The 69864-nt window shown below is 49.8% G+C and overlaps 2 protein-coding genes and 1 pseudogene across 4 annotated transcripts; 2 read left to right on the forward strand and 1 right to left on the reverse strand.

Moving 5' to 3' along the window:
• Positions 1 to 10250: 10250 nt before the first annotated feature.
• Positions 10251 to 10366, reverse strand: LOC132541103 (small nucleolar RNA SNORA70; annotated as a pseudogene).
• Positions 10367 to 26640: 16274 nt separating this feature from the next.
• Positions 26641 to 39509, forward strand: LOC103126187 (thioredoxin). 3 transcript variants are annotated; one of them, XM_016194296.2, is made up of 5 exons: positions 26642 to 26793; positions 31240 to 31344; positions 31942 to 32001; positions 38516 to 38581; positions 39263 to 39509. In XM_016194296.2, exons 1-5 carry the CDS (start codon positions 26770 to 26772, stop codon positions 39323 to 39325), a joined length of 318 nt encoding a protein of 105 aa, XP_016049782.1. In that variant the 5' UTR covers positions 26642 to 26769; the 3' UTR covers positions 39326 to 39509. The 3 variants fall into 3 exon arrangements, with proteins under 3 accessions (XP_060055012.1, XP_060055011.1, XP_016049782.1); XM_060199029.1 differs by lacking the exon at positions 31942 to 32001 and having other exon boundaries at positions 26641 to 26793; XM_060199028.1 differs by lacking the exons at positions 38516 to 38581; positions 39263 to 39509 and adding an exon at positions 32121 to 32222 and having other exon boundaries at positions 26641 to 26793; positions 31942 to 32067.
• A 9854-nt stretch (positions 39510 to 49363) lies between these two features.
• Positions 49364 to 56167, forward strand: C10H9orf152 (chromosome 10 C9orf152 homolog). The gene is made up of 2 exons (XM_007537069.3): positions 49364 to 49815; positions 53862 to 56167. The coding sequence occupies exons 1-2, from the start codon at positions 49623 to 49625 to the stop codon at positions 54386 to 54388; spliced, it is 720 nt and encodes a 239-aa protein (XP_007537131.1). The 5' UTR covers positions 49364 to 49622; the 3' UTR covers positions 54389 to 56167.
• Positions 56168 to 69864: the final 13697 nt, after the last annotated feature.

The raw sequence follows: 69864 nt of genomic DNA on the forward strand, positions 1-69864 counted from the left end.
TCACTTAGTGCTGCATTCTGACACTGCTCCACGTCACCACATCACTGCCTCCAATGACCACCCAGTAGCACTGGTGCATGGTCTGCATATTGTGAAGGGTAAACTAAGCCAAAGTCTGATGACATGAAAATAGATCGTGGATAGATGGATAGATAGATAGATAGATAGATAGATAGATAGACAAATGATAGATGATAGATTCATAGATCGATGATAGTAGATAGGTGACAGATTGATACATGATAGATGATAGATTTTGATGTTTATGAATCACTCACCTTTCATTCAGAATCCTTCCTGACCTGTTCCTCTTGTCTAGTGTTTGTTTTTTCTCTTCTCATTGAACCCAGGAGTTACTATTCAATTCTTTTTTTTATTTATATGCCGGGATAGCCTGAGGGTACTTCTTCCCGAGCTAGTGCTCTCTGGGCTGGAGAGAACTCAACTGGAGCCGATCTAGGCTGCTGCATGGGAGAGGGATCAGGAACTCGTGCCGCACCAACTTCGCAGGAGACACACTCTGGAACTCTCGGAGCCAGAAAGCAATTTCCAAGTGTCTTTAATCAGAAGAGCAGCTGTTTTTATACTCTCCAAGTAGGGTGGAAACAGGATGTGACATAGAGAGGGTGGAGCAAAAAGTGACTGGTGAAAATCAGGGTGTGACAAGGAGAGGATCAGGGTGTGACAAGGAGAGGGGGTGGAGCAGGTGAGAATTCTACCACTAAACCACCAATGCCCTGGAGGGAGTGTGGTGTTTTATGTAAATGTAAAAGTGATTTATGTAAATAGACCAAAGCTTTGAATGGGATTAAATCTATCCCTATATAGGCATATGGTTAAGCAGAAGCCAGGGGGAGCTGGCATACTATCCAACATTTATAAAAAGGAAACACTGACAAAATCATAGGATAAGAGGGGCACAACTCCACACAGTTCCCACCACCAGAATTCTGTATCCCATCATTCCCCCTGACAGCTTTCCTATTCTTGAGAGCTTGTTTGGAGGTTGTAGCAGGGGAGTGCAGCTACTCATACACCCTCGACCGAAGACCGGTCCGTCTCTATTCGGGGAAGGCCGTCCTCTTCGACCGAGTGTACAGCTTCGGGAGGGACGCACATGGAGCTGTGAGGGAGGAAGGGGACACCCGCCTAGCCAGCCAGATCAGCCAAATCAACCCTGGCGATCACTGGGGTGACAGATGTCGCAGCCAGATCACCCTCACATCCATCCCATTCTCTGTCCCTCTGGGAGTATGGACCCAGGGTCATTGTGGGATGCAGAAGGTGGAAGGTCTGGCTTCTGTAATTGCTTCCCCACTGAACATGGGCATTGACAGGTGGATCCACACTCCCAGCCTGCCTCTCTCTTTCCCTAGTGGGGCAGGGCTCTGGGGAAGTGGGGCTCCAGGACACATTGGTGGGGTCGTCTGTCCAGAGAAGTCTGGTCAGCATCCTGGTAGCATCTGGAATGTGGGGGCTGAAAAGAGAGTTAACATGCAAAGTATGAGTAATGAGGGTGAAGGGTTGACATTCCATGCCTGACATCTCTGGACACAGTCTGAAGTGAAGCATGCTGAGGTGGTACTCATTGCATTGAATAGGTTGGGATTGGTGGATGCAATATCATTTGGTTTGAGTTGAGAGAAGCATGTAGGAAAGTGAGCTCCAGCCTAGAGGTTCCAGGACTGGGGGAAATACAGGCTCTACAGAGGAAGCGGGTGGTACCTGCTGTCTTGGGGTTAAAAAGACAATAGATAGTGATTGCTATAATTATTTTATTTGGCAATTGGGTTAGCTTTGAAATATCCCTTTGTTAGGATTTGCGGTATCATACACGACCTCACCATGATTTGGCTTTGTACACCCTCTTACTCCTCATGCAGGTATAGCAAAGAGTGTTGACCCTGTTGATACCCAAGAGACCAAAGGTGCTCTGTCTTTTGGGTTTTGTTTGTTGTCATTGTTTTAATATTCCATGTTTTATTACCTTTTTCAAAGGTAGAAATATTTAACCACAGGAAGGTAAGATAAGACCAACAATTAACCTTTGTAGGAGACTAAGGGACTGCTCAGTCTTCCATGAATCTCTGATAGCCTAGGCTTGGGCACTAAAGAAATAAAGAACTGATTATTTCCTCCTTAAAAACTACTTCCTCCTGGGGCCAGGGGGCAGCACACCTGGTTGAGCACACATTGCAATGCACTAAGACCCAGGGTCAATCCCCCAGTCCCCACCTGCAGGAAGAAAGCTTTGTGAGTGGTGAAGTAGGGCTGCAGGTGTTTGTCTTTCTCTCCCCTTCTGTGTCTCCCCCTCCTCTCTCGATTTCTCTCTGTCCTATCCAACAACAACAAGGGCAACAAAATGGGGAAAATGGCCTCCAGGAACAGTGGATTCGTAGTGCAGGCACCAGCCCCAGCAATAACCTTGGAGGCAAAAAAAAAAAAATCACTCCCTCCTAAAATAAAAGACCTAATGTTGTTAAAATCTGCTCTCCATGTTGTGGAGACAAAGAAAATGCCCTGCACTGCTGACAGGAATGTAATTAGTCCAGCCCTGTGGAGAGCAGACCGGAGACTCTCAGAAGGCTAGAAGTGGACCTGCTCTGTGACCCTGCAATTCCTCTCCTGGGGATAGATCCTAAGGAACCCAACACACCCATCCAGAAAGATCTGTGTGCACCTGTGTTCATAGAAGCACAATGTGTAATCGCCAAAACCTGGAAGCAACCCAGGTGTCCAACAACAGATGAGTGGCTGAGCAAGTTGTGGTCTAGATACACAACGGAATACTACTCAGCTATCAAAAATGGTGAATTCACCTTCTTCACCTCAACTTGGATGGAGCTTGAAGGAATCCTGTGAAGTGAGATCAGCCGAAAAGAGAAGGATGAGGATGGGCTGATGGCACTCACAGGCAGAAGTTGAGAAATCAGATCAGAAGGGGAAACACAGAGCAGAACTGGGACTGGAGGTGGCGCACTGCACCAGAGTAAAGGACTCTGGGGTTGAGGGGAGGGTTCAGGTCCTGGAACAGGATGGCAGAGGAGGACTAGTGGGGGGGGTTAAATGTGGAAAACTGAGATACGTCACACATGTACAAACTATTGTAGTTACTGTCTGCTGTAAACCGTGAATCCCCCAACAAAGGAATTTAAAATAATATCTGCTCTCCACAATTCCCGTCATGGTCTCCTGTTGGATCCGAGTCCTGGCTGCAGGAGTGCGGCAGAGTAAACACACTCGGCTCTCACCAGCTCACGAGGATTCACAGCAATCCAGAGTCTAAAAAAAATGCAGAAAAAAATTCAAGGGCCGGAAATGGGAAAAGAAAACCTGGCTAAGATTAGTGGCCTGGATGAGTGTGTGTGTGAAAGCCAGTGTGTAGAATCAGATCTGCCCAATTTTCCTGTGTGGAAAACTCCCTTCATCTCTCACTGCTTGTTGTTTCTATGAGGAACTGGGCCTTCTTACATAATTTAAAGGATTCCAGTGCCTTCAATCACACCAAAAGCTGTTCATTTCCTTATGGTAAACAATAGTGTTTTAAATGCCAGGAATCCTTGGCTGGGAAAGACAGCTGAATGATTGTACAAAAGACTTTCATGCCTGAGACTCAGAGGTCCCAGGTTCAATCCCCAGCACCACCAGAAACCAGAGCTGGGGAATGCTCTGGTCTTTCTCTCTGTATCTTTCATTAAAGTGAAATAAAATACTAAATAAGTAAATAAATGCAAATAACCCCACAGGGCAACATATTAAATTTCAAAACACTTACTTTGAGCCTTCTCCACCCTCATTTCACAATACTTTGCCCCCTCAAACACACACAGACACACACCCACACACCCCTAAACAGTCTGCTTATTCCCAGATAACCTCTTTCCTTCCACAAGGCCCTCTTTCTGCATGCCTCTCTCCACCCCCTTCTTCACCTGCGCCTTTAGCTCAAATGACTCTTCCTTCAGAAAGCCTCCCCTGGCTGCCCAGATGCCAAAGAGCCCTCTCACTTTGCATTTTAATAGTTCTGTGTAACTCTCTCTCCTGTTTCACTACAGCTGCCACCTTACATTTCCCTGTTACATTGGCAGTGGATCCAGATTTACTCCCTTATTAAGCATACGCTCTGGAAGCATAACTCCAGACTGTCTTATTTTACCTCTAAATTCTTTTTTTTAATTATCTTTATTTACTGAGTAGAGACTGTCAGAAATCAAGAGTGTAGGGAGAGGTAGAGAGGGAGAGAGACAGAGAGACACCAGCAGCCCTGCTTCACCACTGGTGAAGCTTTCCCCCTGCAGGTGGGGACCAGGGGCTTGAACCCAGGTCCTTGTGCACTGTGATGTGAGCGCTCAACCAGGTGCGCACGTCCTTTCATGACGGAACCCTCAGAAGCCAGAGGAGTCGGGTGTTCTCATCTGTGGAGCCACAGAACCCCAGTCCTCCTGGGAAGCCAGCACCGCCTGTGCCCTAACTCCTGCTGCCTCCCCAGCGTCGGCACTGGGCGTGGTGCTAGCCAGGTGCTCCAGACACTGAGCTGAGTCGGGGAGCGAGCAAGGTATGTGCTCAGGTCAGTCACGGAGAGGTGAGTGGGCTCCCGCAGTGGAAGGCACAACTTGGAGCTGAGCCACGGGCTCAAAGGACTTTGGCCTGCTAGTCGCCCCTTTTCCAAGGCAGACTTTAAAACATGCCAGTTTTGTGGGGCACTTGTAATGGAAATAAACTTAGTACATTAAAGTCATGGAATGTGGGTCTGATGTGTGTTTGGGCATGGATGGCTGAACCCCTGAAGCTCATCTATCAGACTCCCCTTGGCCTGCCTGCCTTGTGGTCGAGCGAGATGTGGCCAGAGCACGCTGGGGAATTTCAACCTTCCTATGAGCCTCACCGCATCACCCACCCCGCCTCCCTCTGGTGGGCTTCGCCTTCCTTCTATTTCTATTTCCCCGTTCCTGCGCCACCATCCACACCTTCTCATTGCCTTGCCCTCTTTTCCCTGATAAGGAGATGTTGGTCTTCTTGGCCAGCTGGCTACTTCCCCTGCACAGCTACTTTATAAACTCGTAACTAAGACAATAAAGTGCTCCGTCCTCCGCCACGGTACCTGAGGGGGGGTTGTTGTACCGTCCGCTGCCACGGTGCGCTGGAGACCCCTCAGCGAGCTCACCTGGCCGCTGCTGGCCTGAGGTTCCCGCTCTCCGTCTAGGCTCTGGTGGCCAACAGGCCAGACGGTGAAGTAGGAGCCGGGCTGGCTCGTTCCCCCAGGAACCCAACAGTGGAATGGATTACCTTCAGCCTCTGTAGCTACTTATTGATCCAAGGCTGCAGCAGGTGTTTGGACTTGGCTCCTGCTTGCCGACTCTTCAGATAAGGACTTTGCCCAGGAAATATTAAGGAGTTTTGATTGGGCTCAGAAATAGGGACTTCAGCCAGTTCCTGACTCTGGACAGAAACACGCTGCATCATTAAGGTGCGTTTCCCTATCGCCTGTTTTTATTCACTAGAATCTAATTTCTAGGCTGCATCTCAACAAGGGTGACGTCAGCATTCCCACCGCAGCTGAGAACACAGGCTGGGTATCAAGCTGCTGGGTTTGATTGGCAGCTCCAGCTGACTTTGTGAACTCCACCACACTGGTGGCCTTTCTGTATTTCAAATGTATGACATAGGGAGACTGATGGGATGCCATTATTTACATCACGAGATTGTAATGACTGTCAAACTGTACCTTACACACAGTGTGTGTTTTTAAAATAAATTGTAAAAGTACATTGTAAGTCCCCCTACTTTTGTCCCAATCATTTTTTATATTTATTTATTTATTTATTTATTCCCTTTTGTTGCCCTTGTTGTTTTATTGTTGTAGTTATTATTGATGTCATCGTTGTTGGATAGGACAGAGAGAAATGGAGAGAGGAGGGGAAGACAGAGAGAGAGAGAGATAGACAGACACCTGCAGACCTGCTTCACCGCCTGTGAAGTGACCCCCCTGCAGGTGGGGAGCCAGGGGCTCGAACCAGGATCCTTACTCTGGTCCTTGCGCTTTGAGCCGCATGCGCTTAACCCGCTGTGCTACCACCCTGTCGCAATCATTTTTTTAAATATTTATTTAGTTATTTGCTTTCAGTAGGAGAGAAATTGAGCGAGGAGGAGGAGATAGAGGGAGAGCTACCTGCATCACGGTGTCACCCATGTCTGAGGCCCCCACCTGTGTTTGAGGCAATGATTTCATTCAATATTTTTTTCATTTTTACTATCTTTATTTATTGGACAGAGACTGTCAGAAATCGAGAGGGAAGGTGGAGATGGAAGGCAAGAGAGGCAGAGAGACACCTGCAGCCCTGCTTCACCACTTGCAAAGCTTTCCCCCTGCAGGTGGGGACCGGGGCTCAAACCCGGGTCCTTGCATACTGTAATATGAGCACTTAAACAGCTGCACCACTACCACCTGCCCCTATTTATTTATTTTTTATGTATTGGATAGACACAGAGAAAAACTGAAAGGGAAAGGGTGATAAAGATTGAGAGAGAAGGAGAGACACCTACAGCCCTGCTTCACTACTCAATTATCCTTTTTTTTTTTTTTTTAACCAGAGCACTAACAGTGGTGGGAGGGATTGAACCTGTGACTTTGGAGCCTCAGGTATAAAAGTCTTTTTGCATGACCACTGTGCCGTCTCTGCCATTCTCTGCTTCACTGCTCATGAAGGCGGGACACGGGCTTGAGCCTGCGTCCTTGGGCATGGTGGCATGCGCATTTTAGCGAGTGTGCCACCACCTGGCCCCCAATAAAGATTTCTTGATTTTTTAATTTTCATTTATTTATGATTGGCTAGAGACAGAGAAATTGAGGAAAAAAGAGACAAAGAAACACCCGCAGCCCTGCTTCACCACTTGTGAAGCTTTCCCCCTGCAGGCGGGGACCGGAGGCTTGAACTTGGCTCCTTGAGCTCTGTAGTTTGTGCATTTAACCAGGTGCACCACCACCTGGCCCCAAAGATTTTTAAATTTAATTTAGTTTAGTTTAATTGAATTTGCCTGCAGGGTTATTGCTGGAGCTTGGTGCCTGCACTGCACATTCGCTGCTCCTGGAGGCTATTTTTTCCCTTTTGTTGCCCTTATAGTTTATCGTTGTTGTTTTTATTGTTACTGTTACTGCTGTCATTGTTGTTGGATAGGACAGAGAGAAATGGAGAGAGGAGGGGGGGCAGAGAAGGGAAGAGAAAGAGAGACACCTGCAGACCTGCTTCACCGCTTCTGAAGTGACCTCCTACAGGTGGGGAGCTGGGGTCTCGAACCAGGATCCTTCTGCCAGTTCTTGTGCTTTGCGCCATGTGCGCTTAACTTACTGCGCTACTGCCCGGTCCCCCAATAAAGATTTTTAAAGATGTATTTATTAATGAGAAAAATACAGAGATTGATAGATAGGCAGACAGACAGGACCAGACTGTAGAACCAGGAAACCTCATTCCTACAAGTCAGGTACACTACCCAGTGCACCTCTCCTGGGCCACCCACTGAAGTTTGGTGAACGCCCGACCATTCGAGCCCACGACTGGTCCAGGTTTATATCAGGCTGGTAGTCACAAGTGCCTAGAAGAGATCTCAAGGTGTGACTGGTAACTAGTCTTGACTGTAAGTGAGGATTGTTTTGATAGAGACATCGCATCAGCTAAGGTCTTGGCCACTCTGCTATCTTCAGCGGAGCCCCCGTGGGCTCAGCACCAGCCTCAGGCAGGCCAGGAACCGAGCACTTCCAGTGATGTGGGGGGGGGGGGGGCGAGAGTCCCTCTGAGCAAGGAGCCCAGCGATTCTCCCCTCTGCATCACTCCCATGAAGAAATAAATTCCCCAAAGAGTGTCAGTAGTCTGATTTCACAGCCCAGCCTTGGCCTGGAGGCCAGATGGAAAGCAGGTCTGACACCTGGGCGGCTGGTCACAGGGGATATAACAGGGAATGAGGGGGAAGTTATCCAAAGGACACTCAGGCTCTGACCTAAGCAAGAGGGGCAGGTGGGGGGAGCTGGCCAGACAAGCAGCAGTCAGTTCCCTCCATGAAGAAAGAGAAGAAGGGGGGTAATCTTTTCTTTTCTTTTCTTTTCTTTTTTTGCTTTCAGGGTTATTGCTGGGGCTCGGTGCCTGCACCATGAATCCACTGCTCCTGGAGGCCATTTTCCCATTTGTTGCCCTTGTTGTAGCCTTATTGTAGTTATTATTGTTATTGCTGATGTTGCTGTTGGATAGGACAGAGAGAAATGGAGAGAGAAGGGGAAGACAGAGACGGGGAGAGAAAGACAGACACCAGCAGACCTGCTTCACCGCCTGTGAAGCGCAGGTGGGGAACTGGGGGCTCGAACCAGGATCCTTAAGCCGGTCCTTGCGCTTTGCGCCACGTGTGCTTAACCCGCTGCGCTACCACCCGACCCCCGGAGTAATATTTTCTAAAACATCGTTTATGTTTGTGCAGTCGGCCTTCCCAGGAGTGGAACTCTTTCTCTGTGCTAAGGAGACTCCCTGGGAAGGTGCCTTGTCCTTTGGACATGCATGCCAAAGAGAACGGATCTGGCAGGAGTCCTGCACTCTCCTTTCCGGCCTAATGCAGTGAATCTCTAGTCAGTTGGCTTCCATTAATTTACATACTGAACTTCACCTCAGCTTCCTAACAGCTATAATTCCTGGTTCAATGAAAACACATCATTATGCTAAACTCTCAGTTTAACAAGGTTAGTTGACAGACTTGCCTCACATGGTCATGAATCTCCTCCCCCCCCCCCCGCCTTTTTTTTCCAGGGAGGTATTTTTGGCTCTAAGCACCAGAACACCCAACTTGAAGTTGTATGAACAAACACAGTTCTACTGGTGTGTGTAGCTGAGCGTCCAGATGTGAGTTAGACTTGAGTGGACTCAGCCCAGGGATTGAACTCAACTTCTCTGCAGGGGCAGTGAAGCTCTCTGCCCTTGTGCCCAACCCCTACCCCCCATCCCAGGGCATTCAGCTCCCTCTGGAAACAAAAGAACAGGAGAGTCAGGCAGCCTTACAGGTACCCAAAGCAGGTCTGGAGCAAAGCGAGACCTCCGGAGTCATCCCTGCTGCTCCTGTAATTCTCGTGCTCGGTATCAATACTCAGTGAATGACTTTACTTATTTAAAATAGGCTCTGCTCCGGAGTACTAAAAAGAAAAGGCGAAACCGGTGTTGCCAGACTGCCTAGGGGAGTCTGGGAGAGATGGGGGTTGACTTGGGTGTTGTGCAGTGACTGGACGTGCTTCGTCTGGACTGTGCGCACGGTCACACTGGGCTGCAGCCGGCCTTCCCACTAGCGTGTGATGCCAGGCGTCTGTTCATGACCTGGCTGGTCCTGTGTGTCTTCTGTGGGGGAATGGCTCTCCCGCTCCTTTCTTACGATACTGTTGCACTCGTTGCTGTTGTTTTGTGCGAGTCCCCTATACATTTTGGATATGAACCCCCTCAGCAGATTTTCAGAATGTTCTCTCCCATTCAGTTGGTTGGTATTCGCCTTTGCTGTGGACAAGTTGTTTTTTAGTTGGATTGCTCCATTTAGTGACATTTTATTTTTGCAGCTTTTTTGTCTTTTTTGTCTCCTGACGGTCCAAAAGCAACCCTCGCTGAGAGTAAAGTCAAGGAGCTACCTTTCTTTGTTTTTTTCTAGGGACGCTGCTGAGGAGGTGGGAGGGGAGTGTTGAACCTGGGTCTTTGAGAATGTGTGGTAGAGTGTGTATTCTATCCAGCAACCTCTTTCTCAGCCCCAGAGTCTCATTTCTTTTCAATCTGGATACCTTTCTGTGTTTCTTGACTAGCTGACCCAGCTAGAATTTCTTTTTTTTTTAAGCAGGATCTTGATTCATTGTCATTGATTAAAGGACATCTCAGGAGTGCAGGGCCTACCATTTGTCCAGAGGACCATGGCTGGGGATGTATTTGACTCCACAGCTGTCTGGGAAGAGACACTTTTCAGCCACCATGTCTTAAAATTCATCCGCGTTAAACATGGTGAAGCCCCACTTCTAGGAGATGTGGACCTTCTGGCATCCAGGGAACTTGAACTTAGCCCTGCGCAGGGCTCCATCACACGCTCTTTATTCTGCAGCTTAGTGCAGATGGACATGATGACCTGGCCAATGTGGACTCTGGCCACGGTGCCCTGGGGCTTCCCAAAAGCACCTCGCATCCCTGTCTGGAGCCTAAGGTTAGGGACAGCAGGAGGTTGGGCATAAAATGAACACTGAGCAGGAAGGGCGTCTCCAGGGCCCCTCAAGGCAGCTACACTAGCCGCAGCCGCAGGCATTACCAGGAGCAGTGCACACCGAGCGCCATGGGGAGGGCAGCATGGTCAGCTTGATTGGCTGCGGATAGAACTTCTAATACTATGTTGGACAAAGTGTGAAGAGTAGGGCTGGGGCTGTGAGTGCATGGTCCCATGCACAAGGAGCAGGTTCAAGTCCCCAGACCTCATCTGCAGAGGGAAAGTTCTACTAGCACTCAGGCAGGTCGGAGATGTTTCTCGTTCCCTCTTTATCCCCCCGACCCAGTTTCTCTCTGTCCTATCAAATCAAAAAAAAAAAAAAAAAGATCTCAGGAACCAAGCCCCAGTGATAAATCTGATGGCAGTAAACAAATAAATATAAGTGGAGAGTGTGGGCACCATTGTCTTGTTTGTGACCTTAGAGGAAAAGTTCTCAACTTTCCCACAAGGCACTGGCTGTAGACCTATGAATAAGCTGTCAAGATGATGCTGACTTACATTCCCACTTTGGAAGGAGCTCTTTTTTATCATAAATATTAGTTCTGTCTAACGCTTTTTACAAGCCTATTGAGATGATTGTATAATTCTATCCTCCATTTTGCTAATGTGAAGACCACACTGTCTGATTCGCAAATGCTGAGCTCCCCCTCGATTCCTGGAACAGATGCCACTTAATCATGGGGTATGACCCCAAGGACAGACTTTCTCTTGATGTGTTTGTTTTAACTACCTTATTCATAAGGACATCAGACCGCATATCTGTCACTTGCTGTAATCAATTTTGTTCGATACAGAAATGAAGCTGGAGGGGAACACGAAGTTCGTGGCACACCACAAGTCCAGCTCTAGGCTTCCTGTGTTGTCCCAGCATGTTTCCCCCCAGATCCCAGGGAGCAAACCTTGGGTTCCATTCCCTTATCCCAGAAGACTGTCACTCAGCTAAAAGAGTTTCATTCTTTTCACATTTGAAATTTGGTACTTCTCAGTGCGTGAGCATTTTTTTGTTTGTCTGTTTTAGTTTTTTTTTGTTTGTTTGCTTGCTTGGAGAGGACTTTTATAAACCATTACTTATAAATTCTTGCTAATCTATTTATAATGCCCATTCATGAATCAGACACTTTGTATGTGCTTTATTGGAGTAGAAATGCCATGGAGAGTAAAGGAAACGTGACCTGAGCTCTGGTAAAAACTGGACATTTGTCAGTTTAGACTGTCCAGCTCCCCTTTACTTATTAAAGTTCCAATTCAGTGACTAACCCTGTCTCAGGAGGCATGCTAGAATATGCTTTTCGCAAACACAGGCCAAATCATCATGGTGAACAGAGGGTGAGTGTCAACGCAGCATAAGCAGTTGACAGAGTGTCTGCAGCCTGCCTTCTGGAGCTGTGACGCCTGCAGAGGGGCGGGCGACAGAAACAGTTGTGAGAGTGCTATGCAGGACTTGTGGGTCGAGGGATTTCAAAGCAGTAGAAGGAGGTGACATCGTGAGCAGCCAAGCATTTCAGCTGAATCTTAATTCCCTGTATGTCTCAAGTGTCCGGCCACATCAAGCTCTTCTATGGGGTCAGTCTCCTTTCTTAAAGGTCACCTGCTTGTAAGAATATTGTACACTGTTGTGAGCCCCAACAGGAGTTTGGGACAGTTAGCATATGGATGAGGTCAGCCTGAGGCTGAGCAGACTGACAAGGGGATGTATTTACAGACAGATTTGGAGCAACTCCCTCTCTTGATCAGATGACCTTCACCATGGACTCTCCATTTGCCGTGGCTCATGAAGCTTCCTCCCTGCCGATGGGAGCCCAGGGCTTGAACCTGCATTCTCTTGTGCATGGTAAGGTTTGCAGTCAACCAGCTGTGCCACCGCCTGGCCCTGCAATGTACGCCTTTCCAAATGTACTACAGAAACTGACCAGACCTAGCTTCTGCTGGAAGGAGTATTCCTTTAAAAAAAAGTTCATGATTTACAAAGCATATGTATTTATATTAGTTTATTTGGTGCAGACAAATAAATATCCTGATCTCATTGTTGTTTTGTTGTCCAGTGGTTTCAGCATATTTACTAAATTGTGTGATTATCACCATTACTAATAAAACCTCAAAAAGAAAGCTCCATGCCCACTTATAGTCACTCCCCATTCCTCACTGTCCCTGGAAAATATTAATATATTGCCTCACCTTCCCTAGGAAACATCACTGTATTGACTAGCTATGGATTTGCCTACCTGGAGAATTTCAAATAAATGCAGCATGTGCCTTTTTCTTTTCTTTTTTAATTTCTTTATTGGGGGATGACTGGTTTACAGTCAACAGTAAAATACAGTAGTTGGTGGGAGTCTGGCAATAGCGCATGTGGCTCAAAGTGCAAGGACTGACTTAAGGGTGCCGGTTTGAGCCCCCAGCTCCCCACCTGCAGGGGAGTCACTTCACAGGCGGTGAAGCAGGTCTGCAGGTGTCTATCTTTCTCTCCTCCTCTGTCTTTCCCTCCTCTCTACATTTTTCTCTGTCCTATCCAACAATGACGACATCAATGACAACAACAATAACAACAACAACAATGAAAAATAACAAGGGCAGCAAAAAGGGAAAACAAATAAATATAAAAATTATTTTAAAAAATACAGTAGTTGGTACATGTGTAACATTCCCCAGTTTTCCACACAACAATCCAACCCCCTCTAGGTCCTCCTCTGCCTTCACGTTCCAGGACCTGAACCCCCACACACACCCTAGACTCTTCCTGTGGTGCAGAACACCAATTCCATTCTGAGTTCTGCTTGGTGTTTTCCCTTCTGGTCTTGTTTTCAACTTCTGTCATGAGAGGCATCATCCCATATTCATTCTTCTCTTTCTGACTCATCTCACTTCACATGATTCCTTCCAGCCCCATCTAAGATGAGGTGAGAGCATGTGCCTTTTCTAGCTACTTCCTTCCTCTGACTTGCTTACAAGCTGTATGTGCCCGGGGGCGTGTGTCATAGTCACATTCCATTTAATGGTCAAGTGATATAGTGTCTAGGCTTTAATCCATTCACTCGTGGATGAGCACTTGGGTTGCTTCTCTGTTTTAACTACTAAGAGTATTGCTGTTGAGGGTAGGCAGTGGTGCACTTCCCAGAAGAGCACAGGTGACCCTGCCTGAGGACCAAGGCTCAGGCTCGCAGTCAAAGTCGGCACACACAGGAGCAAACATCACAAGCAGTGGGGAAGTGCTGTAGGTGCCCCTCTCCTTCGTTAACTCTCTTTTCAGTCATCAGGTTCCAGATGCCAGCATGATGCCAACCAGATTTCCCTGGACAGACAACCCCATGAATGTGTCCTGGGGTTCCGCTTCCCCAGAGCCCTGCCCCACTAGGGAAAGAGAGAGACAGGCTGGGAGTATGGATCCACCTGTCAACACCCATGTTCAGCGGGGAAGCAATTACAGAAGCCAGACCTTCCACCTTCTGCATCCCACAATGACCCTGGGTCCATGCTCCCAGAGGGATAAAGAATAGGAAAGCTATCAGGGGAGGGGATGGAATATGGAGTTCTGGTGGTGGGAATTGTGTGGAGTTGTACCCCTCTTATCCTACGGTTTTGTCAGTGTTTCCTTTTTATAAATAAAAAAGGAAAAAGAAAGAAAACATGAAGGGAGGGGAATGGTCAGTCTCTACCTCCTTTTTTTTATTTATAAAAAGGAAACATTGACAAAGCATTGGATGCATTGAGATGCATTGGATCGACCTTCTCGTGGTGCATCCCGTGAGTACCCATTTATTGGAGAAACTGACGATCCTTCCTAGCATACTGAATCCACATGGGTCCCAGTCACTTTCAAAGCCAGCAACAAGCAGACATTAGGCTCAACCTGACGCTGTTGACTGGCTACGGAAGAAGGGCAAACGCTAGAAGTAGAAGAAGAAGAATTGACAAAGCCATAGGATAAGAGGGGTACAACTCCACACATTTCCCACCACCAGAACTCTGTATCCCATCCCCTCCCCTGATAGCTTTCCTATTCTTTATCCCTCTGGGAGTATGGACCCAAGGTCATTGTGGGATGCAGAAGGTGGAAGGTCTGGCTTCTGTAATTGCTTCCTCACTGAACAATGTGTTGACAGGTGGATCCACACTCCCAGCCTGTCTCTCTCTTTCCCTAGTGGGGCAGGGCTCTGGGGAAGCAGAGCTCCAGGACACATTGATGGGGTTGTCTGTCCAGGGAAGTCTGGTCGGCATCATGCTGGCATCTGGAACCTGGTGGCTGAAAAGACAGTTAACATACAAAGCCAAACAAATTGTTGAACATCATGAACCTAAAGGCTGGAATAGTGCAGATGAAGAGTTGGGGGGGGGGTCCTCCATTTTGTAGATAGCTACTAGGCAGATTTTAGTTATATTCCAAAGGGCCTGTGGCTATACTAGTTTTTGTTCTCCCTTGAACCTGAAATATGATATACAGGTGGATCCAAGTTATTGTCTGGGGAGATGATGTAATGGCTGGAAAAGGAACAGAAAGCTGGATCAGGGAAGAGAGTAGATCCCTAATATGGGAAAGGTGTATAAATATTGTTGACTGTAAATCCCATTGATGTGATGTGATCTGGGGCCCATATTCAGCTTAGGAGCCTATAGGCTCTACAGAGGAAGTGGGAGGTTCCTGCTGTCTGAGGGTTAAGAAGACAACAGATAGTCATTGCTATAATCACATTATTTGGCAATTGGGTTAACTTTGAAATATCCCTTTGTTAGGATTTGCTGTATCATACACACCATCATCATAATTTATGTCCTTTGACATTATTTATATATAGCTGTGCCACTGGTTGCTTCTGTTTTCCCTGGTCTAGGCTTTTAAGAGAGTCAACATATCAAAAACTCAGCCTATGTACTAAAAAGACTCAGTCTGTGCTTCAAAAAGTTAGAGACATACAAGTTTTCCCCTCTCATATTAATTAAATAGTGATTTCTATGACTACAAACTAATAGGAATGTACATAAACACCATTCCCACCACCAAAAGACTGTGTCCCATCCCATCCCCCTGCCCCCGCCCCGGGAAGTCCAACATCCACCCTCACCCTCATCCCAGGGTTTTCACTTTGGTGCCCTACTCCAAACTCAGTCAGATCCTGCTTTGAGTTTCCCTTCTGTTCTTCTTTCTCAACTTCTGTTGATGAGTGGGATCATCCCATATTCATCTTTATCTTTCTGACTTAGCTCACTTACCATAGTTCCTTCTAGCTCCATCCAAGATAGGCCAGAGAAGGTGGGTTCATTGTTCTTAATAGCTGCATAGTATTCCATTGTGTATATATACCACAGCTTTCTCAGCCACTCATCTGTTGTTGGGCACCTGGGTTGCTTCCAGGTTTTAGCTATTATGAATTGTGCTGCTATGAACATAGGAGTACACACCTCTTTTTGGTTGGGTGTTATGGAGTCTTTGGGGTATATCCCCAGGAGAGGAATTACTGGGTTATATGAAAGGTCCATGTCTAGCCTTGTGAGAGTTTTCCAGACTGCTCTCCACAGAGGCTGGACCAACTGACATTCCCACCAGCAGTGCAGAAGAGTTTCTCTGTCCCCACAGCCTCTCTAGCATTTGTTGCTGCTGTCCTTTTTGATGTGTGACATTCTCACAGGAGTGAGGTGGTATCTCAGTGTTGTCTTTATTTGCATTTCTCTGACAATCAGTGACCTGGAGCAGTTTTTCATATGTTTGTTAGCCTTTTGGATCTCCTCTGGAGTGAATGATCTGTTCATATCCTCTGCCCATTGTTGGATGGGGTCATTTGCTGTTTTGGTGCTAAGTTTGCTGAGCTCTTTGTATATTTTGGTGATTAGTCTCTTGTCTGATGTTTGGCATGTGAAGATCTTCTCCCATTCTGTGAATGGCTCTCCTTGTTTGTGTGATGGTTTTTTGGCTGTGCAGAAGCTTTTCAATGTGATGTAATCCCATTGGTTTGTTTCTGCTTTAGTCTTTCTTGTAACTGGGTTTGTATCATCAAAGATGTCCTTGAGGTTTAGGTGGAAAAGTGTTCCAACAATGTTTTCCTCTAAGTATCTGATAGTTTCTGGTCTAACATCCAGGTCCTTGATCCATTTGGAGTTGATTTCTGTTTCTGGTGAGATAAGGTGGATCATTTTCATTCTTCTGCATGTTTCAACCCAGTTTTCCCAGCACCATTTATTGAAGAGAGTTTTCATTCTCCACTTAATACATTGGGCCCCCTTATCAAAGATTAGATGTCCATATGTGTGGGGGTTTAGGTCTGGGCTTTCAGTTCTGTTCCACTGGTCTGTGTGCCTATTTTTGTTCCAGTACCATGCTGTTTTGATGATGATGGCTTTATAATATAGTTTGAGATCTGGGAGTGTGATGCCTCCATTTCTGTTTCTTTTCCTCAAGATGGTTTTGGCAATTCTAGGTGTTTCCTGGTTCCAGATAAATGATTGTAGTTTTTGTTCTATTCTCTTAAAGAAGCTTGGTGGAACTTTGATGGGTATCGCATTAAATTTGTATATGGCTCTGGGGAGAATATTCATTTTGATGATATTAATTCTTCCAACCCATGAGCATGGGATATCCTTCCATTTCTTGATAGCATTTTCTATTTCCTTGAATAGTGACTCATTGTTTTCAGTATACAAGTCTTTCACTTTGGAGCATGGTGTTTTCAATCTGCATAATATGGTTGTAGGTATGCAGTTTGTTCTTCTTAGTTGTTGAGAAGTATGCCATCATATGGATACATTATTTTTATTCTTAGAAGTAAAATTATTTATTTATTTTATTGCCATCAGGGTTCTTGCTGGGGCTTGGTGCCAGCACTACAAATCCACTGCTCCTGGCAGCCACTTTTTCCTTTTTTTTTTTTTCTAATTTTTATTTAATAGGACAAAGAGAAATGGAGAGGCAAGGGGGTTAGAGAGGGAGAGAGAGAGAGAGACACCTGCAGACCTGCTTCACCACTCATGAAGCATCCCCTCTGCAGGTGGGGACTCAGGGTCTTGAACCTGGATCCCTGTGCTGGTGCTTGCACTTAGTACTGTGTGTGCTTAACCAGTACGCCACTGCCCAGTACCCATCAGCACTACTTTATTTGTCAATAAACATCTGGGTTTGTTTGACCTATTAAGAATAAAGTTGCTGTGAACACCCATATGCAAGTCCTTCTACGGATATGTCTTCATTTCCTTTTGGAAAATACTTAACGGCAGGATTGCGGGACTGTACAGTCAAGTCATGTTTGTCTTCATTTACAGAAGGAACTTACCAAATTGTTTTTCAAAGTGACTGGACAATTTTGCAACCCCATTGGTGAAGTACTGAAGTTATGTCCAGTTCATTTACAACCCTGACAGTATTTGGTGTTGTCAGTTTTTAAATTTTGTGAGTACATGCTTGAGGTCCCAGGTACGATCCCTAGCACCACCATGTACCATGTCTCAGAGTTGAGCTGAGCTGAGCTGAGCAGTGTTCTCATTAAAAAAAAAAAAAAAAAAACTGCGAGTCACTGTTGGTATCACTGTGATCATGACTCTCACCACATCTACCGATTCTCTGTCTGCGCTCAGGGCTGGGCTGTGTGAATGGTAAAGCAGACACCCTCTTACTGAGCTATGTCTACAGCTCATCTTTATAAACAAAGGCTTTCAAAGAGCACAGTTTTGTAATTTTAAGAAAGTCGAGTTTCCTAGCCTTTCCTGTTTATACTGACTTCCATGTTCTCCATAAGAAATCTTACCTCATCCCAAGGGTGCAAAGATGGCCACCATCACTTCCTAGAAGTTGTGCAGTATGTACATTATATCATCACATGGCGTGGGCAAGGGCCAAGCAAGATTCTTGGTTTTATTTTTTGTTTGTTTAGTTTTTTTAAATTTTTTATTATCTTTATTTGATAGAGCCAGCCAGAAATTGAGAGGGAAGGGAGAAACAGAGAGGGAGAGAGACAGAGAGACACCCGCAGCCCTGCTTCACCACTTGTGAAGCTTTCCCTCTGCAGGCGGGGACGGGGGGGGGGGGAGGCCTTGAACCCAGGTCCTTGCACACTGTTAACATGTGTGCTCAACCCGGTGCCCCAACATCCAGCCCCAAGCAAGATTCTCTGTATTCTCCATCTTTGCCTCTCTCCCTGTCCCCCTCTCTGAGAGGTGCCCCCGGTAACTCCTGAGATATGATAAATGAAGATGAGATAGTCTGAAGCCACAGTGGGGAGCATTTGTGGGGACTCTGTGCAGGCTCTGACTTAGCATGTTTTCATGACAGCTGAAGTTTCAGTTAAGCCAGAAGAACATCGAAGACATTAGGAGTTACTGGAGCTCCTTAAACTCAGAACACTCCGGCAGGAAGCAGAGTGAAAGGGTTTGAGAAGGCAGGGAGGGAGATGACCATATTCTATCTGGGACTAAAAATACAGTGGCATTTGGGTGAGGCTTTCTGTGGGGCTTGTGGTTTGTAATGATAGATATAGTTTTTAAAATCTAGTCAGTTACCATCTGAAATACCCTAACCGGGGTCTACCCCTGGGGTACCTGAATCAGCATCTGAAAATTCCCAAATAGGAATCATGTTCCAGGGGGTGTTTCTGCTGGTAAGTCCATAATTATATTTCACAAACTAGCATGAGGAGCGTTGGGAACGTTCACTGACTGTTCACACTAGAGGCAAACGTATGCCAGTGCTCCCTCTCCTTCACTGGCTGAAGAGACTCAGCGTACCTTGGGGCGAGCGTGGCCGAACCAGAGGGCCGCCTGGTGCCCTCCTGCCCCTGCACAACGGGGCTGCGGGGATATTTTTCTCCCAGCGAATGACAGTGAAGCAGGACACAGCTGGGCTGTTCCACACACAAGCGTGTCTACTTCATACTTATTTCTTCATTGCCGCCAAGGTTACTGCTGGGGCTCTGCGCCTGCATGAGTCCACCACTTCCAGTGCCTGTTTCTCCCTTTTTTTTTTTTTTTTTTTAATTTCTTGGGGGAATTAATGGCTTACAGTCAACAGTACAATACAGTGATCTGTACATGTGCAACATTTCTCAGTTTTCCACATAACGATCAACCCCACTAGGTTCTCTGCCATCATGTTCCAGGGCCTGAACCCTTCCCCCAACTTTGGGGCAATACACCGTTTTCTTTTTTGATTAGATAAGAAAGATAGGAATTGGGAAGGGAGCTGGAGATAGGGAGGGAAAAGGAGAGACACCTGCAGACCTGCTTCAGCGCTGATGCAACTTGCCCCCAGGAAGGCTCAGCGAGTCGTGGTGCCTGACAGCACTGATGTGAGTTTCCACTCACGGCCGTGCCAGGCCATGGCCCCAGCCCTTTCCTTTAAGCAGTTTCCTACAATAGTATTCTGAATTTGCATTTTTATATCATTTACTGTGTCCTCAACTCCCGTATTAAATATAGTTTTCTCTTTTAATAGGCTTTATTTGTGGGGGTGGGAGTGTGGAGAGGAGGGGCAGCAGAGCACCCCTCAGGCACATGGGGTGCCGGGGGCTAAATTCAAGACCTCCTGTTGAGTCCTCCACTGCACATCTCTGGAGCACCCAAATATGGTTTCCTTTCCTTTCCTTTTCTATCTATTTTCTATTAGAAACAGAGAGAAATGTGGTCCGGGAGGTGGCGCAGTGGATAAAGTAGTCGACTCTCAAGCAGGAGGTGCTGAGTTCAGTTCCCAGCAGGACATGTACCAGAGTGATGTCTGGCTCCTTCTCTCTCTCCTCCTATGTTTCTCATTAATAAGTAAATAAATAAAATCTTTATAAAAAAACTTTAAGAAAAAAAGAAAGAGAAACGGAGAGAAATACAGAGGGGAGAGAAAAAGAGATAGGAGGAATGGTCCGGGAAGTGGCACAGTGGATAAAGCACTAGACTCTCAAGCATGGCGTCCTGCGTTCAGTGCCCAGAGTGATGTCTGGTACTCTCTCTGCTCCTATCTTTTTTAAAAAAATTTTTTTATTATCTTTATTTATTAGATAGAGACAGAAATTGAGAGACAGGGGGTGATGGAGAGGGAGAGAGACACATGCAGACACCACTTGTGAAGCTTTCCCCCTGTAAATGGGGACTGGGGTCGAACCCAGGTCCTTGCACATTGTAACATGTGTGTTCAACCAGGCTCACCACCACCCAGCCCCGCTCCTCGTATCTGATAAATAAAATCTTTAATGGAGAGAGAGGGAAACACCTACAGTTCTGCTCTACCACTTGTGAAGTTTCCTCCTGTAGACAGAGACCCAGGGCTTGAACTCAGGTCCTTGCACATAAAAACTGGTCCCTAAACCCAGTTCTCAAGCATCAGTAATGCTGTCTTCTCTGCGAAGATGCCAGAGATCAAATTGGGCATGCCTAATCACCTGGCATGCCTTTTTCAAGTGCTGGTTTGAGTGGTGGCAATGCCTGGCTGGGCGTGGTCCAGAAATCTGCAGAGGGGTGTCACAGAGGGGTGTCACACCCCTCTGCAGATTTCTGTGTGTGTGTGTGCGCGTGTGTGTATGCATGTGTGTGCATGTGTGCATGTATGTGTGCGCGTGTGCGTGTATGTGTGCGCATGTGCGTGTGCACGCATGTGTGTGCGTGTATGTGTACGCAAGTTGTGCGCGCGTGTGTGCATGTGTGTATGTGTGTGCATGCATGTGTGTGCATGCATGTGTGTGCATGCATGTGTGCGCATGTGCGTGTGTGTACGCATGTGTGTGCATGTGTGCGTGCGCATGTGTGTGCGTGTATGTGTACGCAAGTGTGCGCGCATGTATGTGTGTGCACGTGTGTGCGCATGTGTGCGTGCACACGTGTGTGCGCATATATGTGTGCATGTTTGTGCATGCGTATGTGTGTGCATGTATGTGTGTGTGCATGTGTGTGTGTGTGTATACAATGCACAGTCTGTGATCTGTGAGCAGTGTGCTTCACAAGTCCTGGAGTGAGCTGAGCTTCCTTCAGACATGGACCCCAAGACGGCAGTTGTATTTTCCCATCCCCAGAGGCCTGAAGCGAGTGCGCCACCATGCTGCTGGGTTCTGCCTGCCAACACAGCAAAAGCTCTGCTGTGACTCAATGTCCGTTCCCCTTCCGTTGGTAACGCTCTCCATTTCCCTCACCCCTAACTAAAGCCTGCAAGCTGGCTGGCAGCCCCACCCGCCGCATCCCAACTCAGGCCGGCCTCAAAGGGGCTTGCCGACCAGAGCAAGGGAGAGCACGGCTCCTCTCAGCACTGCCTGGAACATGAGCCAGGAGTCCTGGGCTGGTCTGAAAAGGTGGACACCTTCTGAGCGTGAAACAATAGAGATGGTATAGAGATGGTGTCTCTCTGGCATCTCCTGCCCCCAGAGGTGATGAGTAATAGGAGCTCGATTCTCTTGTTAGTTCTGCTCAATTTGAACTGCGATGTCTTCTTACAGTGAGAGTTCTAACTAGTACATGCAACCAAAGTCCTGAGTGAAGACCTCGATATCATCCTCTCTCTAAAAATATGGGTTCCCCCTCACGGGCTGCCCCCCAATTCCCTGCACATCCCCAAATGCCGTCCCCTTGCCACAGCTCAAGTGTGAGAGGACTAGGCTCCCCGCGCTTGGCAGAGGAAGGAGTGTGTTCTCTCAGCCGCTGAGCTCAGATCCTTTTCCTGGGAGCCCCCCCTTAGAGTTCACTGATCAGCACCAGTATCTTGCTGGCTGGTTCACTCAGGGCTCGGACAGCTGCTTCACAGGCTCCCCTCCTGCTCTCGCCACACCAGAGCAAGTCCTCCCGTCCGCTGAGCAGTCTGGAACCGTAGTCTGCATACGGCATGTGGCCGGGCAGAAGTGTGAGCGCTTCACTTATGTCATAGCTCACTCAGCCCTGCTACGAGCACGCGGCGTGGCTACCCCCACTTCACAGGGGAGGACGCTGAGGGGTTCTGGCCTGTCTTGAGTCGGCCAGCTACGGAGTAGCAGAGTAGAGTGAAGACAGCACAAGTCTAAGTTCAGAGTCACCCCCTTCCCTCTCAATTTCTGGCTGTCCCTATCCAGTAAATAAAGATAGTTAAAAATTTAAAAACTGACATTCACAAACCGTATTCTAACTGCAGATCCCATCCCCATGTTATACGAGTCCTGTGGAGGTGGGGGGACCCTCCTCCAGATGTGTCACTGGACATCTGGAAAGTCTTAGGGAAGGGGTTACCCACCGAGACTGGCCTGGGGGGCCGTGAAGACCGGGGACTCCTTCCTGCACCCAGTTACCTGCCAGCACCTCCCAAGAAAGCACACCAGCAATCGAGTCTCGGGCGCAAGCTGGGTCGCAGACAGCCCTCCCCAAAGCTACCTGCATCCTCTGTTGCCTGGACAAAAACAAAATTAAATGAATAAAAAGGAGGCCAAGCAGTGGTGCGCCCAAGCAAGCACACATGGTACTAAGTGCAAGGACCCAGGCGAGGATGGGCTTGAGCCGGACCCCCACCTGCAGGGAGGACACCTCACAAGCAGTGAAGCAGGGCTGCAGGTTCTGCCTCTCTCCCTCTCTGTCTCCCCCTGCCTTCTCAATTTCGCTCTGTCCTGTCCAATAAAATGAAAGAAGAAAAAAAACACACACACACAGGAGAAGTGGGCAACAAGCCCCAGCGATCACCCTGGAGGAAAAATAAATAAGTAAATCAATATAAAACAGCTTCTCCTCTGCCCCCAACTGGCCTTTCTTCTGTTCCGTTTCTGGGGATTTAGCTGTATTCAGACCAGCCCTGTGTCCTCCCTGTGTCTGGCTATTCTCAGGCTGTGCCTTCTTGTCTCCTTCCTCTCTGCTGGAAAGCAAGCAGGGAAAGGGAGGAGTGTCGGGCTGAGCTTCATTGACGGGAGACAGACAACACGGGACTCATGGTTGAGCTGTAGGCAGTATCTCTTTATTCATGCAGGACACAGCGCAATCTATACCAAGCTAAGCTAAACTCAACTAAAACGAACAATGTTGTCTTTATATATACTTCCCAAGTAGGGTGTGAACAGGATGTGACATAGAGAGGGTGGAAAGAAAAGTGACTGGTGAAAATCAGAGTGTGACAAGGAGAGGGGGCAGAGCAAAAACATATCATGAACCAGTGGGGATTGAACCAATGCCCTGGAGGGAGGGTGGTGCTTGTTAACAGCAGTTATGTAAATAGAATGAAGTGGTTATGTAAATAGAATAGTGTTAAGCAGGGGGGATTTAAACCAAATGTAACAGAAGGGGTTTTCAAAAGCATACCAACAGAGGAGGGCAAAGCTTTCCCCTGCAGGAAACCGGGTGTGTGTGTGTGTGTGTGTGTGTGTGTGTGTGTGTGTGTGTGTTACCATCACAGCCCATCTTACCTCCCCCCAGAGGGGCTCAACTCTGAAGCTCCAGGCCAGGCGAGAGGAGGGTGTGCACAGAGCAGCTGCCATGAGCAGCTGCCATCCCCTAGCTTCCCGGATGCCGTTCCTCTCTGCGGCTCAGCCCTTCTCCATCCACTGCCAGCCTCCACACTGCCCTGTGCTGCCAGCCTCCACCCACAACTTGTCTCCCAGTACCTCGCAGACTGCCCCACTTCATCCCAGGTTTCAACCCAGGTAAGAACAAGGAAAAGGGAAGGGGGGGAGGAGGGGGGAGGAAGGGAAGAAGGAAGGGAGGGAGGGAGGAAGAAAAAGACAAACTGTGTGAACAAGTGAGACTATAAACATGAGGTCCCAGGGGCCAGGTGGTGGCCCACATGTTAAAATATGCTAGGACCCAGGTTCAAGCCCCCACTACCTACCTGCAGGGGGAAAGCTTCAGGAGTCCTGAAGCAGGGCTACAGGTGTCTCTCTATCCCCCTCTCAATTTTTGGCTGTCTCTATGCAATAAAGAAAGATAATAAAATTTTAATTAAAGAATAAACGTAAGGTCAAGCTCAACATGGCCTCTGACAAGAGGCAAGTTGGTTACTAATCGCAACAGCGGTCATTAGAAGCGATGACTGGGCGCTTGCTGTGACCCAAACACTGTCCTGATCACTTTACAAGCGCTCAGTCCACAGCCTGCACCAGCCAGAGACGCTCCTCCCTCCTCAGCCCCATTTCACAGGAAGGAAAACTGAGGCGCTCCCTCCAGGGACCTGTTCGCGATCCCAAGCCTGGAGTCGGGCGCACTCTGGCAGTGCACCCTGCGCCCTGCGCTCCCTGCAGGGCCTGCACTGAGCTGCTGCTTCGAGTCCGCCCTCCTCACCTGCAGCGGGAGCGTCATAAGCAGCAAAGCAGGCCTGCGGGTGTCTTTCTCTCCTTCTCTCCTTCTTTAATGGATATTTCTTTTTTAAATTATCCGTGGGAGTCGGGCGGTAGCGCAGCGGGTTAAGGGCAGGTGGCACAGCGCGCAAGGACCGGCATAAGGATCCCGGTTCCAGCCCCCGGGCTTCACAGGCAGTGAAGCAGGTCTGCAGGTGTCTGTCTTTCTCTCCCCCTCACTGTCTTCCCCTCCTCTCTCCATTTCTCTCTGTCCTATCCAACAGCAACTATAATAACTACAACAATTCAAAAATTATTTGTAGTTTATTTATTAGTGGATATATAGAGAGATAAATTGAGTGGGAGGTGTAGAAAGAGACAGACAGACCCCTGCAGCCCTGATGCAGGACTCAAGGTGCTTCCTGCAAGTGGGGACCAGGAGCTGGACCCGAAGTCCTTGTGCACCGTAATGTGACTGCTTAAACCAGAGCGCCACAGTCTGGCCCCTCTCCCCCATCTCTCAATGTCTCTCTGTCCTGTCCAGTAAAATGGAAGAAATGGCCTCCAGGAGCAGTGGATTCGTAGTGCTGGCACTGAGCCCCAGGGATAACCCTGGAGGAAAGGGAGGGGGGGAGGAAGGGAGGAAGAAAGAAAGAAAGAAAGAAAGAAAGAAAGAAAGAAAGAAAGAAAGAAAGAAAGAAAGAAAGGGAGAAAGAAAGAAAGGAAGGAAGGAAGAAAGAAATAGAGAAAGAAAGGGCAGGGCAGGGCAGGGCAGGGCAGGTCGGGCTGGAGCCCGGGTGGTGGCGCTCGTCTCTGCAGTGCTCACGGCCCGGGTCCCCACCTGCAGGGGAAGCTCCATGAGGACACGCGGGCGGCAGGTGTCCTCTGTCTCTCTACCTCCCTCTCCCCTCTCAGTTTCTGAATCTACTCAATAAAATGGAAGGGGAAAAAAGGAGGGGGGTGCCGGCACCGAGCCCCAGCGGTCACCCTGGTGGCAAAATGAAATCGAACCAAGCCGGAAGGTTGGGCGGCTTCCTGGCGGCGGTGACTCAGCACTGCGCGCTAGGAGGTCGGGAAGCCCTGGGGCAGCGTCTCCCAGCGGGGCAGCTCCGTGGAGTCCCCTCACCCCTGCAGTCCGCCCAGGCCCGACCCTCACCCCTGAACGTCTGTCCCCAGCCTCCCAGGACCGCCTCACCCCTACATGTCCGCCCCCAGCCCCCTCCCCCCCAGCCACGGGACCCTGCACGTCCGTTCACAGCACCCCCCAAGGACCCTCACCCCTGCACGTCCGTCCACAGCCCCCCAGGGACCCTGCACGCCCGCCCCCAGTACCCCGGACCCTGCACGTCCCCAGCACGCCGGGACCCTCATCCCTGCACGTCCCCAGCACGCCGGGACCCTCATCCCTGCACGTCCCCAGCACCCCGGGACCCTGCACGAACTCCCCCAGCACCCCGGAACCCTGCACTCCCGGACCCTCATCCCTGCACGTCCCCAGCACCCCGGGACCCTCATCCCTGCACGTCCGCCCCCAGCCCTCCGGGACCCTGCGGTCCGCTCCCAGCCCCTCCCCCTGGGACCCTGCACGTCCGTCCCCAGCCCCCCCGACCCCGCACGTCAGTCCCACAGGCCACCCGGCCACCCGGGACCCTACACGCCCTTCCCCCGCCCCCCATCCATGCACTTCTGTCTCCACCCCCAGGCCCTGGCCTCCCTCCTCCGCCCATCGGGGCGGACACTGTGAGCAGCCCCGCCCCGCTCAGCCCCGCCCCGCCCCGCTCAGCCCCGCCCCACTCAGCCCCGCTCAGGCCCGCCCTGCTCAGCCCCGCTCAGCCCTGCTCGGCGAGCCCCGGCGCGCAGCCCGGCAGAGGCGGCCGGCCAACCCGGGGGCGGGGCCAGAGGGGCCAGAACCGGGAGGGGGCGGGGCTTGGAGGACGGGGCGTGGCTGAGGCGTGCACAGGGTTAGGGCCCGTCAGGGGCGGGGCTTGTCGGGGCCTTGGCGAGCGCGGTAGGCGGGGCCTGTCGGGGGCGGGGCTTGGCGGACGGGGGCGTGGCGGAGGCGGGCACAAGGTTAGGGCCCGTCAGGGGCGGGGCTTGGCCGGGCTTTGGTCGGCGCGGGAGGTGAACGGGCGTGTCTCCGCCCTGGCAGGCACGCGCCCCCGCCCCTCACGCACGCACGCCAAAGCCCGCCCCTCACGCAGGGACGCGCCCCTCCCCTTACGCACGCACGCACCCTCTCCCCGCCCCGCCCCTGCAGCGGAGCCTTATAAAGGGCGGCGCGGGGCGGGCCATCCGCTTGCATCTGCCTTCTGCCTGCTGTGTGCATCCCGCCGCCACGATGGTGAAGCAAATCGAGAGCAAGGTGGGCGCGGCGGGGCCCGCAAGGTGGGCCAGGGTGGGCTGGGGCTGGCTGCATCCCTCCGCACCCCTGCAGGAAGGCCTGGGGAGATGGGGAGCGGTAGACAGGCTGCACCCCTGCGGGAAGGCCCAGGGAGATCGGGGGCGATAGACAGGCCTCACCCCTGCGGGAAGGCCCGGGGAGATGGGGAGCGATAGACAGGCTGCACCCCTGCAGGGAGGCCCGGGGAGATGGGGGGCGATAGACAGGCCGCATCCCTGCAGGGAGGCCCGGGGAGATGGGGGGCGATAGACAGGCCGCACCCCTGCAGGGAGGCCCGGGGATATGGGGAGCGGTAGACAGGCTGCACCCCTGCAGGGAGGCCCGGGGAGATGGGGAGCGGTAGACAGGCCGCACCCCTGCAGGGAGGCCCGGGGAGATGGGGAGCGGTAGACAGGCCGCACCCCTGCAGGGAGGCCCGGGGATATGGGGAGCGGTAGACAGGCTGCACCCCTGCAGGGAGGCCCGGGGAGATGGGGGGCGATAGACAGGCCGCACCCCTGCAGGGAGGCCCGGGGATATGGGGAGCGGTAGACAGGCCGCACCCCTGCAGGGAGGCCCGGGGAGATGGAATGGACAGGCCGCACCCCCGCAGGGAGGCCCTGGTGAACTGCGACCGCGGTCCCGGGTCCCGGGTGCGCCCAACCTAGGAGCAGGGGAGGCCATAGGCCTGGGGAGGGCGCACCCGTAGCCTGCGCCCTGGGGACGCCCCTGCGGCTCCCGCACCCGCGCTCCGGGTAAGGAGGGTGCCCGTCACCTCCGCCCACATCTGGGGCCCGTGACCCCCCGCCCACATCTGGGACCCCATGACCCCCCCCCCGCCCACATCTGGGACCCCGTGACCCCTCCGGCCACATCTGGGACCCCATGACCCCCCCCCCCGCCCACATCTGGGACGCCGTGACTCCTCCGGCCACATCTGGGACCCCATGACCCCCCCCCGGCCACATCTGGGGCCCGTGACCCCCGCCCACATCTGGGACCCCATGACCCCCCCCCGCCCACATCTGGGACCCCGTGACTCCTCCGGCCACATCTGGGACCCCGTGACTCCTCCGGCCACATCTGGGACCCCATGACCCCCCCCCCCGGCCACATCTGGGGCCCGTGACCCCCGCCCACATCTGGGACCCCATGACCCCCCCCCCCCGGCCACATCTGGGACCCCGTGACTCCTCCGGCCACATCTGGGACCCCATGACCCCCCCCCCCCCGCCACATCTGGGGCCCGTGACCCCCGCCCACATCTGGGTGCGGGTGTGTCTGGAGGCCCTGGGGCCCAGGTGGCAGGGAGGTGAGGCCGCACCCGGGCTCCTCCCCTGCGCGGGGCCCTTCCGGAATGACTCAGTCCCTCGGGCCGCCGCGCCCAGGGTGCTGATGGTCCCCGTCCAGCAGCCGGCGGCTACTTCTCCTCCTCAGCACCTGCTGGTTAAATGAGAAAGGGAGGGGGCGTCCCCACCTGCAGGGGAAAGCTTCACAGTGGTCTCCATCTCCCCCGACCTCTCCATTTCTGCCTGTTTCTACCCAATAAATAAGGATAACACCAGAAAAATTTAAAAAGAGACTGTAAAAACTGCAAGTAGTCGGTTATCTTATATCTGCATTTTTATCTGAACCTATTTTTTTTTTTCCTATTCAGTTTAACTGGAACGTTTTCATGACATTAGAGCCCTTGTGTGGTCATTTCATATCTGAGAACATTGCTGCGCACTTAGACTGTTTTCAGTGCTCCCGTGAATATGACAGTTCTTAGCTTTTTTAAAAAATATGTTTTACTGTCTTTATTTGATAGAGACAAATGTAGAGGGGAGGGGGGGAGAGACCCCTACAGCCCTGCTTCACCGTTCATGAAGCAACCTCACACACACACACACCCCGCAGGTGGGGGCTGGAACCCGGGACCTTGTGCAGTGTGACATGTGCGCTCAACCTGGCCCCAGTCCTTAGCTCAGTTATCATTGATTGGGTCAAACATAAGAACCACAGGCCTACCACTGACTCAGGCTTCAACAGGTACAGTTTGGGGGTTAGCAGTCAGCTGTTACCTGCTTAACTTAGTTTCTTCCTATCTGAGTGTTTGTGTAAATCAGTAACAAGTGACCCTCACCAGTGGGCTTTACTCTGTGCACCTAACACTGGGGTGTGAGGTGTCCTTCCCCTGGCCAAGTCTCATCAGCGTGGCTGAGAGGAGAGAACCCTGTAAAGGGGCAGAAAGACCTCCGGTCAGGTTTAGGTCACCTGCTCCAGCGCTCAGCACAGCAGCACAAAGACCAGGCGGCTTCTCTCCATCCCATTTCGGCCACCGTGTTGTGTTGTGTGTGGCCTCTTCCTTGCTCAGTGAGAAGCTGCGCAGGGTGCCAGGAAATTGGCTTCTCAAAGGCCAAAGGGAGTAGCTGGTCTCCACATTTTTTATCCAGTCACCGAATGAAAGTTAGACACTTCCAGACATTGTTTGTAAACACTGGGTTTTCACCCTGGCTGACTAAAACCAGTGCTGTTGACTTGCATCATTTGAAAGCTGTTGGGAGCTATTTCAGACAGGAGTTGGGTGAGACCACAGGGACATATCACACAGCCACTGCTGCAAGCCTTACCAGCAAGACGTGCTTTGACACGGGCAGGGGGTGCTAGGAAAAAAGAGGCTGTCCTGTTCCTATTTACCCCAAAAGCAATGTTTTTCTTTCAGAATGTTTGTGTCAGTAATAAAGACTTTTGTCGCTGTTAAGTTTCTGGGAGCGAGAAAGCATATGCTGCTTTGTAGTCCAATGATCTAGAATCATTCTTAAACTGGTGGTTCTCTTAAGGCAAATTTAAGTGCCAGGAAGGAAAAAAATCACCACGAAGTCTTCATATACCTGGCTCTGGCTTTTGTTCACGAGTCAACAGTGGACGTCACCAAGGTAGTTTTGCTTGAATTTGATTTTGCATTGTTTGGGGAAACCCTTGGCAAGTGCTTGAAATACACTCTTATTTCATTAAAGAATATTCATAAGACACTGTGTTTAGTACCCAGATATTATCATTTCTTAGCTTTGTCTTTGCCTTACCTGAATTTTTTGAGTGAAATCACTGGGGGAAGTCAGTGGTGGCTTGCGGAAATAATGATTTCAGACTCACTACACCTTTCACTCTCCTTACACATGTGCAGTCTCCCCAGACGTGAAGCTGGAGTGAGAGTTCGTGCATGCATAGATGAAGGGCTGGCGGCTGTGGTGGCCAGGCAGTCTTAGGAACACCAAGTGCGAAATGAGAAGTTAATCCAGAGGTGTTACTGTACTTGCTAGCAACTAATTCCCTTTTGATTGCTACGGTTTTTCGCTGACTCTTCCTTACCAGACAGAGGATTCTTACTTTTCAAAAGAACACTAATAGATATTTTGTTTAGTTGTTGGTTTGTGGTTTTTTTTGGGGGGAGGGGATTCTGATAGAGACAAAGCGTGAGAGACACCTGCAGCACTGCTCAGACACACTCGGGAAATAGATCTGCATGTTCTTTGCCAGGTGAGCCATTGCCTCCTGGGACAGTAGCTTTTAATTAAACCAATCTGACTAGCATTTTTATTTCTGGGGGGGGGGGGGGGTGCTAGACTTCAGATGTAGATGTTTGCCTTTTGGTCTCTTGGTTGCCCTGGTTTTGGTCAGCACTAATGATCGTGTTCTTGTTCACTTGGAAGGTTAGCTTCTTAGGTGACAGGATCAGGCCGTTGGTGGGTTATTCAGTTTGTCGGTGAGGGCGTGCTTGGTGATCTCTGCAGGCATCCATGTACAAACAGCAGCTACAAAAAAAATTAGTTATTGGGAAACCCAAATACATTCATAGTCAACATTGAAGAGAAGGGGACAGATTTCTGAGATAACGGCAGAAATCAAAGGTGGATGAGCCCCGTTCCTGCTGGAGCCTGTTGGAAGCGAGTGCTTGTTAACACTGAAGGAAGAGTTGGGGGAAGAGCTGCTGTCCTTGGAGGGGGGGTTATTCCTTTAGTCAAAAAGTGCTACTTTTTAAAAACAGCCTCTGATGTTTCAATTACAAAGTTCTGCATTTTTCTTTTTACTTTAATTGAAGCTGACTGAATTGATGACCATATACTGTCTCCCATAAGCTTGATTTGCTGTGAAAACACTTAGATCAGACATCTTATTTTCCGCCCACTTGCTCAGTTTGGATATAGCTAAACCAATTGACAGTGTTTTCTAAAATATTTTAAAGACTCGAATATTGAGTGTGTATTCATCTTAAGACTCTTAGGATTCCTTCAGATCTGCTTTGGTTTTTTTTTTTTTTTTTTTAACTAGAAATTAAGCCCTGAAAGCTGAGCCTCCAAACTGTGACGATGGTGGTGGTTTTTTGGTCACATTTTATCAGACCTTTCAGAAAAGATGGCCTGTAACATGTATTTGTTTTCTCCTTAGTCTGCTTTTCAGGAAGCCTTGGATTCTGCAGGAGATAAACTGGTGGTAGTGGACTTCTCGGCCACGTGGTGTGGGCCTTGCAAGATGATCAAGCCTTTCTTTCACGTGAGTATTAAGCAACTTTAGTTTTTATTGAGGGGATTAATGAATGGTTTGCAGTCAATAGCAAAATACAGTAACAAAAAATAAAATACAGTAGCTCGTGCATAGATAACATGTCTCAGTCTTTCACGTAACAATTCACCCCTCTCTAGGTGCTCTGACATCATGTTCCAGGACTTGAACCCCCCCCCCCACAACTTTTGTTTGTACATTTGTTTGAGGAACTGACAGTCATAAAACTTAGTAAAAAGAACTCCAGGGAACGATTTGCCTGGGGTTTGACCCATACAGCCCATTGAAGATGCCTTCTGGAGGTTGATTTGGACCTATTAAGTAGTTATGTTTTTCTGCCAGTTGAAACATGGACTGTATCTGAAATCCAGGCTTCAAAATAATTCTGTAGCAAGAAGAATGTGATTCAGTGGAAATGTGTCTTTCCTGCCTGCCTGCCTGGTCCCTGGTTTAAATGTTTGAGTCATTAGTCAATCTCCAGTGTTTTATCTTCACTCTACTTGTATCAGATATCCAGTTACGTTTCATATGTGTTGTTGTCATGCTCGGTGCTAAATTCTTTGTGTGTTTTCCTTTTAAATTTTTCAGTCCCTTTGTGAAAAGTATTCGGATGTGGTATTCCTTGAAGTCGATGTGGATGACTGTCAGGTATGTGGCCGGGAACTGGGAATCAGACTGGACTATTCTTGTCGGAATTTTTCTGAACTCACCAGTGTTTGCTTTCATAAATATGCACATAGCACTAGACCTGTAGCCCAAGCTAAGAGGTCTGCTTTGCGAGAACAGGTGACAATTGTGTGAGCTATAAGCCTGAGCCTCACGGTTGGGACTTAGTGTCCAGCAGCAGTGGCTGAGGGGCGAGGCTGGCAGCTCAGTAGCACGACAGGCCCTGCATGCTCCAAGCTCTGGTTTCAGTCCCCTGCGTAACTTTTGACATTGTGACTGTGATAACCTCTAAAAAGACAGATGGTTAAGGCTTCTGTGCATTTCTGAAAGTCACCTTTCTAAAAGTACAGCTTCTGCCAAACACCCCCGAGATGTTCAGTAAATAGAAATTGAGTTTGACCAGGACTGGAAGTGATACCAAGAGAAGAGGCCTTTTCTTTTGTATGACATTTGTTTAAGGAACTGATAGTCACAGAACTAAAAGAACTCCAGGGGACAGTAGCATAACAGCTTGCTGTGGGTTTAACACATACAACTCTTTGTAAACAAAGAAGTTAAATAGGTCGCCAGGAGCCTGTGCTTATTCTACATTTTTTTTTTTTTGGCAAGTGTTAGAAAACCCAAATAGGACAGGGAAGGCAGGCTTACCCAGTGAGGTGCAGGCCTTGCCAGGCACAAGGCCCCATCTGATGCCCAGCACCACATGGGAGTGCCAAGGCGCCAGAGGAACTTGTGGTGGTATCTCTCCCCTTCTCTACTGGAAATAAAAGGATCTGCCCAGGAGTAGTGAACTTTGCATGTGCGAGGCCCAGGCACTGCAAAAAGCAGAAGGCACAGGAGGGAGATCCAAAGTGAACAAACACCAAGTTACCCAGTAGGGATACAGGAGAACTTGGGATGGGCGAGCGAGGCACTGTCCTTGTTCCCGGATCCATGCACTCCTGCACTCCGTGGTGGTGCTGGCCCTGTTGTACTGGTGAGGGACTGTAAGCACAGGATGGTTGTCCGTCATTGGTCAGCACACGGAATAGCACTAAAGCCGGGGCTGTCTGCCCTGCACGCAGGAGGGCTGTGTCCTTGCTTCCAGTACCGACTGCATGGCTCATGCTTTCATCTCACCCTCATTTTCTTGAGGCTCTTTCTCCCATCAGCCACTCTGGTTGCCTGTTCACTTCACAAGCATTGAATGGCCAGTAAGAAAAGGCGTTTGCAGTACTTCTGAGTACTGGGCCGGATGTCCCCTACTCAACTCGGCAGATAACGGGGCTGCAGCACAGAAGAGACCTCTGAACTGTGGTGGGCTAAGTGTGTCTTTCACCTGGGTGCAAAACTTTTGGGAGTAGATGTGCAGCAAATTCCAAGACCCTCTGTGTGCTATTTCTTGTCTGGCTGGTATACTTATCACCTGATTTAAAAGAAAACTCAGCTGAGTAAAGTCTCAGAATCCAATCAGTGATACTCAGTGATTCACAAATGAAACAGCGCCCCACCTAGCAGGTTGGAAGACTCCTTTGAAGAGCTGTGTGAGGTGGGATGTTTCTAAGGGGAGAGGAAGTTGGTGGGTCACCTTTGGTGAAGATTGGGAGAGGCCAAACCTGCAGTTAGCTATGGCTTGGCGGGATTGTGAACTAAAGGCTCTTTTTAAAAAAAACTTGTTGGTGATTTAATATTGATGAAGAGGATTGTAAGATCACGGGGACAGTTCCGGTGGGAACCAGAGCCCTGTGTCCCATCCCCTCCATTGGAAGCTCTCCTGTTCTGTATCCCTCTGGGAGGGTGCACCCAGATTCCTAGGTCCTCTTTAGTGCCCCAAGATACTGTGATCCCTGAGGAGACAGCACATGTTGAGAACCTTTTCATTCTGCCTCTACATTTGAACAAAGTGAGGAATTTTTTTTTTCCTTTGAATTCTTGTGAGGATAATTTCTCCATCTGAACAACCTTAACTGTCTTTCAAAATTTGAAATTGAACTCCAGAATTGAATTCTCAATCCAATGGGTGTGACGGCATGCCTTTAAGCAGAAGGAGTATTTAATGGTGTGGCTGGTTATTTACATGTCTATTGCGGGAAGGTCCTGGCCATCAGCTCCAGGCCCAAGCGCTCCACACTCACAGTCACGGTGTTTGAGGAGCTGGCAGCACGCGGCTCAGCATGAGTCCCTGAAGACTTGGACTGGAAGAAATGATCTCTTAGAAACAGGTTTAAAATGAACAGATAGACTTCAACAGGAGCACATGGTGTGGCCCACTCAGAAGTTAGTTCGTATACATTGGAAAGGATGGTTTCTAGCTCTTTTAAAAATTACAGACTGATGTTTGCAGAGTCTCCTCCCAGCTCTCTTCAGGGTCTGACACTTATTTTATAAATTACAATGCACAAGGACCCAGGTTCAAGCCCCTGGTCCCTGCCTGCAAGGGGAAAGCTTCACAAGTGGTGAAGCAGGACTGTAGGTGTCTCTCTCCCTCACTATCTCCTCCTCCCCTCTCAATTTCTGTCTCTATCCAATATAAATAAATAAATATTTTTCAAAACAACACAGCAGTGCCCCAAAGCAAAGGACTCTGGGAGAGGGGCAAATTGGTTCAGATAGAAAGAGTATTGGGGACCCAGAGCAGGGCTGAGAAGGACTTCGCATGGTGGGGGTGGTGTGTGGACACCTAGCATGGAGAGAGAGAGAGAGAGAGATGAGGAATTATGAGGAATTGCACCCACGAGCCAGCAACTTCACTGCGGGAAGTACTAGACACAGTCATGATGATTTTGCAACATTTTAGAAGGACGTGTGTTTCCATTTTGATGAGAGCAGTCTGGGATGAGTTAATAATCAGTCACAAAGTAGTTTTATAGTTAGTTTGACTGTTCAGGGTGCAAAGCTAGTGAAAGTAAGTTTAACAAGGGTAAGTGTATGATCTTGTTACACTTGCTAGTAAAAACCTGAGAGAGAAAATGGAGCAGTAATTGATGGTGATGAGGGTGGGAGGGACATCAGGCTGAGAAGCAGCAGCTGGGAGAAGGAGCCCTTCTGTATCCTGACTGCTACTTACAGGCTGTGGATTTGAATTCTGTCTACACAGATAGGCAGTGGGCTAACTTTTAATGAGGGAAATGGAGCAGATATTAAGGATCCACTGTTTTCAAAACCTCCAGGGTAGGGAGAGCCAAGGAGATGGCTGAGGATCTGGGCTCAGTTCCTAGCAGCTCCTAACCCCGCCCCAAAGCAGCAAGATAAGCCCAATGAGCTCCATGGATGGGGGTAGTGTGGGGTCTCTCCATCTGGGAACTGGGGCGGTGACCCCGCCAGACAGACATGGTTCCTACTAATGACACCTTGAATTCCCTTCCATGTACCAGTTTAAAAAAAAAACTCTCAAAGGTACTTAATTTTTTAATGATCTCTGCATTTCAAATCACTATAGGAATAGACAAAACTGCATAAACACATCTAAAAAAAAAAACGCCTCTACTTCCATAGAACTGTAGGAAATAAAAGTACATTAATTTCAGGGAAGATCAAATACTAACTATGAGATGTCTAAACTGAGGTCTGTAAAGGATTTTAATAGATGGGGTTTGCTGTTAGTGGAAGTTGACTATTAATTTGGGAGTCAGTACTCCCAAATTTGCCTAATCAACTTGTCTAATTGTACAGTTTTTGAGAAATCCATCATAACATCCTAAAATGAATATAGTCAGAAAAATCCCAGAAAGTTTTGTTGTTGTTGTTGTTGTTGTTGTTGTTTTTTTTTTAAGAAACTAGTAGGGAGAACATTTGTCAGCACTGAAATGTTCATGGCCCATAAATGAAGGTGTGCCATCTGCATTCTGCAGCCGGAGTGGATCATTCCATCCCTGGGACAGAACTGAAAGTCCAAAAGACCAGAGCCACATCTGTTTGACATTGCACTAATGATTAACCACCTGGGCTTGGGATGCTGCCTTTCTACCTCAGTCTTATTTCCAAGTAAAATCTAGAAAAGATTAAACTGACTGTAGAAAAACGCAGGAATGTAGAACCGGTCGGTGTCAAGTCAAAACACTTTTAGACAATCTTATCTAATGTAGTCTAACTTGACTTATGCTTTGCCATTTAGAAAGTGGGCCCAGAAATTCCAGTAACAAAACTCAAGTCTGGTGCTGACTTGGATAACCTACACGTTTATTTCTTGGATAGAGACAGAAATCACAAGGGGAGAGGGAGATAGAGAGATGAGAGACAGCTGTGTCACCGCCTCACCTCTTGCAAACGTTTCTGCTGTGGGCCTGGAGCCATGTGTGCTCTGCGGGTCTAAGGCGGCCACAGTGCCACGCACATGAAGCAGCCGGGGAGGGCTGCTGGGCTTGACCGCCCACTGGAAGGCTGAAGTATGAAATGAGGCATCCGGAACCTGACAGTGACCAGCCTGTGTCTCCTGCCGCTTAGATCACTTTATTTTCTGGGGGCAGAACTTTGGGAATAGTCTTTGCATCAGAGTCATGACCCATGCTCAGGTCCTGTCTCACACGTTCATATCATGTGCTCCATCTTGTTTCTTTAGTTTTTAATTTTATTGGTGATTTAATAATGACTAATAAGATTACAAGACAACAGGGGTAAAATTCCACACAGTTCCCACCACCAGAGCTCCCTGTCCCAGCGCCTCCACTGGAAGCTTCCCTGTTCTTTATCCCTCTGGGAGCAGGGATCCAGGATCTTTATGGGGAGCAGAAGGTGGGAGTTCTGGCTTCTGTCAGTGCTTCTCCACTGGACACGGGTGTTGGCGGGTGGACTCACATGCCCAGCCTGTCTCTGTCTCTCCCCAGCACCCCACCCTGCCCCTATGACTCCACACTCCCCAGACCGCTGGCTGTGCTCACTGGGTACAAAAGCAGCAGCCAGCACCTTCCTCTTTTGAGCTTCATGCCGCCTGCTGACAGGAAACGTGGCATCCAGCTGGTGGCTTGAGTATGCCAAGTAAAGAGGGCGGGATGGTGATGCCAGCTGCTCTGTACCACGGTGACAGGTGAGCCCAGGACTCCTAGTTACTCAGGCTGAAGAGGTATTTGCTCGTGGACAACTGGTTCCAGGCTTGTTATTTAAACACATGTAAAAGCCAACTCATAATCTGGGTGCGTCAAACCTGAGGGTCACGGACTCCTGTCGGTGTTTGAGCTCCCAGCTGTGCTGTCTTCTGAGGACGTCCTGATAACTAGCCCAGGTCAGCATCTCCGTTCTTAGTGTCCTGCCAGCACCTTGGCCGCCTCTAAGCCAGGTGCTCACTCACGCTTCACAGGGCTCCGCTGGAGTTCAGCTGTCACTGCAGTTTCCCTCTTGGTTTTTGCTGCTTTGTCTCAGGAAGCTTGCCCCCACGTGCGCGCTGGGGGCTGACACCCAGGTCCTTGTGTGTGCTGATGTGTGCTCTGCCAGGTGCGCCGCCCCGGCCCCGTGGGGGTCTCTGTGTTGTGCCGCAGCTTGTGCAGTAACTGCAGCGTCTGGAACACGGGGCACTCCGGCCATGGCAGCCGTCTTTATTCTGCCATTTCTTGCTGAAACTCTTACTGGAAACTTTGCTTACTTTTCTCCCCAGAAAAGTTAAGGAAAGACTTTCTGTGAAGAACTCTGCCTCGGCAGTCAGGCCCCAGTCATGCTTTTCCCGCTCAGGGCCGCAGCAGTGCCCGTCAGACTGTCAGCTGTGAAGCTCTCCTTTTTCTTCCCAGCTACCTGCACCTGCTGGTGGCTCACCCTGCCGACTGCTCCAACTATAGCCACACACACACTTTCAAATCTGGGATCACCAGAGTTTACAACTCGTAGTCATGAAAGTCATTTTATTTCTGCGATCTGGCAATTGGACGTGGTTTGCATTTCTTTGGGCCTTTCCAGTGCCAGACTGGCATTTTCAGTTCTGTTTGGACTTCATCTGAAAAACTTGTCCAGATCAAACCAGTCCTCAAGGTGTTCTCCTCCAGACCTTGCAGATGAACTCAGTATTGAGAATGGGGTGTCCTGGCTTCTGGGTAGTTCTGTGCGGTGGAGACAGCTAGGTGCAGCGTGTGCAGGAAGGTGAGGCACCGTAGGCGCCGGATGTAGAAGGGCAGGCGCGCCCCGTTCTGTTCTGAGCTACAAGGCTCTCGGCTCCAGGTGCTGCTGCTTCCTCGGAGTCCAACATGACCAGCTGGGCTTTTGTTATATTATGTCTGTTCAGTTTCATGCCCAAAATAACCTTGTGCTGAGATGTACAATTCGGGGGGAGGGGATCTGGCCGTGAGCCCAGGCAGTGGCACATCCATTCCCATGGGCAAGGACCCGGGTTCAAGCCCCTGGTCTCCACCTGCTTGGGGCAAGTTTTGCAAGTGGTAGAGCAGGGCTGCAGGTGTCTGTTTCTCCTATCTCTCCCTTCTCAGTTTCTGTCTCTGTCCAGTAATTTTTTTAAAAATCTGATTGTAGATGAACTGGCTGACTATGGAACTGATCTCTTCTGTTCAGTACTCAGGGCCATTTGTTTTATTCCCCTCAGGACGTTGCCTCAGAGTGTGATGTCAAATGTATGCCCACCTTCCAGTTCTTTAAAAAGGGACAAAAGGTATGTATACCTGACCTTGAAAGGGGTGAGCTGGATGCTGGGGAAATGACACAGAGAAGAACTTGAAGTGACTTTCCTCCCCCAGTGAGGAAGCATGCCCCCCTGGGGGTCGGGCGGTGGCGCAGCGGGTTAAGCACAGGTGGCGCCAAGCGCGAGGACCGGCATAAGGATCCCGGTTGGAGCCCCCGGCTCCCCACCTGCAGGGGAGTCGCTTCACAGGCGGTGAAGCAGGTCTGCAGGTGTCTGTCTTTCTCTCCCCCTCTCTGTCTCCCTTCCTCCCTCCATTTCTCTCTGTCCTGTAACATATTCTTCACTGATGGAGGCGCACACACAATGTGATGCGTCACTCACCCCAGGCGTTACAAAGCCCAGGGGGTGCCGCTCTGTCTGCATCATTAGTGCATCTGCCTTACACTGAAAATGTGCGGGAGGCTTTTAGACTCACGGCAGTGTGGGGGATTGAACCTGGGACTTTGGAGCTTCAGGCAGGAGAGTGTCTTTTCAGAACCATTAGGCTATCTTCCCCCACCCAACTTTTGGACTTTGTACGATTGTAAGAACTGCATGTCTCCCAGAAATACTTCTTTTCTGACATTGCCTTCCCTCGTCCCACCCATCCTCACACATGCCGTAGGCACAGAGCAAGGAGACGGCCCTCTAACATCAGTCTTCTCTTACCAGGTGGGTGAGTTTTCTGGCGCTAATAAGGAAAAACTTGAAGCTACCATTAATGAATTCATCTAATCACGATCTCATGATCTCATCGGCTGTAATTTTTTTATTTACAAAAAATAAAGACCAGATATGAAGATTATATGCTCAACTCCCATTAAGTCTAAGGAACAATAAAATAATTAATTTACCCTTTTTAAAACTGCCTGGTGTCTGACTAGCTTTCAAAATAAATGTGAATGGCGACTACACGATACTTAACGGCTTAATTATTTTCACATCCTGGTCACTTTTCTTAGTGACCTTATAGGCCCTTAATGACTAATTTTAAGGTTTGGTTTTGGTTTTTTCCTATTTATGTTTTAGTATGTTTTGGAAAAACTCCTGATGGAACGATAGAGTAGTGTGCTAGAATTCTGTGTTACCCTGCGAACAGATATTGGGGTTGTTTCAGCGGCAAGGCCCCCATCCCATCTGAACGTGTGTGGCCTGAATCGGTAGGCACCCATGAAGCTTTGAGGTTTCCATCCCAGAGAATCTCGTGAGCTGCGGCCTGCACAGTAGTGACCGGTCCTATTAGATATTAATCTGTGGTGACTGCCTCACAAGGGAGCCTCCTGGCTGCCAGCATCTTAAACGAACTTGACACAGGCTCCAGCCGGAGTTACTGAAAGGTGTGGAGTTTAATAGTCTTTTCAGAGAACATCGGTGCTTTTGTTGGCGGCATTATCAGAGGGCTAGAGACATGCTTAAAAGATGGCTGGCGACCAGAGCCGCCCAGCTCTGGATACTGGTGACGCCAGTGTCCACCTTGACCCGACCCCCTTGCACAAGCCTGTGTGCGGCTATTCGTGCCTTAGCCCCCAGCCCTTAGCGAACAGCTGAAAATGGACAGTAGTTGCAGCTCCAGGGATCAGACTGCAGTTGACAGGCCCGTGGCATCAATCACGCCTCTCTGTCATAAATGACCCCGGGGCCGGGCGGCGGCGGGAACCACCAGGATGCTGATTTGAGCGCCTGCCCCCACCTGCAGGGAGGACGCTTCAAGAGTGCTGAAGCGGGTGTCTCTATCTCCCTGTCTCCTCTCAATTTCTCTGACTGGCCGAGTAAAACTGAAGTAGGAAGGGAAGATGACCACCGGCAGCCAGATCCTCTGTCGGCACCGACCCCCTGGACTGCGAGCCTTGCCGATGATGGTAGTTCAGACACATTCCGCAGATGCTTGTGCTAAATACAGTATTGAGAGCAGAGGAAATGTGTCGGAAATAGATTGTACAGCACTCTGTTTGAAGGTGATGGTACAAATCAACTCGGCTTATAAGTAAGAAAGTGCAAATGGAAGTGGACCCACTGAATTCAAGGCTCATTGCAATCTTGGTGAAAATCCCATGAGGTCTGTGCTTGGTTTCCATTTCTGTCAGCAGCACACTAAGCAGTGAGGAAACATTTAAACAACTAGCAGTCCCCTTCCCTGGGTCTTGTCTCACTCATCAGAAAGCAAGGGAGCGACTTGACATGCCTGGGGCCCTGAGTTGATCCCTGACACTGAAAATAGCAGTCATTTTATGATCTAAAAAAAACCCCAAAATCTCAGCTGGAATGCTCTCAAAATAGTTGCCCGTTAATGCCAGGCGCTGCTGGCTGGGGATAAACACAGGTGGAGTAAGACTTGGGCTTTCCATCTAGGTAGTCAAAGTAGACTGGCCTGGTATTTAAATACACATATATTGTTTGTTGTATCTTAATCAATACAGAGACCCGAGCCTCACGCAAGAGTGTCTTGGAAACCACTGTGCTGTTTCCACAGCCCCGGGCTGGCATGAGGCCAAGACAGGCAGGCACAGGCTGAGCCGGGCCGGGCCTGCTTTGAATGCCGTGGCTCTGTTCAGTGGCTGTGCTGAGATCTGACGCGGCCCTGCCAGAAGTCGGGGGCCCATTCTGAGTAGCACGGCACTTGGTAAAGGCTGAGTGGGTGGAAGTGTGACACAGACCCACCCGAGAGGCGCGGCCCCGGTGCGTGGGCAGAGCCCATGTGCTATCCAGCCAGGGGCCAGAGCTAGTGCCGCCGGGTGCCCAGGCTAAGTAACGACGTGCTGTCTGGGCCATGCGACTGATGAGCTAAGGGCTGTGCCAGGGACGCGGACATGACTGAAGGAGTGCCCGGACCCAGAGGCCGGCCACCCGCAGCACCCGGCTCCCCGCCTGCAGGAGGGGCGTTAAACAAGCAATCAAGCAGGCCTGCAGGTGTCTCTCTGTCTGTCCCTCTCTATCTGCCCCTCTTGTCCCAATTTCTCTTTGTCCTATCCAATGAAATGAGAGAGAGAAAAAAAAAAAAAAAAGAAAATATGGCCGTCTGGAGCGGCGGATTCGTAGTGCCGCACCAAGCCCCAGCCACTGGAGAAACTATTCATGTCAGCAGCCATGCAGGGATCACTGACCCTCCAAGAAAGAAAAAAAGGGGTGGGGGTAGCACAGCGGGATAAGCGCACATGGCAGGAAGCACAAGGACCAGTGTGAGGATTCTGGCTCCAGCCCCCGGCTCCCCACCTGCAGGGGAGTCGCTTCACGGGCGGTGAAGCAGGTCTGCAGGTGTCTGTCTTTCCTCTCTGTCTTCCCCTCCTCTCTCCATTTCTCTCTATCCTATCCAACAATAACAATAGCAACAATAACAAGGGCAAAAAAAATGGGGGAAATAGCCTCCAGGAGCAGTAGATTCATAGTGCAGGCACCAAGCCACAGCAATAACCCTGGAGGCAAAAAAAAGGGGGGGGGATTATACAAAAAATTAAGGCAAAAAAGGAGGGAGAATTGTACAAACACTTTTTGTAGAAAGCTGGCTAGCTGGTCCTATCAGCCTCCTTCTTCTTCTTCTAGCATTTGCCCTTCTTCCGTAGCCAGTCAACAGCGTCAGGTTGAACCTGATATAAAGTTTCGAGACCTCCTTTGAATCTGGAGAGGTGGCAGTCGTTGACTATGTGGGTCATAGTCTGTCTGGAGCCACAGGGGCAGTTCGGGTCGTCTCTGGCTCCCCAGTGATGGAACATAGCGGCGCACCGGCCATGGCCTGTTCGATAGCGATTGAGGAGGGCCCGATCATAACGTGCTAGGTCAAAGCCTAGCACGCAGGGTTGACGCTCGCAGGGGTCTGTGATGAGGTGTTTGTTCTTTACCTCAGCTGACTGCCAACTCTGTTTCCAAGAGTCTGGAACAGAGTTCAGTGTAGGCGTAGGGGACCAGATTGGGTGACGAGACGTCAAGCGTTGGACAGGGTGGGCGAAGATATCCGCGTATATTGGCAGGTCCGGTCAAGCGTAGACGTGGGAAATGAACTTAGATGATGCCGCATCCCGACGAATATCTGGCGGGGCGATGTTGCTAAGAACTGGCAGCCATGGGACCGGGGTGGAACGGATGGTTCCAGAAATTATCCTCATGGAGGAATATAATTTGGAATCGACCAAGTGGACATGGGGGCTACGGAACCATCCTGGGGCACAGTATTCTGCAGTGGAATAGCATAATGCCAGAGATGATGATCGCAGTGTGGAAGTGCTCGCGCCCCATGAGGAGCTGGCCAGTCTTGCAATGATGTGATTCCTCGCGCCCACCTTTGCTGCAGAAGTGGGGGCATAGTCAGCTTCACTGATTCATACACAGGAGGCCCCTGACTAGCTGCAGAAACCTGAGGTGGCAGCAGGGCCGCTGAGCAGCAGGTCAGGGGCACAGGAGGAAGCCCTCTCAGGGGAGCCGTGGCCATGCGGAACCTCGTGACTGGCCGCTGTTCAGTGGGGCCCATCCAGGGCTACAAAGCCAGTGCCCGAACAGAGGCTGGAACACTAGACATACTCAGGCCTTCTCGGGGTTGGTGCCTGACTCCGAATTCCCACTAGAGGGCAGGAAGCTTTCATCTAAAGTGGATTTTTCTTTCTTCTTTTTTTTAACCCTTGAATAAACTGGATAGATTGTAAGCGTTATTGGGATAGTAAATAATCATAGGCTGCCAGTTATGGCACACTGTTTATGGACCAGGAACTTACCCAAGTCCTTTATACACTTTGTCTAATTTATTGTTGTATTCCCTTTTAAAAATTATCTTTAGGGGAGTCGGGCGGTAGCACAGCAGGTTAAGCGCACATGGCGCAAAGCGAAAGGACCAGCTTAAAGATTCTGGTTCGAACCCCCCGGGTCCCCACCTGCAAGGGGTCACTTCGAAGCAGGTCTGCAGGTGTCTGTCTTTCTCTCCCCTTCGCTGCCTTCCCCTCCTCTCTTGATTTCTCTCTGTCCTATCCAACAATGACATCAATAACAACAACAATAAAACAAGAGCAACAAAAAAATAATTTTTTAAAATATATTTTTACTTTTCTATTTATTGGATAGAGACCAGGAGAAATTGAGAGGGAGATGGAGACACACCTGCAGCCCTGCTTCAGTTCTTGTAAAGCTTCTCCCCTGCAGGTGGGGACCAGGGGTTTGAACCCAGGTCCTTGAGCATTGTAGTGTGTGCGCTTAACCAGGTGCACTATCACCTGGCTTCCTATTATATTCTCTCTGTCATCATAAATTGTCTTTTGCCATTGTTCACATGTTTTTATTTATGTATTTCTTTCTTCCACCACTGCTGATCTTGAAGGTTCATGAGAACAATGTCTCTTAGTCACCGTGCTATATTGACTTGTCTCTCTAAAAGCTAAGCATGAAGCAATACAAAGACAAAGGATGACTACCAGCCCCTAGGTGGCTTTGGTCGCGTGTGGACACTAGTTACCTAAAACCAATGAACTTGGCAATCACCATGACAGCTCACTGCCCCGGCCCTGTGTGAGCCGCCCTGTGAGCCTCCGTGGCTAGCACGCAGAACTTTGGCAGAGGTGTGATGACTTGACCTGGTCGTGTATGCTTGTGAGATTGGCCCTAAAATCACGAATAAAATAGTAAGAAAGCTGGGGGCCAGGTGGTGGCACACTTGGTTGAGTGCTCACACTACAGTGCACAAGGACCTGGGTTCAAGTTCCCAGTCCCCATCTGCAGGGAGAAAGCTTTTTGAGTGGTGAAGCAAGGCTGCAGGTATCTCTCTGTCTCTCTCTTTCTCTCTCTCTCTCTCTGCCACCCTCTCAATCTGTCTGTCTCTATCCAATAACAAATTAATTAATTGACAGTTTATTAAAAGGAAAACTATAAAAATAAATCACTGAACCTGAGAACTCAGGGTGGAGGGGCCTGGTGGTGGTGCACCAGGTTAAGAGTGCACACTACAGTGCACAAGGACCCGGGTTCAAGCCTCTGGTCCCCACCTGCAGGGGGAAAGCTTCATGAGTGGTGAAGCAGGGCTGCAGCTGTCTCTCTATCTCCCCCATCTCTGTTTCTGGCTGTCTCTATCCAGTAAATAAAGATAATACAAAGTTACATCATCGTAATAATGCAGCTGCACACAGACCTACTGCCTGGGGCCACAGACACCCAAACTCTGCTCCACTGCCTTTTGCATGAAGGGTGAAAGCTTTATAGTGAGAACCTGCCAGCGGGGGCCAGGCGAGGTGAATCCCCTGGACAGAGCACTTGTTCTGTGACGTGTGTGACGCAGGCCCAGGCCCAGCCTCCCGCCAGGTTGAAGGAAGCCCCGGTGCTATCATGTCTTCTCTCTGTCTCTCCGTCTCTGTCTGTATCTGAGAATATGCACATAGCTGGAGGATGCAGTACCATTCCAGGCAAGCCCTCCGCTCTCCAAAAAGTGGACTTGTACACAGGCTGAGGATGGCAGGTTAAGTCAGGAGCTGGATTCAGGGCGGACAGGGTGGTCGTGGCCTTCAATGCTCCCCTCCTGCCCTAGCCCCTGGCTCCCCGCCTGCAGGGGGAAGGCTTCACGAGCGGTGAAGCAGGACTGCAGGTGTCTCTCTGTCTCTCTCTCTCCCCCTCAATTTCTCTGACTCTACCCAATAAGACATAAGTAAACATTTTTTTAAAAGAAGCTTAGAAGCATACAGTCAGAAATCTTTAAAAATAAATCTTTTATGGACTCATCTGTCTGGCTAGAGGGAGAGAACAGCTAAGGGACAGTAGAGACAGAGAGGAGCAAAGGGACCCGCAGCCCTGCTTCCCTGCTCCTGAAGCTTCCCCCGCACATGGGGCCGGGGGACTCGAGCCCGCGTGCTCCCGCATGACAGTGCAGTGCTGAGCTGAGCAGGCCGCTGTGCCACCACCTCCGTGAGAGATCTTCTAGTCGTAGAATGGTGCGCATTCCTGCACAGAAGCTTCACAGTGAGCACAGCACACAGCAGCCACGTGACTCGGCCCTTCTGCTCCTAGGCAGAGTCTCAGAAAGAACCGAAGGTGGGCTTGGAAACAGAAACCCTCGCGCACGCACTCACAGCGGCTCCGGGCACAATGGTGCTATTCATAAGAGCCCAAACGTCCACCCACAGGTGACCGAATCCGCAAAAGGTGATAACCACACAATGGAATATTGCCCAAGCACGGGAAGGCATGGAGCACTGATGTGGGCTGCAGCATGGACGGACGGGGCGTGACAGCAAACAAGAAGGACCGTGTATAAAAGTGATGGCACCTCTGTGTGGTGTCCGTAGAGCATAGTGCACAGACAGCGGTGTTGGTTGGGAGGGTTGAGGAGACATGGGGAGAAGGGGCATGCGGGGGGGTCTCTGTCTGAGGGGAGGTGAGCTGTGCCTAGACCGGGAGGGGAGCGGCATCAGCGGGGAGGGTCATTTTCCTAGGATGATGGTACTGGAATGCATTCAGCTTTATATTTTTAAATTTTATGTATTTAATAGGACAGAGATTTTATTTTTTGTAGAAAGGCATTCTCTTTTAAAATTTTTTATTTTTATTTATTGGATAGAGACAGAAATCAAAAGGGAAGGGGGTGATAGAGAGACAGAGAGACCCCTGCAGCCCTGCTTCACCACTTGTGAAGCTTTCCCCCTACAGGTGGGGGCCAGGGGCTTGAACCTGGGTCCTTGCTTTATTGTAACATGTGAGTTCAACCAGGTGTGCCACCACCCAGCTCCACAAAAGATTTTAATTTTTTAAAATTATCTTTATTTATTGATAGATACAGCTAGGAATTGAGAGGGAAGAGGAGACAGAGAGGGAGAGAGACACCTGCAGCCCTGCTTCACCACTCTCAAACCTTTCCCTCTGCAGGTGAGGACCAGGGACTTGAACCTGGGTCCTTGTGCACTGTAACATGTGCTCTACCACTCACCCCAATTTTTTCCTGTTCAAGTCCTAGAGAACTTAAACAAGAGAGAAAAGAGGGCCCAGAGCTCAGCTCTAGTCCATACAGTGGCGGGGACTGAACCCGGAGCTCTAGACAAAGCCTGCTGATACCGCGTGCAAACACAGGTCTAGGGCTGTACTGTCCGAAATGCAGTCTTGTAAACACGTGACACACCATCATTTCCTAAAAGCTGTATTTATTTTATTGGCTAGAACAGAGTGGGCTGAGGGAAGCTCATGGAGTCGCCTAAGGCTGGAGGGACCTAAGGCTGGAGCCCAGGTCCTTGTGCAGGTGAGACAAGCACTTAGCAGGTGCGCCACTGCCTGGCCCCCAAGGTGCGCTGGTGTTGGTTTTCTTTTTAGGAGAGAAGAGGCCATTTGAGTGAAATCTGTTCCAACATACCCGATGTCCCTGCGGGGGGGGGGGGGTTGGACACGGCCATGCAGGCAGAGAGAACACCAAGTGAACCTGTGAAAGGAGAGGTCAAGCCTTTGCAAAGGGAAGCCTGCCAGCAACTGGCCGCAAACCACCAGAAACTGCGGGAGAGGCACGGCACGCATCTCCATTACTACCAACAGAAGGAGCCAAACTGGCTACACTTTGGCCTTAGACTTCAACAACTCCACAGCTAGCAGACATCAACTTTGAGTTGCTTAGCCAACTTTCATGCCACTGAAAGAAGATTCAGGGCTCAGGAGCTAGCACAGTGGTTATGCAAAACAGACTCATGCCCAAGGTTTGGAAGTTGCAGGTTCAATCCCCAGCACCACCATAAGCTAGAACTGAGCAGTTGTCTAGTGTACAGATAATAATACAAATAAGAAGAAAGAAAATCCTTGGGGGGGGGGGCAGCAGTGGCGCACCCAGTTAACCGCACATATTACCAAGCGCAAGGACCCGGGTTCCAGCCCCTGTTCCCCACCTGCAAGGAGGACACTTCATGAGCAGTGAATCCAGTCTGCAGGTGTCTCTCCCTCTCTGTCTCCCTGTACTCTCAATTTCTCTCTGTCCAATCTAATGGAAAAGCTAGGAAAAATGGCCATGGGGAGAGGTGGATTCGTAGAGTCGGCACTGAGCCCCCACAATAATCGTGGTGGCAATGAAAGAAAGGGAGATAGGATGAAAGGAAGAAGGGAAAAGAAAAGAAAAGAGAAAGAAGGAAGGAGGGGGCCAGGGGGTGGCACATCTGGCTAAGCGCACACATTAAGCGCCTGGGTTCAAGCCCCTTGTTCCCACCTTCTGGCTGTCTCTATCCAATAAATAAATAAATACAATAAAAAATAAAATATAATATAATATAAAAGAAAGGAGGGTGTACCACACCAAATTTTAAAAAGAAAGAAAAGGAGAGAGGGAAAGTGAGGAAATCTTCAAACACTCCTTCATCACCCTCTTCCCCCTCCAATGGCCAGATTTCACCCAGTTACCCTTCAAAATATCTCCTACATTGGGCCCTTTATTTACTTTTTTAAAAGAGTTGTATTTATGTTTGTTTATTTATTAGATAAAGACAGAGATTGAGAAGGGAGGGAGAGAGAGGAAGAGAGACAGACCCCTGCAGCCCTGCTTCACCACTCATGAAGCTTCCCCCTGCAGGTGGGGCCCAGGGGCTTGAACCCGGGTCCTTGCTCACTGTAATGTGAGTGCTCAACCAGGTGCACCACCACCTGCCCCCTTTATTTCCTTTTTAGAAAATATTTACTCATCAACAAGGGCAACAAAAGGGAATAAATAAAATAAAATAAAATAAGAAAATATTTACTCATTTATTTATTGCCTCCAGGGTTATCTCTGGGGCTAGATGCTGACACTATGAATCCATTGCTCCTGGAGGCCATTTTTTCCATTTTACTGGACAGGACAGAGAGAAAGTGAGAGAGAAGGGAAAGACAGAGAGGGGGAGAGACAGAGAGACACCTACAGACCTGCTTCACCACTTGTGAACCGTCCCCCCTATAGGTGGGGAGCAGAGGCTCAAACCCGGATCCTTATGTGGGTCCTTGCACTTCATACTATGTGCGCTTAACCAGGTGCACCACTGCCCCTCCCCCCCCCCCTGGCTTTTACTTTACTTCCAAAGCTTTTTGGCCACGCTGGGTACCTGGGACGTGAGCAAACTGCAGATGAAATGGCAGAGAGGAGACACGTTGACTAGTGGAGTGTGTGGGATCCAGAGGGGGCAGGGAGACCGCCCAGCTGTGGATAAGATAAGCACCAGCTTACTGTTGAAGTGGACTTAGTGGACATAAGAAGAGGTGGGGCTGGCTAGTGGTCAGGTCTCCTTGGCCCCCTAGGAGCTGGGCTTTGGCTTGAGGTGGGTGGGGGCAGATGAAGTGAAGGTCTGGGGGCACCCCTGCGCTGCCATTCCCCGGGCTTGGGCTGTCCTGGGCGCCTCCCCGCAGCGCCGACTCTGGCCTCAGGCAGAAGGCTGTTCCTTTGTCCAACAGCAAACCCGCTGGGCAGGTCTGCTGCCCAGCTTCCAGCTTCCAGTCCAGGAGGCGGCCACGGAGCAGGTGTTTGGCCCCGGCGTCAGCGCCTGGTCTGTCAGCACACCAGAGATTCCTCTGCAGCCCTTGGAGCTGGATATGAGGGATTTGGGTCTTCAGGATCAAGCAACAGGGGCCTGGACTAGACGCCTCCCTGGGTTCCCAGAGCCCTGAGCTGCAGCGCTGGCTTTGCCCTCCCCAGGGCTGACAGCCTCTCTCTCCCCACCCTCCTTCCCCTTCTTCCCTGCCTTTCTGCCCGGGACCCTGCTTGCTTCTCAGTCCTTTAGCTCCCCTCCACACCCACCCCACCCCACCCCCCTGCTATCTTCTCCCTCCATTCTCTCCCTCCCCCTTCCAGCCTTGGCCTCTGCCTCCCCTGCTTACACCTCTCCTGCCTGGCCCTCCTGGCTTCTCCCCTCCCCTTCCCTTCACGCCCTCCATTTCTGTTTGAGCCAGCTCCCCCAGCTCCATTCTCTCCCTTTCCCCTTGCCTGCCTCCTTCCCCTCATCTCTGTCTCCCCTCCACTCCCCTTTTCTCCCTCTCTTGACCTTTCTGTCTTCCTTCCTGCCTCTCCCAGAGCTCCCCCAGACCAGCCTCCCGCCTCCCGAGCCCTGCCCTTAAGTGTTTGCTTTCCTCCCGGATCTGGATGAAGGGGTTGCCCTGCCCATGCCCTGTCTTGCCCCACTGCTGGCTGCTGGGGTCTTGCCTCATGGCGGAGGGCTCCCGGACTCCAGCCCTGGGGGCTGGACCCCCACTCAGCATCCAGCTGCTGAGAGCCCAGTATGAAGGCCAGAGACAGCAGCAGCGGGCCCAGGCCCACGTGGTGATGCTCCGGACAGGTAGACTGGGCAGGTGCTGGGGCAGGGCTGGAGGGAAGGCGGGCCGGGCTGGGCCTTCGTTGTTAGGAAGAGGTGCTGAGCCCCCAGCAGGGCCGGCTGGAGACAGGGCGGTGAGGCATGGCTGGGCTCTGAGTCCTGCCAGGAGGGCCAGGCCATAGGCCAGGAATCTGGCGGGCAGTGCTTTGTTCCTGGCCTCTGGCCTTCACTTCTGATCCCGCAGGACTGGTCTGCCTGCTAAGGGTCCCCACCCCCACCCCCACCCCCACTGGGCTGGGTGGGGAGCTGGCAGTCCTGCTTCTTGGCTGGGTCTCTGTAAACCAGAGAAACTGGCTCTGAGAGGGGGAGAGGTCTGGTGTTCTGGGCAACTGAGAACTGGCTGGAGTCCTTTGCTGGCTCAGGAAGGAGGCCGGGGAGGAAGGGAGGTTCTCTGGTGAGAGACCCTGTCTGATCTTTGAGGGCTCAGCTGCCATTGCAGGAGGGGCTTCAGGGCACAGGGTGCAGGAAGCAATGCCAAACTCCAGTCTCGCTCTCGGGAGAAATACCATCATGGTTATGCCTGAGGCTCTGAAGTCACAAGTTCAATCCCCCCGCCCCCCGCAGCGTAAACTCTGTGTAGGGCTTTGGTAAATAAATACATAAATAAAAAAATCCAGCTCTAAAACTCTAACAGACACAGGCCACGAGACAGGAAGCTCCCCGTGTGCACCTGGGGCTTTCTGGGACCTACATGTCTGAGTGAACTCATCCAGTGACCAGCCTCAGCCTAGGCTGGACACATCCGGCCAGCGGGACCAAGGGACACCTAGGCCTGTCGAAACCCCCTCTTCCTCGCAGGGCATCAGACAATCCTAGACCTTTACCCTCTGCTTGTGGTTGCTTATTCTGAGTCATGCAGCTGGCACTCAACTCAGCCGTTCAAAGCAAGCCCCATTCTAACCCACCTGCCACCCAGCCTCACAGATCATCCCTGTGTGAGCGGGCCTCAGTGACACCCAGATTCTACAGGTTGCCACGCACAGCCACCCTCCATGGGCCTTTCTCCTGCTGGGGGAGGCATGCGGGCTGATGCAAGGCTGCGGAGAGGAGGAGCAGGCCCTTGAGAGCATGTCCCTTAGGCCACAGTCTTCAGATTGTTGTCAGAACGCTGAGCTGGAGGGCAGAGGGACCAGAATACCATGTCTCCGAAGGAAATCTCAAGTCCCTGTGCTCTTTTCCTCCACTGACCTGCTCAGTGCAGCTCTGAACACATTCTGTGAGTCACCTATGGCTCAGCTACCTCATTGGTAATTAGGAATAATTGTTTTTATTTTATTTATTTATTTTTCCTCCAGGGTTATTGCTGGGGCTCTGTGCCTGCACTACACACCCACTGCCCCTGGAGGCCAATGTTTCCCATTTTGTTGCCCTTGTTGTTTTATTGTTGTAGTTATTATTGATGTCGTTGTTGTTGGATAGGACAGGGAGAAATGGAGAGAGGAGGGGAAGACAGAGAGGGGGAGAGAAAGACAGACACCTGCAGACCTGCTTGTGAGGCGACCCCCCTGCAGGTAGGGAGCCAGGGACTTGAACAGGGATCCTTACAACGTCCTTGTGCTTCGCGCCACGTGCGCTTAACCTGCTGCACTACCGCCTGGCCCCCTATTTCTATATTTTTAAACATTTTCTCCATCTTTATCTGTTTATTGCATAGAGACAGCTAGAAATCGGGAGGGAAGGGAGGGGGTGGGAGAGAGGAAGAGAGACCAACACCTGCAGCCCTGCTTCACTGCTCGCAAAGCCTCCCCCTCCTCAACCAGTAAGCTCCTGTTCTCTGGTAACTGGTGTCCAAAAGGCAAACACTTCTGCCAGGTTATACTTTTACCACATTCAGATAATGTGTGGCTCGTATTATAGAAAGGGAATTAGGGGACTCCGGTGGTAGCAGCAGGCTAAGCGCACATGACGTGAAGCTCACAGACCAGCACAAGGATCCAGGTTCGAGCTCCCGGCTCCCCACCTGCAGGGGCGTCACTTCACAAGTAGTGATGCAGGTCTGCAGGTGTCTGTCTTTCTCTATCCTCTCTCTGTCTTCCCCTCCTGTCTCCATTTTTCTCTGTCCAATACAGCAGCAACGACAGTAACAATGATAAACAACAAGGGCAACAAAAGGGAAAAAATGGCCTCCAGGAGCAGTGGATTTGTGGTGCAGGCACCCAGCCCCAGTAATAACCCTGGAGGCAAAAACAAAGAGGGGAATTAGGAACAAGTTCTGTTTTGGGCAGTATATTTTATTATACTTTACACTTAATACTTTCTTTCATGTATTTTAAATATATTTTAATTTATTTATTATTGTAGACAGAGAGAAACTGAGAGGAGGGTGTGATAGGGAGAGAGACAGAGAGTCACCTGCAGCCCGGTTTCACCACTCATGAAGCTTTCCTCCTGCAGGTGGGGACCAGGGACTCGAACCTGGGTCCTTGTGCCTGTGATGTGAGCACTTAACCAGGTGTGCTGCCACTTGGTTTCTGGAGTTGCTTTCAAACACAGCTCCTCCCAGCTCAGCTGTGGGTGGTTAAATGCATAAACGTAATCTCAGAACACAGAGTCCCATAAAACAAGAATAATAATCATCTCTACGTGGGTGTGTATAAATTCACGTGTGTGTGAGTGTGTGAGTGAGTGTATATGAGTGTGAGTATGATTATGTGTGTGTGAGTGTGTGTGAGTGTGTGTGAGTGTGTGTGTGTGTGTGTGAGTGTGTGTGAGTGTGTGTGTGAGTGTGTGTGTGTGTTTGTGTGTGAGTGGGTGTGTGAGTGTGTGTGTGAGTGTGTGTTTGTGTGTGTGTGAGTGTGTGTGTGTGTGAGTGTGTGTGAGTGTGTGTGTGAGTGTGTGTGAGTGTGTTTGTGTGAGTGTGTGTGTATGTGAGTGTGTGTGTGAGTGTGTGAGTGAGTGTGTGAGTGTGTTTGTGAGTGTTTGTGTGAGTGTGTGTTGAGTGTGTGTGTGTGTATGTGAGTGTGTGAGTGTGTGTGAGTGAGTTTGTGAGTGTGTGTGTGAGTGTGTGTGTGAGTGTGTGTGTTGAGTGTGTGTGTGTGTCTGAGTGAGTGTGTGTGAGTGTGTGTGTGTGTGTGTGTGAGTGTGTGTGAGTGTGTGTGTGTGTGTTGAGTGTGTGTGTGTGTCTGAGTGAGTGTGTGTGAGTGTGTGTGTGAGTGTGTGTGTGAGTGTGTGTGTTGAGTGTGAGTGTGTGTGTGTGTTTGTGAGTGTTTGTGTGAGTGTGTGTGTGAGTGTGTGTATGTGTGAGTGTGTGTATGTGTGAGTGTGTGTGTGAGTGTGTGTGAGTGTGTGTGAGTGAGTGTGTGTGAGTGTGTGTGTGTGTGTTTGTGTGTGAGTGTGTGTGTGTGTTTGTGTGAGTGTGTGTGTGAGTGTGTATGTGAGTGTGTGTGTTGAGTGTGTGTGTGAGTGTGAGTGTGTGAGTGTGTGTGAGTGTGTGTGTGTGAGTGTGTGTGAGTGAGTGTGTGAGTGTTTGTGTGAGTGTTTGTGTGTGAGTGTGTGTGTGTATGTGAGTGTGTGTGTATGTGAGTGTGTGTGTGAGTGTGTTTGTAGTGTTTGTGTGAGTGTGTGTTGAGTGTGTGTGTGTGAGTGTGTATGTGAGTGTGTGAGTGTTGTGTGAGTGAGTGTGTTTGAGTGTGGGTGAGTGTGTGTGTGAGTGTGTGTGTGTGTTTGTGGTGGGGCAGGCAAGCAGACTGTACAGTGAGTGAGGGAAGCAGTCTACATGTGAAGCCCGTGTATGAATCCATCCACTACATCTATCCATACAATATTATGGGTACTCTTTTCATAATTTTTGTATTTATTTTAATTAATTTAGTATTATCATCTTTTTTTCTAACCAGAGAACTGCTCTACTCTGCTTTAGGACCATGCAAGGGAGTGAACCTGGGACTTCAGAGCCTCCGGCATGAAAGTCATACAGCATAACCATTGTGTTATCCGCCCCCACCCACCCCCACCCCACCCCACACTTGGGTAGCCTTGGCATTTGCTGACTGTTGGCCTTGGTCTCTCAGGGGGAAGCATGCCAGCACCTGCGGATGTGGTGCTCAACGCCGTCTGGATCAACAAGGAGAGGAGGCCCTCGCTGGCCCCGGGGGAGGCAGCTCCTGAGGTGGGCAAGGGGCACGACGTGGCTGACGGAGGCCGCTTGCAGCCCCCTGAGTCTCCATGGCACACACATCTGGAGATGCACCGCTTGGGCCAAACTTCCCACCAGGAAATCAGTGGTCAGGCTAAACACAAGGGCAACGTCACAGGATCTGAGCAGAGCCCACGGCAGGATGGAGACCCAGGGTGGTCTGCAAACTGCCAAGGACCCCGGCGCGGGTCCCGGGTCCCAGAGGCAGCACAGAGTGCGTGTGAGATGACAGGTGTTCAGACAAGGGCGGCGGCGGGGTCTGCCTTAAACAGGGCCGCTCAGTGTTCCCCTGGGGAGAGCCCGCCGAGGTCTAGGAGACCAGCTCACTACCCGTTTCCCCAGAGGAAGAACCCCAGGATCTCCCAAGCTGCCCGGAACCTGGGCTTATATGGTCCAGTATGAAGTTCTCCACACACCCAGTGTCTCACCCTTCAGGCCATGTGTGGCTTCATCAAAGAACCCAGGAGAATGGACCAGACTGCCAGCCTCTAGCCCAGGGAAAACCCTGACTCTCTCCACCGCAGGGCCCGTGGGACATGGACAGACCATGGACATGTGGGCTTGTCCCTTCAGAAAAAGAAATTGTCCCGTCCAGACTATGCAGTCCAGGATGGAAGCGTACCATCGGACCAGGGCTCGTGTCAGAAGACAGTTGTCGAGGCCGGCCTGTGGCACACCTGGTTGAGCACACACACTACAGTGCGCAAGGACCCGCGTTCGAGCCCCCGGTCCCCACCTGCAGGGGAAAGCTTCACAAATGGTGAAGCAGGGCCGCAGGTGTGTCTCTTGTCTCTCTCCTTGTCTAACTCCCCTTCTCTCAATTTCGCTCTGTCCTATCCAGTAACATGAAAGAGAAAAAAAAGGAGAAAATGGCTGCTAGGAGAGGTGGAATCCTAGTGGCAGAACTGAACCCCAGCAACTGGAAACAAAAAGAAAAGAAAGAAAGAAAGAAAGAAAGAAAGAAAGAAAGAAAGAAATAAAGAAAGAAAGAAAGAAAGGAAGGAAGGAAGGAAGGAAGGAAGAAAGAAAAAGGAAGAGAGAGAGAAAGGACACCACTTGTGGAGAATGGATGGAGCCTGGATGCCTCTTCCTTGTGGCACCATGTCTAGCCAGACACTGAACTAAGACTTTTTAAGCGTACAGCAGGGACCCTAGCTGGGGACATGAGTCTGGGCTCACTGAGTCTGAGTGACAGCCTGCTCCGTATCTTCTGTGATTCCTCACACGTTCTGGGGGCTGAGCTGGGGGGATCGCTGCTTCTGGCTGCTCTTCCCAGAGAGGAGCTCCCTCAGGAGTCCCTGCATCCTCTGGCAGCCACTGAAGCATTTTCTTGTTAGAGGCCGGGTGGTGACGGTGGTGCAAGTGGCACCAGCTGCAAGGGCCAGGCCTCCAGCCCCAGTTCCCACCTGCAGAGGGAGGCTTCGTTAGTTGCCAGTCCCTGTTCGGGCGCTATTTGCCGGTCTAGCTTCATGGGCGGGAGACAGACGACCAGGGACTCATGGCTGAGCTGGGAGGCAATATCTCCTTTATTAATCAGAGACATCGCCTTTTATGCATCTCTTCACCGGAAGTGGCAAGGGAAAGGAAATGACTAGGAGAGGGGGCGGAGCAAAAAAAGAGTGTGAACAGAACATAGCAAGCTTCCATCTAACCAGTGGGGATTAAACCAACACCCTGCAGGCAGGGCGGGACCCAGGTATAACAGTGATTATGTGAACAGACCACATCGTAAGTAATACAAGCGAACCTAATGTGATGATCAAAACAGAAGGTCTTAGAAGCAGAATTTAGAAGCACACCAACAATTAGTGGTGAAGCAGAGCTGCAGGGCTGTCTGTCTGTCTATATCTCCCTCTGCCCTCTCAATTTCTCTCTGTCCTATCAAATAAAAAGAAAGGAAAAATGGCTGCTAGGAGTGGTGGATTCATCCTTCGGTCTATTTACATTTCTGGTGGCAATTTTAAAAAAAAATCTAAATTGGGGCCAGACGATAGTGCACCTGGTTGAGCTCACGCATCACAGTGCTCAAGGACCCAGGTTCAAGGCCCTGGTCCCCATCTGCAGTGGCAAAGCAGGGTTTCAGGTGTCTGTTTGTCTCTTTCCTTTTCTATTCCCCCCCTCAATTTCTCTCTGTCTCTATCCACTAATAAGTAAATAAATAAATATATTTTAAAATCTAAATGAATTAATTTTTTTAGAAGAAGCATTTCAGCTGGAGTTTGCCAAAGCTGCTGTAGGAACAGAGGTTTGGAGCCATGCCGCCCCGTCTCGTGTCTCTCAACTCCTTGAGGAAGGTCGGCCACCTGTCCCCTCTTACTACCTCATTGCTCATGCCAGCCTCTCCCACATTTATTTCCTTCCATTCTTCCCTCCTCCTGTCCCTCTCCTTTCCTTCCTCTGCCTCCTCTCTCCCTTTCTTCTTTCCTTTCCCCCTCCCTACCCTGCTTTCCAAATTGCCTTCTTATTAAAATCCCCAGTCCACGGAGGTACAGGGCAGTAGGCAGCTGAGTAAAAGGTGACAAGTACATGGTCCTCCGTGACCAGCTTGTGCCTCTCAAACGGGCTTTTGTTTCGCACTCAACGTTGCACCCTCCCCAACTCCTGGCCCCACGCGTGGGTATGTCCGTGGGTATGTCTGAAACCAAAGGCAAAATGAAGCAAGTGCTACGTGAGTGCTGGGAAGTACCTCTGCTTTCCCCAGTTAATGTTTAACTTCAGTTGTGCTATTTAAACACGGGGCTCAGCCCCCTTCCTCTCTCTCTCTCTCTCTCCCCCCCAAGTGCCGCTCTTTGCAAAGTCACACCCACATCTCTCTCTCTCTCCTCGCTGAGTGACCGCGTGACCGGTCTGGTCTCTCGCTGATCCAGAGTTACTAGGAGAGGCGCCCTCTGTTTGCGTCCACCTGTGTGGCCCGTCACCCCCAGAATCTCACTTCAGTTTAGGCGTTTGTCCTGGTTGTCCTGTGAATAACTAGTGAGCCAGTTCATTGTTATAGTCTAATTAAAAACAAGGAATCTGAGGAAAATGTGTCTTTTGCTCTTGTTTTACAGTTGATGGCCATGGGGCTGGGCAGGGGTGGACCCTGTTAAGCAGACACAGTACTAAGGACAAGGACCTGGGGAACCCCACTCCCCACCTGCAGGGGACACTTCCTTCTCCCTTCTCAATTTCTCTCTGGCCTGTCCAATAAAATGGAAAGGAAAAAATAGCCACAGGGAGAGGTGAATTTGTTATGCTGGCACTGAATTTGTTATGCTCCGCTGAAAACCGGGTGGTAGGACAGACAGACAGAAAGATAAATAAAGGCAGTCGGGCAGTAACGCAGTGGGTTAAATGCACGTGGTGTCAAGCGCAAGGACCAGCATAAAGATCCCGGTTGGAGCCCCCCACCCCCCCCCGGCTCCCCACCTGCAGGGGAGTCGCTTCACAGGCGGTGAAGCAGGTCTGCAGGTGTCTGTCTTTCTCTCCCCCTCTCTGTCTTCCCCTCCTCTCTCCATTTCTCTCTGTCCTATCCAACAACAACAACAACAACAACAATAATAATAATAATAAAAACTACAACAATAAAACAAGGGCAACAAAAGGGAATAAATAAATAATAAAAAAGAAAGATAAATAAATAAATTATTTTTTAATTTTTCATTATCTTTATTAATTGGATAGAGACAGCCAGAATTTGAGAGGGAAGAGGGGGATAGAGAGGGAGAAAGACAGAGAGACGCCTGCAGCCCTGCTTCACCACTTACAAAATTTTCCCCCTGCAGATGGGGACGGGGGGCTCGAACCTGGGCCCTTTAATATTAGAATGTGTGCTCAACCAGGTGTGCCACCACTCGGCTCCCAATAAATAAACATTCTGTTTAAAACCCTTTGAAATCAGTGGTAGCCCATTGGGGAGGGTGAGCGCTTTGTCCTGAAGGCACTCACGGCCAGCCCAGCCTCGGTGCACTGGTGAGCTCTGCTCCACTGCCCATGAAACCCACCCACCCCGTCCTCAGGCACGGTGCCACCACCCGACCCCCTTCCTCTCTCTTTTTATTTGAAAAAACTGGCCCGAGAGGGCACAGGGCGGTAGCGCAGCAGGTTAATAAGTCACACAGTATGAAGAGCAAGGACCCACACAAGGATCCCGGTTTGAGCCCCTGGTTCCCCACCTGTGGGGAGGGGTCGCTTCACAAGCGGTGAAGCAGGTATGTAGATGTCTATTCTTCTCTCCCCGCTCCTCTCAATTTTTTTTCTGTCCTATCAAAAAAAAAACTTTTTTTTTGACAAAATGGCCTCCAGGAGCAGGGGATTCGTAGTGCAGGCAGTTATCCCAGTGATAACCCTGGAGGCAAAAAAAAAAAAAAAAGTTGGCCTGGGAGAGGTGACACACCCCCTGCCCCCAGCCCCAAACAAAAACCTAAAACACTGTATTGAAAAAATCTCTTCTCCTTCTCCTTTAAATATTTAATTTATTTATTAGTGAGAAAGATAGGAGGAAGGAGAGAAAGAACCAGACACCACTCTGGTCCATGTGCCAGGGCTGGAACTCAGGACCTCGTGCCTGAGAGTCTGGTCCTTTATCCACAGCCGCACCTCCCAGACCACGACGCTTTCGACATTTTTTGATTACCTTTTACCAGAGCTCTTGGTGGTGCTGAGGACTGAAGCTGGGACTTGGGAGCTTCAAGCATGAAGCACTTTTTGTATAACCATTGTGCTTCTCGCCCGACCCTCCAATCCTTTCTTAAGAGTCAGGGATGACAGGAGGAGAGTGCAGAAGCTGGGAATGAGTAACCAGAAGGAAAGCAGGGCTCACAGGCTGCCGGGGCAGAGACAGTGCTAGTCACGGTGACTTTCCTGTTCGACGTCCTCCACAGATTGCGTTTTGCAGGCCTTTCCCCTTCATCCGGCATGGCTTTTTCTTGAGCATGGGTTCCCGAGGCCAGACTCCAAGAGGAAATACCAGAAAATGTTTTAATAAGGCAGGTCACGTCAGCTTCAGCGAGTTTGGGTCAGTACCAAGTGAGCGTGGCCAAGGTCTGGACCTTCCCGGGGACTGTGTGGTTCCCATGGAAGGGGTGTGGGGCTGAGGAGGATGGGGACCCGGAGTGCCTGCTGACACTCCCTTCCCACAAGCCTGCTTCTGCCGGGAATATTGGGCCAGGACACACTCCACCAGCCTGTTTTCCCTGAGCTGCTCAGATTCCTGCCGGCTCCTACGCCAGCCCTGAGTCGGACTTCCTGCCCAGGGCGGCCCAGGACTGGAGTAAGCCTGTCTCCTCCCGCGCTTCCTCTGCGGGCAGCACGCTGTCCACTGCAGCAGGCGGGTTAAGGTGGGTCACCTGGCCTCCCATTCCACAGAGGGGACATCCTCACGTGACTGCCACAAGGTTCCCAGGCCTGTGACTTGCTCTGTTTAAGTCTCTGCTACTCAGTGTCCCCCTCTGCTCTCTCTCTCTGTCTCTCTCTGTCTCTGTCTCTCTCTGTCTCTGTCTCTCTCTGTCTCTCTCTCTTTCTCTCTTTCTCTCTCTTTCTCTCTTCCTCCTCCTCCTCCTTCTTCTTTTTGTTTTTTGCCTTCTGGGTTATCACTAGGACTTGGGGCTGGCATTATGGATCCACTGCTCCTGGAGGTCATTTTCCCCCACTTTATTGGACAGGACAGACATAAATTGAGAGGAGGGGAAGATAGAGAGGGAGAGGCAGAGAGACACCTGCAGGCCTGCTTCACCACTCGTGAAGCTTTCCCCCTGCAGGTGAGGAGCCATAAGCTCAAACCTGGATCCTTGCATGGTCTGCTGACACTCTTAATCCTTTTTTAAAAAAGTGTTTTAATTTTTATTTATTGGATAGAGACCGTCAGAAATCAAGATGAAAGGAAGAAATAGAGAGGGAGAGAGTCAGATACCTGCAGCACTGCTTCACCACTCACAAAGCTTCCCCCTCCCCCCGCCAGTAGGAACTGGGGGCTCAAACCTGGGACCTTGTGCTTTATAACATGTGCGCTCAACCAGGTGTGCCACCACCTGGCCCTTCTGCTGACATTCTTTACATGAAAATTTATTTTATTTGAGAACAGAAACAACCCCTGCCCTCCCCCTTTTGTCCTGAGTTATTAGTTTGCAACATCTCGCTCCAAATTCTTACATTTAGCTTCCATTTGCTTCTTATTTGGATGTGTGTTCCCTGAAGACATATTATGGGAAGTGCTGGGTGGTGGCGCACCTGCTCGTGCGCACATGTTACAGCACACAAAGACCCAAGTTTGAGTCCCCAGTCCCTACCTACCAGACTAGTGTCACCAGAGAGATAAGAGATCAGGAACTTGTGGCTGAGCGGGAACTCAATGCCATGCCTTATACTGATCAGAGACAATGCTTTTTATATATCTCTTTAACCAGAAGTGGCAAGTGGGGAAAGGAAATGGCCAGGAGAGGGGGTGGAGAAAAGAGCGTGAAGGTAGCAAGCTTCCATAGCAGCTGTAGCGAAGGTTCTAACCAGTGGTATTAACCAGTACCCTGCAGGCAGGGCGGGTCTCAGGCAAATCAGTGATTATGTAAACAGACCACAGCGTCAGCCATGCAGCATGGAGCAGGGCGTCATGCCCAACACCCACCTGCAGGGAGAACTTTGCCAGTGGTGAAGCAGTGTTGCAGGTGTCTCTCTCCTCTATTTCCACCTGCTATCTCGATTTCTGGCTGTCTCTGTCTAGTAGATAAAAGATAATAAAAATGTTTAGTTAAAAAAATTAAAAGAAAAGGTTTAAGAAACCAGCTTCTTAAAAAAAACAAAAAAGATGGGGCTGGGTGGTGGTGCACCTGGTTGAGAGCACATGTTATAGCGCACAAGGACCCAGGTTCAAGCCCCCAGTCCCCAACTGCAGGGAAAATGCTTTGCAAGAGGTGAAGCAGTGTTGCAGGTCTCTCTCCCTCTCTATCACCCCCTTCCCTCTCGATTTCTGGCTGTCTCTATCCAGTAAATAAAGAAATAAATATAATTAAAAATTAAAACAAGAAAATCTAAAAAATAAATAAATACATAAAACTTTTAAAAGGCATGTAATGGTGAATCCTATTCTTCAACCCACTCTGCTACACTCAAGCTTTTGACAGGGGAACTAGGACTATTCACATTGAGGTGATCATTGACATACGTGGTTTACCTAAGTCCATTCTGGCTTTTGTTTTGAGGTTGTTTTAGATTGTTGATTCTTTGCCCATTTGTTTCTATCTTCCCTTCTATGTGGATGACTTTCTGAGATGAGTTCCTCACTGATTACTCTTGCACTCTCTGTAAATCTCTGTTCCTTGTTTTGTGGCTACCAGGAGTGTAATAATTATTATAGTATACCTAAAAAAATTTTAAGTTGATCTTGGTTAACAAATATTTGATAGAACTGCTTTGTCCATTAACTTTCTCCCCTTTCCTATTTTCTTGTTCTTTCTTGTTTTTTATTGTGTTGTTAGTTTTAGTCTCCTGTTGTTTGCCTCACTTAGAATGTGTATTCCTTTGCTTCTTTTCTTGTGAGACTCCTTTCAGTAATTCTTGTAAGGTAGAGTTGATGGTGGCAAGTTCCTTTAGCCTTTGGATATTTGAGAAAGAGATTTATTTATCCCTTATATTTGAAGGATAATTTTGCAGGATACAAGACCAGTAGCTGGAATTCCCTCTCCTTTAGTACCTTGAATATGTCTATCCACTCTCTCCTTGCATCTAGAGTGTGTGAAGAGAAGTCTGATGAAAGTCTGATAGTTCTGACTTTGTATGTAAAGTCTTTCTTTTCCCCTAGCAGCCTGTAAACATTTTCCAGTCACTGAGTTTTGATAGTTTTACAATGATGTGTCTTGGTGTTGGCTGCCTGTCATTCATGTACCTGGGTGTATGCTCTGTCACCTGAATGACTATTTTCTGAGGATTGCCTAAGGGAGGAAAATTCTCGGATAAAATGTCCCTGAATATGGACGGTCTCTGTTCCTTTCATGCTGCCCCTTCCTCAGGAACTCCTGTCACTCTTACCTTCGACCTTTTGATGAGGTCTGCAATTTCACAGAGAGGGGCTCCACTCTTTCTAAATCTTTCCTCTCCTTCATCTTTAAAAGGCAAGAGTGGGCTTATTGTATCTTCTAGACTAGTTATTCTTTGTTCTGCATGAGAGAGTCTACTTCCCACACCTCTATCTGAACTTGAACTGCACTCAGAGTGTCTTTCATCCCCTGAAATTCTGTTTGAAGTTTTTGTTTCATGCTTCTTAACTGCTCAGTGAACTCTGATGGAAGTTCTTCTTTCCTGTTTCCTAGTTTCTTAGGGAACAATGTCTGAATCTCTTGTTTTCTAACTCCTTAGTGAAATACTATTTCAACTCTTGAATATGCTTCTCCATCTATGCTTGGATCCTTGGGGAGGCCTCATAATGAGCTTTCTGTAGTCTTTCCCTGATAGTCTTTCTCAGATAGTCCCTTGATGTCTATAATTTCCTGGAGTCCTTCTGTTTCATTTCTTTCTGCTTTGTGATATTTGGAAGTTTGTTTTTGCAATTTTTCTGTTCATGCATCTATGGTGCTGGTTATCGCTGGCCAGTTGGTGGTGCTATTGTTGGTGCTATTGTTGTGATCACTGGGCTGCCTCTTATCTATATGTTGGGTGGTGGGGGTGGGGGTTAGGTTTCTCGTTTCCCTGAGTGGTTCTGTGCTCTGTGTCATGTGAATATATTTTTTCTCTGTATGATTTCATTCTGAAACTAGGCCACAGGGGTTTGCTGATGGGCTGCAGCTGTGTTCAGAGCATCAGGGGCTCACGTTACCGTTACCGCCAGCTGCTGCAAGCATCCTTCATGCCTGTGCAGAGGCTCAGTCTCGTTGTGTGTCTGCTCCAGCCTTTGCCCAGACGGGGCAGGCTCTTCCCATTGGCCGGCCCAGTAAGTTCTCTTTTCAGTCATTTCCTGTTATTGAAGCAATGTTACCACACTTCTAACACCTGAAACTATTCTAAATAATTCACAAGTCTACCTCACATTCAAATCAGATCCTAACAAATCTGGGCCTTTCAGTGGGGTCAGGGACATGGCTGCCGGCTCTCATGCCCCCTCCTCCTCTGTGAAGACAGCTTTTTATTCGTTGTTGCTATTAATAATTTGTTCCAAGATTGCAAGATGACAGTGTCTAGCTCTACACCACACCCACCACCGAAGTTCTGTGTCCCACCTCCCACCTCCCAAAGATCACCATCACAGTTCTTACAAGTCTTATAGTTTGCTTGTTGTTTTTTTTTGTAATTTCATGTAAATCAGATCTCTAGATTCCACATATAAGTGAAACCATAGCTGTCCTTCATCTCTTTACTTATTTCACAAAGCATCACCACCTACAGTCCCATCCATTTTTGTCTCAAATGACACAATATCATCTTTTTTGATGGCAGAGTAGTATTCCATTGAATATATATCCCATAGAGACAGCAGCTCTGCTTCACCACTTGCAAAGCTTTCCCCCTACAGGCAGGGACAAGGCTTGAACCTGGGTCCTTGTGCATGCTAATACATGCACTTAACAGGTTCACCACCACCTGACCCCAAAGGCCCATCTGTCTTTGTATGTCACCCCAAACTCATCTACAATCCAGTCTACTGTGTCTGATCCAACAGGGGCCCCTGGACTCCATCAGGAGCGTGTCCTGCAGCTGTCACAGTGATGCTCTTGTGACGCCTCTTTGGTCATCTTCCCACAGAGAACCCAGATTTTTCTGGGGTGGTATCCTACCTGAGAGGAGATATGTTAGCTCCTTGCTACTTGCCCACACTACCATTTTAATTTAATTTAAATATTTTATTTTATGAGAGAGAGAGAGGAGACCGTTGTGCAGCTCCTGTCTATGGTAGTGGAACCTGGGACCTGGAGCTTCAGGCTTGCAAGTCTTTTGCATGACCATTAAGCTGCCCCCCCGTCCCCTCTTTTGGACAGGACAGAGAGAAATTGAGAGGGGAGGAGGAGACAGAGAGGGAGAGAGACAGAGACACACTTGCAGCCCTCCTTTACCGCTCATGAAGCTTTCCCCCTGCGGGTAGGGACTGGGGGCTTGAACCTCAGTTCTCAGGCTTAATGTGTGCACTCCGCCAGGCACACCACCCACAAAAGACCACTCTCAACACAGAACTCTGGTGGTGGGTGTGGCGTGGATTATAACCCTGCTATCTTATGATCTTGTAAATAACTATTAAATAACTAATTAAAAATACCTTAGCAACCCACCCAACTGCCCCACCTTAAGACTGTTTCTGTGGCAAGAGGAAGCGGGAATAGAACTCACATAAATACTGAGTGTCCTGTCAAGGATCAGCAAAGACAAACAATTAAGAGGAAGGACAGACTTCCATCAGGAGTTCAAGAGTGCAGTCCAGTCTGAACTCAACTCAACCTGGATTTGTACAAAGTGACTGTTCGCAAGGAGAGTGAGGGGGCCTGGCGTGACATGCCTGCTTAAGTGCACATAGCATCACATGGAGGAACCGGGTTCGAGGCCCTGCTCCCCACCTGCAGAGGGAAGCTTCACAAGAGGTGGAGCAGGGCTGCAGGTGTCTGTCTGTCTCTCTCCCTCTCTCCCTCCCCTTCCCCTCTCAGTTTCTCTCTGTCCTGCCCAGTAAAATGGGGGAAATGGCTACCAAGAGCAGTGGGTTTATAGTGCCGGCACCGAGCCCCAGTGACTGGAGGTAAATATGAATAAATACATAAACCATAACTAAATACACAAATGAATAAATATTAAGGAAGAAGGCTCAATTGTGGACAGGAGAGCCAGTAGAGTTGTGGAGATGGGAAGAGGCCAGGATTGGTCCCTGGGAATCACATTTAGGCCTGCAAACTCAGACTTGTCTCCTGTGGACCAGGAGACCCAGATCTGCCCTGTGACCCCCTGAGTGAGAGACACCTGCACATGCATAACATTTCTCAGTTTTCCACACAACAATTCAACACCCACTAGGCCCTCCTCTGCCATCCTGCCCCAGGACCCGAGCCCTCCCCCAACCCCAGAGTCTATTGCTCTGGTGCAGGACACCAACTCCAGTCCAGTTCTACCTGGTGTTTCCCTTCTAGAACTAGGATCTCTGAGAAGCATCTAGACGGTGTCCACACTGCTTGTCTGCAGGCACACCTCCTGTCAGCAGAACATCCCAGGCCAAAGGGAGAGTCCTTCCAGGAGCAGAGATGTTGCTTGGGAGCTGCCTGAATTGTAAAGCTCTGGTCTATGGTCCTGCAGGGGATTGGAGCCTCACACACACACACACACATACAAAAAAAAAAAAAAAACCCACAAAAGCCTTTTTGCATAACCATTGTGCTGTCTGCCCTGCCCTTGGAACTCCTTATACTTGTGTTCTTTTATTTAATTTTTAATATTATTTTTAAATTTTTTCATCACCTTTATTTATTTATTGGATAGAGACAGCCAGAAATTGAGAATGGAGGGGAGATAGATAGGTAGAGAGAGAGACAGAGAGACACCTGCAGCCCTGCTTCACCACTCATGAAGCTTTCCCCCCTACAGGTGGGGACCAGGGGCTTGAACCCAGGTCCTTGCACATGGTGATACATGCACTTAACCAGGTAAACCAGCCCCTTTCTTTCCTTCCTTCCTCCCTCCCTTCCTCCCTCCCTCCCTTCCTTCCTTCCTCCCTTCCATCTTTCTTTTTCTTCCCCTTCCTGTCTTTCTTTCTCCACCCCACCCCCCCTGTCTTTCTTTCTTTCTTCTACCACATCACTGCTCAGCTCTGGTCTATGGTCCTACAGGGGACTGAACACGAGGCTTTGGAGCCCCAGGCACAAAAGCCTTTTTGCATAACCATTGTGCTGTCTGCCCAGGCCCCTGGTTCTGGCATGCAAGTCTTCTGAGCTAAGGCAGGAAAGCCTGAGGAAAGCCCTTGTCCTGCCCTACGCCTTCCACCCTTCCCCGATCCAACACGAGGTCACTGTTGCCCTTGGTGTTGACTTCACAATCAAAGAGAGCGGGGAGAAGGCCCCTTCCATGATCCAAAGAACATAGCCTGAGAGGGGACCTATACACACAAGACTGACCCCATCTGTCCTTGCAGACGAGAACAGTTCTGGGCTGGGGAGCTTCCCAGGAAGGGAAGGGAGCACATTCCCCTGTGCGCTGCCCAGCACCGAGCCCCAGGACAGAGCAGAGACACCACCTCACCTGAAGCTGCTGCACCTCTCTCTCTCTCTGTCTCTCTGTCTGTCTCTCTCTCCCTCTCTGTCTCTCTCCCTCTCTGTCTCTGTCTCTCTCTCTGTCTCTCTCTCCCTCTCTCTGTCTCTCTCCCTCTTTCTGTCTCTCTCCCTCTCTTTCTCTGTCTCTCTATCTCTCCCTCTCTCTCTGTCTCTCCGTTTCTCTGTCTCTCTATCTCTCCCTCTCTCTGTCTCTCTATCTCTCCCTCTCTCTGTCTCTCTATCTCTCCCTCTCTCTCTGTCTCTCTATCTCTCCCTCTCTCTCTGTATCTCTCTGTCTCTCTATCTCTCCCTCTCTCTGTCTCTCTCTGTTTCTCTGCCTCTCTCCCTCTTTCTCGATGTCTCTCTGTCTCTCTCTCTGTCTTTCTCTCTCTGTCTCTCTGTCTCTCTCTGAAACAAGTGGTCTGGGAGGGGGCTAGGCAGTGGCACACCCTGTCAAGCACACACATTTATGTGCACAAGGACCTGGGTTCGAGCCTGTGCTCTCCACCTGCAGGAGGAAGCTTCACAAGTGGTGAAGCAGGGCAGCAGGTGTCTGTCTTTCTCACCCCTTTCTTTTTTAATTTTTTTTATTTATGAAAAGGAAACATTGAATAAACCATAGGATAAGAAGGGTACAACTCCACACAGTTCCCACCACCAGATCTCCGTATCCCGTCCCCTCCCCTGACAGCTTTCCCACTCTCTATCCCTCTGGGAGCATGGACCCAGGGTCACTGTGGGATGCAGAAGGTGGAAGGTCTGGCTTCTGTAATTGCTTCCCCACTGAACATGGGCATTGACAGGTGGATCCATACTCCCAGCCTGCCTCTCTCTTTCCCTAGTGGGGCAGGGCTCTGGGGAAGCGGAGCTCCAGGACACATTGGTGGGGTTGTCTGTCCAGGGAAGTCTGGTTGGCATCATGGCAGCATCTGGAACCTGGTGGCTGAAAAGAGAGTTACCATATAAAGCTACAGAAATTGTTGACTAATCATGAACCTAAAGGCTGGAATAGTGCAGATGAAGAGTTGGGGGCCCTCCATTTTGTAGAGAGCTAGTAGGCAGATTTTAGTTCTATTCCAAAGGCCTGTGGCTATACTAGTGTTTTTTATTTGTTTTGTTTTTGCCTGAGCCTGAAATCTGAAATGCAGGTGAAATCTGAAATGCCTAATTATTGTCTGAGGAGGTGATGTTATGACTGGCAGAAGGACCAGAAAGCTGGATCAGGGGAGAGAGTAGCTCCCTAATATGGGAAAGGGGTATAAACATTGTTGGCTATAAACCCCATGGATTTGATGTGATCTGGGGCCCATATTCAGATTAGGAGCCTATCTCCCACTCTTCTCTCAACTGCAACAACAACAATAATCATAACAGCAACAGCAACAATGGGGAAAACAGTCCACCAGGGACAGTGGATTTGTAGTGCAGACGCTGAGCCCCAGAGATAATCCTCGAGGGAAAAAATAAAAGTCTAACACAGTCACATGATTTGTTCAAGGAAATACACTTAGAAAATTGCAAATGGAGAGTCCAGCGCAGGTGGCCACATTCCACAGTCCACCATGAGTCTTAACTCGTGGAGTCCACACAGTCTTAGACTCTTTGCTTCTGGTTTCTGCTGGTTTGTTTTTATTTTGTTTTGTTCTTGCAAGTTCCTGTGTATCAGAGCTCTAGGCTCCACATAGGGGCGGCGGAACCATCTGGCTGCTGTCTTTCATTTCTGCACTTTGAACCTCAGTCTTTGCACATGGCAATGTGGGCATTTGACCAGGTGCACCACCGCCTGGTCTAAAATGTTTTTAAAAGTATGTAACTCTACTGACCGACTTAGAGAACTTGGCAGGACCAGTCAATAGTTCTTTTTTATTTTATTTTTATTTTTTATTTTTTTAAAATATTTATTTATTTTCTCTTTTGTTGCCCTTGTTTTATTGTTGTAGTTATGATTGTCGTTGTTATTAACATTGTCGCTGTTGGATAAGACTGAGAGAAATGGAGAGGGGAGGGGAAGACAGAGGGGGGAGAGAAAGACAGACGCCTGCAGACCTGCTTCGCCGCCTGTGAAGCGACTCCCCTGCAGGTGGGGAGCCGGGGGCTCGAACCAGGATCCTTCACGCCGGTCCTTGCGCTTTGCGCCACCTGCGCTTAACCCGCTGCATTACTGCCAACTCCCGTTCTTATCTAAGAGAAAGAAGGGGGAATGGGGGATAGACGGTGGTGCACTGAGTTAAGTGGACATAATACAAGGTGTAGGGATCCCGGTTTGAGCCCCTGGCGTCCCACCTGCAGGGGAGTCGCTTCACAGATGGTGAAGCAGGCTGCAGGTACCTCTCTTTCTCTCTCCCTGTCTTCCCACCTCTCTCAGTTTCTCTCTGTCCTTTCAATGGAAAAAAATGGCCACCAGGAGCAGTGGATTCACAGTGCTGGCACTGAGCCCCAGTGATAACCCTGGAGGCAAAAAAGAAGAAGAAGAAGAAGAAGAAGGAGAAGGAGAAGGAGAAGGAGAAGGAGAAGGAGAAGGAGAAGGAAGAGAGAAGAAGGAGAGAGAGAGAGATAAAGACCCGAGCACTGCTCTGGTGATAGTGGTGCTGGGGATTGAACCTGGGACTGTGAGCGCTATGTTGCCTCCCCAGGTCTCAGTCAATAGTCCTTTGTGCCGCCAACCCGTCCTGGTGACTATTCTTGTAGCTCGTGCTCTGCGGCTTCTGAAGGGGTAAACTAGGCGACAGCTGCCTTGAGGAGTCTGCATGGCTACACCGGCTTTTCACAGCTGACTCCTTCCGGCTTCCTTTGAGCTGTGGCCTGGCCAGCGTCTGTGGTAGCCGTGGGAATCCTGAGGGACTGCTCCCTCCTCTCTGGAGGTCGGTCTTCTGTCCGAACTCATTCCAGGAAGCCACGTGACCAAGGCGCCAGAGCGGGCACACCCAGGCTTCCTGTAGACGTCTCCCTGTCCCCTCGGTCTGCACCGTGTGCATAGCAAGCCCCAAGGGGACAGGGCAACAGGGGAGAGAGTTTGAGCTTCCCAAGGACAGTCTGTCCTCAGAATCCCAGCACTTTCCTGGCAGGGGAGTGTGAGAAGGAACTATCTGCTCTGAGCCACCGAGAATTCATTCCTGGGGCTCTCTGTTGGCAGCCAGGTTTCACCCCACAGATGCCTAGAATGGGGGACTCCCGATCTCACGGACACAGTCAGCATCAACAGTGAGAGCCAGGGACGACAGGTGCTGCGGGCTGGAGAACTGGGGCTCAGGGCTTCCTGGACTCTGTGTCCCCCAGCAGCTCAGTGTAGCTCAGTGTCGGGACATGTCCGTGCGCCCTGAGAACCAGAACTCTGGGGGGTGTTGGTCCTGTGATCAAAGACGGACAGTGTCCCACCCACATACACGCTCAATTTCTAGGTATCCACAGCACCATCTCCTTCTTGGCTTGGAGATACAAGCAGCACCAAAGGTCCCAGGTTCAATCCCCAGCACCACCAGAAGCCAGAGCTGGGCAGGAGACCAGCCTTACCAGTCTGAGAGAACACAGGGTGGGTTCAGGACTGAGGCAAGGAGAGTGTTTGCTTCTAAGTGTCTAGGAACTCGTCCATTTCTTCCAGTGTCTCTTGGACACTTCTTGGTGGTATACAGAAGCCTCGCATGATGCTTTGCATTTCTGTGGTGTCTGCTGTGGTACCCCCTCTTTCACTTATGATTC

This window comes from Erinaceus europaeus, chromosome 10 (assembly GCF_950295315.1).
Source record: "Erinaceus europaeus chromosome 10, mEriEur2.1, whole genome shotgun sequence".
NCBI lineage: Eukaryota > Metazoa > Chordata > Mammalia > Eulipotyphla > Erinaceidae > Erinaceus > Erinaceus europaeus.

Excerpts from the sequence above, each read along its gene's own strand:
- LOC103126187 (XM_060199028.1), top strand. The coding sequence starts at position 26,770 with ATGGTGAAGCAAATCGAGAGCAAG. Across the intron at positions 26,794-31,239 it reads TGAAGCAAATCGAGAGCAAG|TCTGCTTTTCAGGAAGCCTT; the intron begins GTGGGCGCGGCG and ends TTTTCTCCTTAG. Across the intron at positions 32,068-32,120 it reads ATTTTTCTGAACTCACCAGT|GTCTGCTTTGCGAGAACAGG; the intron begins GTTTGCTTTCAT and ends CCAAGCTAAGAG.
- C10H9orf152 (XM_007537069.3), top strand. The coding sequence starts at position 49,623 with ATGAAGGGGTTGCCCTGCCCATGCCCTGTCTTGCCCCACTGCTGGCTG. Across the intron at positions 49,816-53,861 it reads CGTGGTGATGCTCCGGACAG|GGGGAAGCATGCCAGCACCT; the intron begins GTAGACTGGGCA and ends TTGGTCTCTCAG.